General features: G+C 34.0%; 3 protein-coding genes across 5 annotated transcripts; 1 reads left to right on the forward strand and 2 right to left on the reverse strand.

Moving 5' to 3' along the window:
* Window positions 1-3179: 3179 nt before the first annotated feature.
* On the reverse strand, window positions 3180-8245 carry LOC145055663 (mitochondrial Rho GTPase 1-like). The gene is made up of 15 exons (XM_079004041.1): window positions 8086-8245; window positions 7766-7993; window positions 7542-7674; window positions 7308-7457; window positions 6480-6656; window positions 6109-6360; window positions 5908-5976; window positions 5699-5754; window positions 5444-5525; window positions 5078-5289; window positions 4917-4986; window positions 4715-4827; window positions 3791-3941; window positions 3535-3721; window positions 3180-3356 (listed from the first exon to the last, which is right to left on the reverse strand). The coding sequence occupies exons 2-15, from the start codon at window positions 7984-7986 to the stop codon at window positions 3280-3282; spliced, it is 1950 nt and encodes a 649-aa protein (XP_078860167.1). The 5' UTR covers window positions 7987-7993; window positions 8086-8245; the 3' UTR covers window positions 3180-3279.
* An 8437-nt stretch (window positions 8246-16682) lies between these two features.
* On the forward strand, window positions 16683-19579 carry LOC145052209 (uncharacterized). The gene is made up of 6 exons (XM_079000005.1): window positions 16683-16950; window positions 17128-17193; window positions 17335-17424; window positions 18216-18384; window positions 19034-19120; window positions 19226-19579. The coding sequence occupies exons 1-6, from the start codon at window positions 16783-16785 to the stop codon at window positions 19366-19368; spliced, it is 723 nt and encodes a 240-aa protein (XP_078856131.1). The 5' UTR covers window positions 16683-16782; the 3' UTR covers window positions 19369-19579.
* A 21550-nt stretch (window positions 19580-41129) lies between these two features.
* Window positions 41130-44909, reverse strand: LOC145055664 (Protein kinase family protein). 3 transcript variants are annotated; one of them, XM_079004043.1, is made up of 9 exons: window positions 44751-44909; window positions 44288-44377; window positions 43449-43846; window positions 42744-42995; window positions 42441-42595; window positions 42183-42262; window positions 41942-42077; window positions 41684-41833; window positions 41130-41606 (listed from the first exon to the last, which is right to left on the reverse strand). In XM_079004043.1, exons 3-9 carry the CDS (start codon window positions 43834-43836, stop codon window positions 41457-41459), a joined length of 1311 nt encoding a protein of 436 aa, XP_078860169.1. In that variant the 5' UTR covers window positions 43837-43846; window positions 44288-44377; window positions 44751-44909; the 3' UTR covers window positions 41130-41456. The 3 variants fall into 3 exon arrangements, with proteins under 3 accessions (XP_078860169.1, XP_078860168.1, XP_078860170.1); XM_079004042.1 differs by lacking the exon at window positions 44288-44377; XM_079004044.1 differs by lacking the exons at window positions 44288-44377; window positions 44751-44909 and adding an exon at window positions 43933-44189.
* Between the last annotated feature and the right edge of the window lie 27180 nt (window positions 44910-72089).

Raw genomic sequence — 72089 nt, forward strand, 5'->3', positions numbered from 1 at the left:
CGATTTATATTATTTTTTTCATATATAATTAAGTCATTTTTTATACGATATATTATTTATGTTTGTATTTTGATCAACCACGGCCTTTAAACCGAATTTGCCTCGAAATTTCATTAAATGACTGATTAATCCGAATTTTCATCAATCTTTTATAAGAAAATTGTACAACTAAAAGAGTGTCATGCTTTTTGTATTTAAATCTGTAGGGAAAAAAAGTGTTTAACAGGTAAAACCTGCTATAGACTATGTTACATTGGCCGATTCTTGATAATAAACATAATTAGTTGGTTACTTTTGATGTAATACAATGTATTATTTTAAAATATCAAGAAGGTGTGTTTTTTTAATTAATGTTGTTTTACACCTTTGCGTTTCTGTTGAAGTTTATATTGAAGTACAATCCAAGATATCTGAATTTTGTAAGAACACAATTACAGCAACAACTTGGACCACATATTTTCCATCTTTACCGTTTTCTTATAAAGATGGACATTCTTCTTTTTTGTATTTACCGTTGAAAATTAATGACAATGATAACTATTAGAGCGATCATCTTTCTTGTAGATATTTTCACTTTCACATGATGATAATTATTATTTTATTTTATTTAAAGAAAAGCGTTAAATAGCTTTTTTATGTACTGTTTTTTTTTCAATTTGTTACAAAAGTTATACTACTTTATTAATGTATATATAAATGATGAACCTTTTAAAATATCAAGAAGGATTTAGTTTCTGAATGCGATTTTATTTTGAATATCTGCATTTAGTGTTTAGACAAATTTGTATGCAAGACCAAGAGAGATTACAATGTTGGGCTAGTAAGATACCCAACAGAAACAGACAGTGGACTTGGATTACTTGGACAAGATCTCATAAAGTTTTCTTGTTGGTGTGAAAAAAAGTCAAGATTTTGCTGCTGTAATTATTTCTAAATCTACATTTTACTAGATCTATAAATAACTTTTCAGATCTTGTTTTTTTTATTAAAGCATACAATGGTAGTTTGGTAGTTTTTTTTCTTCTTTTATTCAAGTTTTTAAATTTGAAAAAATTAATTTACCATGGAAGATAAGAGTTTTTTTTAATCACTCCAACCACATGAATTTCCAACCTTATAATCCTTTTATCTGTTTTGTCAATTTTAACCCTTATATTTAATAACATTTCAATTACACCATATTTATATTTATATATTAAATATTTACTATTTTGTAATTAGTTAATCTACTAAACTGAATCTACAAAATTAAAACGAATATATCATTAAAACTATATGTTTTAAACTTTTAATATTTTCAATATGGCACAAATATCAAAGATTAAAAAAATATCTTCATATAATAGTTTATGGTTTTATTTTTTTGTTTAAATATTATTTCTTTAAAATAAGATGTAAGCTTAAAAAAAAATCGTTGTTGTACGAGGTCATTTTTTATTCAAATCTTGTTATTGATGGTTATGATGTAATTCTTTAATTTAGGATCCAAATGTTAATCAATCATGTTATATTTTTTTTACTTTAATTATATGACTAAACAATTGAAAAGGAAATGTGGTTCTTACTCGAGTCTCGTCGGTCCGATGAACCTTCAAATTTACTAATTAAGCAATGTTATATATACTTTTTTAAGTATCTTAAAAATCACCAAAGTTAAGGGTATGTTTGGAAAAATAGTTGGTAGTTAGAAGCTGAAAATTATAGTTTTAATTTGTTTACAAATTGTTTGATAAAAATAGTTAAAAACTTTTGAAATATATAAACTTACATAAAAAGAAACACAAATGTATAGAAAGACTAAGATTGACAACATAATAATGAAAAAATCATTTTCTTAACAATGTTTCCAAAATTCTCACTGTTTATTTGGTGGGAAAAAAAAGCAACAGACTTGCAAAGACTTGATTTCATTATTTATTTATTTCGTTTATGTCAGTTAGTTGTACCCGCATTATGATAGTTCGTTCTATTTTAGTGTTTTATTTTGATTTATCTAATCAAATCTTATGTGGTGCTACTAAGTATCAAGTTTGGTCTTACTGTACATACATATTGGTATCAATATAATACATGTTATATTATCTAGTTTTAGATACGAGTTGGGAGAAGAAGAAGAAAAATTATGATTAAGACGACAAGAAACAATATGTTATTTGGATAATGTTTATTAATAGTAATCTAGTAAACTAGTTATGACAAACAGTTGATTTTTTTAATGCTATATTTAAAATAGTTTTTGAATTTGGAACATTTGGTTAAAAAAAAAAGCTTAAGGTGGTACCCTCTTAACTTTTGAGAAGTTTTCTCTTTAATTTGAGTTTTTCTTAAAAGTTATGAAAACTATTAAAAGGTCTGGTAATATTTAAATACCAGAAAGCCCACGTATAGTGGACTGATGCTCTGAAAATCTTTAGTAGTAGGGTAGAGGCCCCCCCGGGTGCAAAGTTGTTGGTAACGTGGCTGATTTTGGGAACACATATGATAAAAAAGTCATGAGAAAGATGAAAAATTCAAAAAAGAGAGAGGATGAAAAGGACAATAAAGGCAGGGAAATTGGAAGTGGGAAAAGATGAGATCTAGCAAACATACGTTGGAAGATATCATCATCTCATCTTGAAACCAAGTTGAATTCCAAATTGAATCCAATTGCAGTGCATGAGAGAGGCATTATACAGAAAGAATCACTTTAGCCCCTACCCCTACCCCTCTGCCTTTAATCACTCAATCACTGACAGACACACACACACAGACAAAAATTATTGTGGGAAAAAAATGAAATCAATTTGGATTTTGGGTCAACAGCCAGTCCACAATAATATCAACCAATCACCATTACCTCCCCACTTCCACCCCTATTGCTCTTTGCTCCTGCTCCTATTCTTCTCTTATCATTTCAGGATCAAAAGCACCTGAAAATCAGGATCGCCAATATCTTCACTTTCGCCCTTTCTCTTGTCCAATTCCCAATTTGCTGCTTGCAACAAAACAAACTCACCCTCATCTCATAAATTAAATCACCCCCCCTACGTGTCATCTTCACTGTCGCCAATATATATATCCACCCAAACCCAAACAAACGCCTACATTTTACTTCTCTACTCATATGTTTTTTTTAGAGGAGGTACGATTTATGAAGCAACAAATGGTAAATCAAAAAAAAAAAAAAAAAACCCTTATACTTGATGGAAATTTCAAACTTTTTTCTATTTTTAAAATAGGTTGGGTAAAGATATGTAGCAACCTTTGTGCTTATTTTTAAAACATCCGTATGTTTTTAACCTAACTGCTGGAATGACTCTTCCTCGAAGCATACGCTCGGTATGCTGCCAATGCAATTACAGCCGCAGCAGCTCCAACTGCAAAAATATATCAATAAACAATCAGACCCATTTGTCATGTATTAGACTGTGACCGAGACTTTATGTCAGTAGGAAAAAAATAAAAAAATAAAAGAGTATAATTTTTGGTCCCACCCAAGGACAAAAGACCCTAATAATTAATTGAAAATAGGCGTAGTAGAATGAAGGATTTTACCAGAAGCAAACATGAGAGAGCGATTAACGAGGCGGCGGTACTGCTTCTTGTTTCTTCCGTATTCGGTTTCGGGGACACTTAAGTAACAGCGTTCGGCTGCGTTTACAATTCTCCAAAAAATGTTGTTCATGTCTCTCTCTTTTACGCTGATATGAATGGGTGGATCTATTTTCAATTCCTGACAGATCTACACAGCAAAAATGAAAAAATTATATAATAAAATGAAAATGAAACAAATTTAAGAAAAGTGAATTACCGCTTCGGAATCCCTGATTGCCATGGGGTAAGAATCCAAGTCATCTTTTCCCGCAACAAAGAAACAAGGCACGCCGTAACCAGTATCTTCACCTCGCCTCGCCACATCCATAAGCAGTTCTGATGCTCTTTTTAACGAATATTCATCCGAACTGTTGCAACACCCAAACCATTCTCACTATTAAACTTTTTTTGAAAAAACAAAAATAATAAGCCTACTTTCACCATTTTAGTGATTTAGCAACAACAAAAATAATCAAATCTCACAACAAATAGATTAGATGTAGACAACCTGCCCTCAACTAAGACCCATGCTATGCCACTTCCCTAATTTTAAGCCTCCACTCCACTCCCTCCTATCTAAAGTTATGTCTCTTTTGGGTGTAGTACTTGCTCTCCAATGCAGAGACTTCTACTCTCTCATCATTGTTTTTGTGCTACCCCTAAAATTGCACCAAAGATATTCCGTCTTATGTGTATTAAAATAGTAATCTTTCTTCTTTCAACCTTGTTCGTGTTTATGATTATTATAATAATAGTTCCATGTCTAAATCAATAAATTTGTACTTCAGTGGCGAAATCGATAAAACAGTCAAAGTATGTTATATATCTTTGAATTCTATTCTAATGACTAATATCACACCCGGGTAACCAGAAAACGTTTCTTTCAAATGGTCAAAAAACATATAATTGTTTAATCACTACAGGAAGTAATTAAGTGGCTAAACCGATAATATAGCAAAAGTACAAGTATTTTTTTTGTGAGTGTGTGTGTGTTTTGCCCTAATAAATTCAAGATAGTCATAAATTGAAATTTATAAACATGTTTTCCTTTTTATTTTGTTTACTATCCTAAGTCCTAACAATTGTATGAACACTAACAGAACAGACAGCAAGTGTTGTTAACATGTAGCATGGAGCTCACCCGTCATAAATAAAAACTGCTATATCACAAGCAGCCAAGGACTCCTTGCTAGATAGAAACTCTTTGACATCATCTTCTTGAATTTCACGCAATATAAGAGTCTTCTTAGTTCCCTGCAAAATCAGTGTAAATTGAAAACAATATCAATACCCTATTGTAAAGTATGTCTCCAATATCATAATGTTTTAGAGTAAACATTCACCCGAAGCTGGTCAACAGCATTGACTGTATAACAATTATTGTTATCTAAAGCATATGAGTTTTGGAAAGGCCTGCAAGTAAATCGAGACCATATTTTATCAACAGGTTTGTAGAAATAACAAAACTTAACTGCAAAAAAAAAAAGTCTAGGAAAACTTTTACCTTCCGATAAATGAACTTAACAATGCAGACTTTCCAGCATTTTTGGGTCCAAATACATAGCACTGGAAAACATGTCTATCGGATTGTTGTTTTTTAACATCTAATGTTCTTTTTCTAGTAACACGGAGTGCTGTTGCAGGGTCATTAGTGTAACCTAGATATATCAGATAGGCTAAACTTTTAGCTGGATCGAGGTTTGTCATTAGGGCCCACTGCAACCGTGTAATAAATGTTAGTAAAACCGAGCATACAGTTTAGGAAAAATATATATATATATATATATATATATATATATATATATATATATATATATATATATATATATATATATATAAATTTTATATTAATAAAAAAACACACGCACACCTGAGAGAGAAACCCTGAAAGTCGTATGTCCCCTAACTCGGTTCTCTCTAAACTATACTTGTAAGGAGCTTCATCCCAAGGGCTGAAAGGAGAATACAGATTATACATGCATTAGAAATTACTACTACTAAAGAGCCAACAAGAAAGCACACAACATATATAGATGACAAAACTCACACCCTCAATAATTTAACTAAAAGAATAGAAAATATACCATTAAATCAATACAAATGTAAAGTTTAAAAACCAACCCACCTTTCTGGTGCAGTTGAAAACAGCTCATCAACCTCAGATTCTTGTAGAGCTCCATCCTAGAAGGTGTAAACGTTTACATTTGGGATATATAAATAAATTGTAGTTAAATACAATCGTATAAATTTGACAATTAACTAAAGTAGTTATGAAGAAAAGATCCACAATGTATAGGAAAATAAGTTAGAATAAAAAGTGAGAGAAATACTTACATTGTTTGAATCAAACAAACTGAAAATCCCCATCAGGAAGTCCACAGCTTCACTAGTCAACTCAATACTCTATATTAACACAACCAATAAGAGATTATTCCCAGTATCGAATATGATTTACTAAATGTAATATCGAAAAAAAAAAAAAAAAGACTGAAAATATATAAATGGAAATTTATTTGAAGTTAATAGGAGCATAACCTGGTCGGGAGCTTTTCTAGAGGGAACAGGAAGATTCTCTTTCCGAAGTTCAATGTCATCATTGTAACCAAATTTACGCAAGACAGTCCATGTAGTCTCAAGGCGACCTTTTTCAATAAATAAAGCATGAAGAAAAAGAAAGCCTGTTAGTGTAAGCCCATAGTCATTGACTCCTTCAGGTACCTTCTCCTGCACAACTCTTTTAACACCTACTATTTCAGCAGGTTGTAGAGGAGCATTGAAACACTTCACCTGTTATGAGAAACAGAAAAGTACCTCTTTATGTCTACAAAGAAACGCCATTGCTTTTGATTGCAAGATTCCAATAAAAAAAAGTTTCTTTTTATGAAATATAGCAGAAGAGAAATTACCTGAAATTCGTTCAACTCATTATCATTTAGGGCACTGTCCATATCGTGATCACAAAGAATAAATATCCTTTTCAATGCTCGTATGCATCGGGGTTTTAAAGTTTGAGATTCTTGATCAAACAATGGGGCAGTTGGATGAAGCACTGCTTTTTGAGCATAGTAAAACACCTCAGGTACCTACAAAACAAATAAAATGAGCTTTTGTATGTAGTCATGTTACAGATTGAGACTAAGATGGCAAGTCCAGGCATCATGAAGGAAACAAAACTTCTACATTTTGACGTCTACAAATGCATGCGAAAATGGTATAAGCTAGAGCATAGAAAAACCAAAATGGTCCTACTTTAATTGTAAAACAAGCTCAAGTTGGTAGAACTTTCTATTCAATCTAAACAGCTTGACAATAGCTTCCACTAAAAGGAATAGAAAAACATGAGAGGCAAAATAAAAGGGTATTGAAGTGTTGTATGTTAATTAGATGTAACTATAGGGTTATTGCATAAACTATATAACATCAATACACATTGCCCTAGTATTGTAATCGTAACATGAACAATATATGCTTTTACTTAGAAGATTTTCAGAAGAAGCATAGGATAATTCAGATTATAGCTTCAATTTTCATGAAAAGGTAAGTTCATAATACCACAATGAGTAGTACAATTCATATTGTAAACTAGAGGTTTGAGTAAAAGGTGACCATAAGTCCATGACACTAGAAGCATGACTCTCACTAATCTAATAAGCTCTTTATGGTAAGGACTGCAGCTGAACTTGAAGGCTTGTGGTACTCTATTATTGATATTGAGGTTAAACGAAATAACATACCTGGACAAGGTTGGCTGCAGAACACTCTATACAAGTTTCAATCTCCCTAAATTGCTGCATTATTGGAGCCATCACCTGCTCTAGACTCATGGGGTAGTGTTCATCTCGCAAGTCTAGCTTGCAACCAACCACAATCACCGGTACCTTCACCTGTAGATATATATACAAAAAACATTAAAACCTGGCAATTTCCTTTTCAACAATTACATTGTAACATATTAATCGATTGAAAACCTTCAGGCGACGAACTTCAGGAATCCAGAAATTCTGAAGGCGATTGAGTGTTTCAGGTTTATCACAAGCATATGTTAACACCACGGCATCAGCTCGCTTCAATTCTTCCTCTAGCTTCGCTTTCCCTTCCAAACTACATTTAATAAGTCCGAATTAAAACATAAATATAAACGCATAATCTAATCAATCAAATAAGTTGATGATGGATAAAACTCAATCGAGACCTGGAGGCGGTGTCGATGATGGTGACAGGAACGCCATCCGGATAGTAATCCGCAGGAAGACGAGTAGGAGGAAGAACAGGTGAAACGCTTTCCGGAAAATTCTCGGAGGCAGCTGCCGCGATTAAGCTTGATTTACCGGTACCACGATCACCGACAACCACAACGCGAACGGTACTCCGGCGACCGGGAATTGGTGCCCCTACTGCTGAGCCGCCTGACATTTAACAACTACAAAGGGAAAAATCACGTATAAGCAGAAGATTAACAATAGAAAGAAAATGAAAACTTGGATAGATGCGATCTAAACAATCAACAGTCACCTGTTAGGCAAAAAAATAAAACGAAAAACACGAATCAATCGATGAATTTTATGAAACTAATTTTCTTCTTGACCGACGGCAGACATTCGCATGATAGCGTCGGATACTTTTATTATTTCTACAGCGGGAGTCGGGAGAAACCTGATGATGGAGACACTGAGGTCCGAGGGTGTAGCAAAAGCGTGACTGAGGGGACTAATTTGTAAGAAAGCTCACTTTTTTGTTGGGAATTTGTAAAAAAGTATTCTTGAAGGATAACTTTGTAAAACAAGTCTTTCTTGGGGTTGAATTGTAAAGAGATGTTTTAGTATTTGGATGGATTGGATGGATGGGTAGAAGAAAACATGCATGGATCCATTAGGGTTTCTCTTTTGTGGGCATCGGAGTGGGGCAAGCTGTTTTAAAACTTGCATCAAGTAAAGTGGCAAAGTATAAGAAAACGTACATAAAAAATCAACACAATTTTATACTTTTTGCATCTGATATTTTCGTTTTCCTTGCGCTAAAAGCTGTGTAGTTACTCAATTGAGTCCAACGGGTTGCAGCACATCTTGTTGTGACTCCAAGATATATCGATGTTTTTAAAAGAATTAGTTTTGTCATCCAAAAAGGGGTTGCGACAAAGTTTGTTGCTCGTTTACCCGCTACGTCTATGTAAAATTTTCTTCTTATGTTTAAAAAAAAAACACTAACTTGCGGACTCCAAGCTGATAGTCAACACCTCAGTAGGACATTAAACACTCAACCAACATTTCAACTGACCAGTTGACTCTCAGTTATCCTCCTACGGGACCTTAAGGCTCGTGGCCAACTTCCCATAGGACTTTCCAAATATCATAACACAAAAGTATTCTAGTCTAATCATATATTTTGTACACTAACAGTACTTGCAAGTATCCTATCATACAAAGGACATATAAGTTTGACCAAAAGTCAATGGTTAAAGATCAACGTCAGACGTATCGCGACCAACACATGGTTGTGTTGCGACCACTACAATCCAAAACAATCATGATATTCCTCTACGCAACCAACTTATGGTCGAATCACGCCCCTGGCAAAACAATGTCTTTTTTAAGTCCTAATCTTTTAAGCTAGAGGCTATAACTTTCCATAATACTAGGAAAGTTATTAATGAATAAAATTTTAAAGTTTATCCATATACAAGTCTCTAACATTACAAACACTAACCCTAGATCTGAAATGAATTCAAAAAGACTAAAACTTCATGCATGGTTTTTTAGGATTGAGCTGGTATAAAATAAATATGTTTTTTGTGCAATAGTATAATAGTATGTATAAATGGTATTTTTTTTAGATACTTGTTAATCTTAGAAGATGCTTGTGAAATTTGATTTGTTTATCACTTTAAGCATAACCATATTTTTTTTAATTATTTAGTATTATTGGAATAATCTTAATCATATTATGAATTATGATATCGATTAAATTATTTTGGATTGTCATTTTTCTAATTTAAAAACATAATTTTCAAGTTAAAATATAAAAATAAAATTGTGTCCTTATAAGCTGTTAAATTGGGAAGATTCGAAAGAGCAATCTTAAATTATTCATTTCTTCTTTATACTATTGATTTTGCATATCTTAATTTTTTACGTCTGCCATGATTTCATGCTATACCTCTTTATTACACCATGAAATTTCTCTGTAATAACATTTAAAATGTTCCACGAAGTGTTTAGTTGTTATCAAACATGATTATTGTCTACTTGATCTATTTTTGCAGTCTTAATGTTCCATATTCTATTGCTAGTGATGTCATGTTATGTTGTGACTCTAAGCTTTCTAAAGTCAATACAAGAAGGATTTGAGATTGTTATTGCTACATAACAATCAAGGTATGATCTAAACCCTAATTTATATGTTATATTGATTATCATATGCTAGATCTAGGGTTTATAGTCTTGGATAACTTGCATGTACAATAGAGAAATCTAGATCCAAGCATTAAGGTTTGTATGAACACATAGGATGTTCTTATAGCTAAAACCATCAACAACCACCCGACCAAAGGACTCTGAAATTGACGTGAAATTTTCCTCATACCATATTCCAGTGGGAGGCCCGAAATTTTTATCTAAGCAATTCTATCGATATCATAGTGCAAATGATTATGCGACATTTAAAACAATATATGCACATAATTGTTTACTATATAAATTATTATTATTTGTTTTTGAAAAGGGTTTGATATAAATTATTGAACATATAGTCTCTTGAAATTTCATATTTTTAACATAAATTGTAAAAAATAAGATTTTATATATACATATTTATTAAATGATACCTATTATATGAAATAAACGAAAATTAATACTTAATAATCAATGACTAGTATCATAAAAGTCCTAAGTTTTTTAACGCACAATTGGAAAAAACTCTAACATTTTTTTTATTATTGTTATGGCCATATCTTTTTCGCATAATTATCACACTAGTCCACTTAACGAGTTTCATGGTTAACTTTTTTGCAAAACCAGTTTTAAAATTGGATTTAAAGTTTAAATTTGGTAATTTATTGTTTTTATAGTTTTTTTTATTTTTATTCAAGTAAATAAAATAGCTATAATTATATTTTTAACTTCGGTCCAACTTTTTTTTGTTCTGTAATGTTATTATATTTACGTTACAAAAAAAATAAAAATTTTAAAATAGATTGTTCATTGAGAATTAATATTTCAATGTGTAATATAACTTGCAAATTAAATCATATTTCTATATGTGATATCAATAGTTTAAATTCTAAATAATATTTTTCAATTTAATAATAGACTAAAGAAAGAACAAAAGAAATAATAATAGTTGGTCACCATAAAAAAAACTTGTTATAGTATTTTATATTGCATTCTAGTTCATTTACTTGAATCAAAATACATAAAACATTAGAAAATTCATAAATAACTAAAATAGAACAAAATGCAAAAAAGGTAAAAAAATCAAATTGTTGAAAAATAAAGTTAAAATATGAATATATATATATATATATATATATATATATATATATATATATATATATATATATATATGAAAATAAATAAAGTATACAAAACAACAAAAAAATAAAGTTAAAAAACTGGTGTAATGTTTTGCAAATTACAATTACCAATTTTTTTTTTTGAAAAAATCTTAATTATTATTATATATCAATTGTCATCGTACAATGAGTGAGATGACAAACAGACAACAAGCTGTGTCGCTAAGTCTTTTTGAATGGTAAAGTTAATTCTTTTACAATTACCAAATTTGAAATTTAAATCGAATTTTAGGATTGATTTTGCAAAAATGTTAACAAAGTTAACCATAAAACTCGTTAAATGGGCTAGAGTAATAAGAAAAAAAAATGTTAGAGTTTTTTTTCAATTACGCGTTAAAAACTTAAGACTTTTATAATATTAATCCCAATAATCAATAATAAAAAAAACAAAATTATCGCACAATTTAAAACGCTAACTTGATATATAACTCAACTTAAACCAAAGATCATATTTCATATTTCTAGAACACAATTTAATCATTCCTTAAAAACCTAACAATTATTTAAAACAACATATTAAATAAATTTAAAAAAAAAAAAAAACCTTATCTGAATCAATGAAATTTGTTAGCTTGGGCAAGACGGCAACTCTCCAATTCATGAAAGCGGGCCTTCAGTTATGCGCAGCTTAAAAACTTGGCCCAACATCCAAATTTTGGACTTGGGCAAATCCAAATTGAAATGGCTACGTTTCAGCGGTGTATGGTACAACCTTTTCTGCTGAGAGTACAAATTGATATTCGTGTTTACCTGATCCGTACACAATAATTTTTATTTATACACAACAATTTATGTTTTATAGAGTTAGAGTTGTACAGTACAAACATATAAAACACAAATTGTTATGTATGACTAAAATCTTTTATGTACGGATCAACACCTATAAATTTAGGGATAGGAACTAAGATAAACCGAAATAAAGTTCTTGACCAAAATGAACAAACTTTTTGTGGTTTGGAAAATAAACTTCTTCGTCTGAAAATGGGTCATTATGAACTATCTTCGGACAATAATTTTTAGGAAAATAAAAAGTACATTCCGGACAAAAAACTACTTTGGAATTTGAAGAGCGAGTCCGAAATCCAAAGAATAATTATGAAATTTCAAGATATTTTTTCGTTTTCTAATGAAACCTTACAAAAACTTAAATAAACATAGCAAATGAGAGACAAATACAAATGAGAATCATATATGATACAAGGGATTAAAAAGTGACATTTAATTGAAAATTTGGTGATATTTTTCAGTCCATAATAACCATTTTCGTGTTGATGAAAATCTCATTAGAAATCATACAGAAATTGAGCCATTGTTTGATGGAGCAGAAATAGAAAGTTGAAGGATCTTGGAAAAATCTAGTGCTGGTGAATAGGAGATATCCGATGGCGGCGGCGAGGTTCGGCATCGGCGACGTTTGGTACATGAGGGCAACAATGTTTGGGGGAATAGGGGATGGGCTTGGGAACTTGGATTATTGTTTTTTTCTTTTATATATATATATATATATATATATATATATATATATATATATATATATATATATATATATATATATATATATAAAACATAAAATTAAAAAGTAAACATATAAGCGCATAATAGTCTTTTTACATCAATCAGGGACCAACAACGCAACAAAATCAAAATATAGGGATGGTCCGAGTTAAAAAAAATAAGTTTGGGACCAAGCGCGTAAGTTACTCTAAACCACAGGGACCATTCGTATAATATATATATATATATATATATATATATATATATATATATATATATATATATATATATATATATATATATATATATATATGACTTAAGAGCATGCGGTATGGACCAAAAACGAGAGACAACAGGCTGATGTGGCATGCCTCAACGACGTCATGACAGGGGGGAACACCGCCCCCTACTCGTTGCTTCTCGTCGTGTTACAACTCGTGCTCGTCACCACCGGGTGAAACGACATTTCTTCTCCAATTCTTCTGTGTTTCTTCTTTAATTTTGCCTCACAACGGCGTTGTGAGTTAGGAACACCATCCCTTAAATTTGCCTCACAATTCAACGGTGTTGTTTTTTGTTACCCGTACTATATAGTCTAAGACAACATTTTATTAAAAGGTGACAGCAGCTACAAGCTCTGAAGCCATGATGCGCGATGACAAAGTCATGTCGAGCTGTTTAGAACATTGGTATTAGATATGTTATTTTTTACTCATTTATATAAAACACATCAATTTTGTTATATTACTTTTTACAGAACAAATTAAAAAAAATGGTTGAAGATTAAGCCGTTTGAAAACGACTTGAATGTCTTTTTCTTAGAAGAGGAAGGTTGAACTAGGAAGCCTACCTTTTGTAATTGAAAGTATGTTGGATTCGGGCTCCACTTTCCTAAACCAAATGTTGTTGTGGGTGGTTGTGAAGGAAGTGTGGATAAGGGGCACTTGTAGCTTGTTCATAGGGTAACTGCATACAGTAGTTCTATTTTCCCTTGAATTTGTTTACCAAATAAAACATCACATTATATGGTTGGTGAGCCCTTTTCTTTTCTTTCTATTAACCTACAAATAACGATAAATTAGCAACGACTTGTGAACTTATAAATATATTAGTTTAATACTTGGTTAGTATTACGAAATTATAGATACCATCGAATTTATTGAGATGATAAACTGAAGTAACAAATGTGATTTATACCTCATACGAGTAAGAGTTTGTCTATATTTTATGTTTTTTTTTTTAATTATAAAAAATGATGTATAAAATATAGTTTTATATAATATGGGTCATGTTTTTTGGTAACCTTAGATTCGTAATAATTTGAGATTGTTTTTCCGGCCAATTTTTTTTATTCAAAACTCCATCAAAACCGTCGTTACATTTCGTCTAAACCAATTGCACATCAATGTATTCGAATTAAATCTTATATTTGCAAATGTGCAATATGCACATATGTGTAGATATGCACATCGTTTTTTTCGAATGTTTTGTGATTTTTTGTTCAGTTGACTAAAGAATAGCTTAGACGACGCATATCAATGATTTTAATGTTGTTTTAAGTGAAAAATATTGAACGTAAAAAAAGTTTTATTATAGTTCTCACTATTCTCTATTTCATTTCAAAAGGCGCTCAACTTACGGAATTGTTCACTCCATTCTTTTTACTTTTTTTCTTTTTAATATTTATGTTTGATTCATTTAAAATACAACATAACTCAACTCAATTTATTAAGGATATACACCAGTCAGAATTAGAAAGCTTTAGATTGTATGTTTAGATTACATACGTTTAAACACTAAAATAATAGTAATACACTAAAAAACAATAATCTTAATTTATAAAATAAAGTAATTGACCTTGTTATAATTGTTATAAGTGGAAGTGGAGGCTGGAGCAGAGAAAAAGGCATACGTGAGGAGTTTAACTGTGAAATTATGATTTTTATTTGAAAAAAGGTGGAAGAGGTTCACCCAACCCAAACCCAACCTATCCACGTTCCCATTTCCTCTTCACTCCTTTCTATTTTAGCTCTACATCTTTAAATTACTATTCTACCCCTTGCCATCATTTTTACAAATAATACCTACAAATTCGAATGGTCAAATAAATAACGAAGACATAGACGGATAAACCCAATTTTCATGTATGAGAGGTTAATTTAACATGCCCACATAGTTTTGAAAGGAATTTAAATCTTTAAAGAAGTTGAAATTTATAACTATTTGGATAAAATCAAATTATCCAATTGACCAATTTGGATTTGACTATTTGGTTCGGATATTCAGATTTTTGGATTTTATTTCACCAAAACCGAATTATTATTTTGGATTTCGGATTGATTTTGGTTTATAAAATATCTTCCTACCTATTTAAAATGATGACAAGTGTATTAAAATATTATTAATCTTATCCATTTATGACATGTGTAACCATTTCATTAGGTAGGAAGATAAGTATGAAGATTAAGTAGCAGGATATTTACTTTCTCAATTGGATTGGATCGGATCGGATTTGAATTTAGTTTGGACAATTCGGGTCTATATTTTGAAAATCGAAATCAATTTGGATTTACTTAATTGGATCGGATCGAACCGATCCATCCAAACGAACACCCCTAGAAATTTAAAGAAAATAGAATTTGAAATAATTCACTCCCATCACATTTTGGGTAACAATATATGAAATGGAACTGGAATTTCAGTGTAGTAACACAATACATTCTATTAGTTTTATAAACTATTACTTGTTATATATATATATATATATATATATATATATATATATATATATATATATATATATATATATATGTTTTTGGATCTATATGTATTTTTTCACAAAATAATTTTAAACCATGGTAACTCATCGGTTAAAGCTTGAGAGTTTTAATCAAAGATTGACCAGGAAAACGGTGTAAGGCTATGTTTGGTGGATTAGCTGAAAAGCTAACTGTTAAATAAAAAGTTAGCTGATAAAAAATAACGTTTGGTAAAACTAGCTGAAATATATAAAATTACATAAAAGGACATGTAAGAATATGTGTTTCTATAATTAATTAAGGGGTGTATTTTGAAAATTTTAAAAAGGCTCCTAAAAAGCTAGTCTAAGTAGCTTTTCAAAAAGCTAGCTTATAAACTACTTTTTGGCTTACCAAACACGACAACATAAAAAAACTCGAAAAATCTGCTAGCTTATCAGCTAGCTGTGGCGCGCCAAACACAACCTAAGACGCAGTTATGAAAATTTTGTTTAGTATCATTGGTAAAGATGAACTCTTTCCCTTTATCCTCGCAAAATAGAAACCCACATTAAAAGGCCGGGACCAATTTTTTAGAACTTCAATAAAAACTTGCATGGAAAGTAACCTTATATATTTTTAGTACAGAATGAATATTTGAATAGAATTGGAGAATCGATATATTAATACAAATGGTATATAACAAATCATTAAAAGTAGCGCCTTCCTAAATTAAATTATCTGTCAATTAAAAGTAAATTCCACGATAATTGTGCAATAGAGTATCATTTATAAGTAAAATATTTTGGTAAATTATACACCAAGTCAATTTTTTTTAACGACAAAAAGAGTAGTTACTAGAGGTGGTCAAGTGAATGGAACGAGTTCGAAACAGTAATATGATTAGTTTTATTTTAAATATATATTTATCTTTTTTTTATATATATAAATAATTATTATATCATACGTAATTACAAAAACTATATAATAATAATCAATTGATTGTATGTATTACAAATGGATTTCGATCGACTTTCAACCTATTTTAACTCAAAATATTTAACTAAATTTTCTTTTACATATTTTAAGTTTTTAACCCATAACACTATAACAGTGACTTCATGGGTGATGTATGTGATTTTTGGTTAGCAATAAAAAAGAGAAGGGTATTTACGGTATTTTGCATAAAACTAAGACACGTGGTTGACACGCGCTTATGTGAAGACTATAATACAGAAAGAAACTATATACGGAGAAAATACAGGAACGGTATCCGTCACTATATAAATCCTCTCACCTCATATATAAGGGGTGGCAAGTATAAGTAGTTACATTGCAGGTTCAGAGTTGGAAATCCACATTCCCTCTAACTCCTCCCCAAATTCACTATCTCCGATCTCCAATCACTTCATGATCGCAGAAAACCAACCGATTATGGTGGAAGAAAGCGATGAAGCTGTTCATTTGTATGAATCCGGAAGCGAATTAGGATCGCCATGGCTTCCGACGAACGTTATCAACGACGTTACTGAAGCATGTGGAGATTCTGGAGAAGACGATCATCTTTTATTTTCAAAGGTACGTAGACACAGTTTCTCAATTGTTTCTGGTTTGAATGTGATCGATATACATCGATTCAGTTTTTGCGAAAATTTATAGTTCTATTTGGGATGATTCGCGCACAATATAGGTTGCGTTTTCAGAGAGAATTAGTATTATTTATTGATTTTCATTCGAATATTTTAATGATAACAGCGGCGGAGCATTCTCAACGACGCTATCGAAGCATGTGTAGACGACGATCATCATTTCTATTTTAAGGTATAGACACAGTTTTTAATTTTTTTTCTCTGATTTGAATGCAATTAATGCATCCGGTGTTTTCAATCGGTTCAGCTTTTGGCGAAAATTAGTACTATTTGAATAAATTGTGCTTATGTGTGATTATTCTGATGATAACAGCAGCGGAGTTATAATAAGCACAGACATCAACCTCCGACTGTTCGGAAGTCAGCAGCTGCCGCGCAACCTCCATTGCTTCCGTCACCTCCGGTAATTAATTTCATACAGCATGACACACACACACACACACAAAGCATGGAGAGAGAAAATATAAACTGTTTACGTCGTGTTAGAGATTCCTGGAGATTCTAATAGGTTGGTTAGGGATAAACGATTATCCAGCATTGATGAGGAAATGGATCCCGTTGAATAAGTTTTTTAGCTCCTAGAAAAAAAAATAGTCAACTTGATAAATTCATGATTACACATGCTGCCTACATATCTGTTTCAAGTTTCAAAGCCAAAATATATATATTTATAGTCATATAATCGTATTTCTAGGTTTTGATTATAGTTTCACCATATCTAAGATGAATAAATTGATCGTATCTTTTTAGGAAACAAATAATTTATATTATAGATATGTTTTGATTATGAAGTTTTAGCTAAAGGCACTTTAAAAATTGTATTCCCCTAAACATAAAAAAATAAATACATATTAGGCATGAATCAAGCAACCAATGGCAAATTAAACACAATAAAAAGATTCTGAATCTCCCCAATTAAGTTATGGCATAAGACGAAGCTGAAAGATTCGGAATCTCCCCAATAAGAGAAGTTAACAATTTGGCATCAAGTTTGACCAAATAGAATTAATGGATTTTTATGCTTTTAATACATCAATTTGTTTATCTTTCAAAAAAATAACATAGAAGATGACATATGCTCGAACTATTTGTTATGCATTTTAACACTCCATTGCCATCGAAGATAAATGAATTGAATTGATATAATCTGAACATTAATTTTAATGGTAAATGTTTTTGTTTTTGTGTTGTTAGCACTGGAAAAGTTTTTCAAAGGATCAAAAACCCAAACATCCTACAAATTGGGCAGCTGGAGGACCTGGAATGCAAGCCGTATTTCTAGATTCTAGCCAAAGATCATGCGGTACTGGAGTTTTCCTTCCTCGTACAGCAGGAACCAATATAGAAAAACCCAGAAAACCAGGTATATTTTTGTCTTGTTATCAAACAAAATAAAAATATTAAATGGCTAGAACGAATATACCTCTACTTCTCTCCAAACGACTACAACATACACAATATGATTGTATATTTTGGGAATTTTTAAAACAAAAAATCTATTGAAAATTGAAAAAGTTTTTGGATGAGTTTCCAAACCAAAGTTTTTTTTTTTTTTTTTTTTTTCTTCTTCTTTTTAAAAACGTTGTTAATTAACAAACTTTTGTCAAAAGTAAAGTGGGTCTTATAGGTTTTTTACAAACTGTAAATAGACCATTATTGTGTGACTTATAAATAGGCCAATTGAAAAAACTTTCATATTGTAAAGATAAAAATAAGTTTATTTTTTGAACAGAAAACTCTCCTATTGTTATTATTTGAGGTACACGTAACGTTTTTGTTCTTCAATTACAACGTTTGGTCCTTAAGTATTGCTTAGTTTTCCAATTTTGATCCAAATATTATACTAGTAATTTACTTACAACAAACAATAAAAACGTTACACCCTTGTAGTAGATAAATAATAGTTATTAGAGGATATTGCAAATATTGTTTTTTAGTGGGCTTTTTTTTTTTTTTTTTTTTTTTTTTGTCGATTTGGTCTCTTTATAAAGAGTGGGTGTGGTTTTATGCAGCATTTGCTCCAGTTCTCCTTCCGTCTCGTGTAGTCCAAGCATTAAACCTCAATGTGCACGGATTAGGCTTGCAAATCAAGCCACGAGGTACACATATCTTCACCCTATTTGATTATGATATTTTGAAAATTATCCTTTCAAAAACGTTTTCATCAATGGAAGTTAATTTAAAATCACATTGAATTGTTTCAGATTATAACAATAATGTAAAGGGTTTAGAGTGTGATCGAATTAGAAACAAAAAGAGTAGGGATGTATCGAGCCAATTCTGTGTCATCTCTCAAAACCGAAGTTCTTCACCGGAAATATTTCTCCCTAAAGAATGGACTTACTAGAACCACATCTGATACGAAACTATATACCACCCCATATACATAAAAACCCTTGTGGAATGTACTTAATGCTCTTGGTTAATATTCAATCATGTACTTGAATAGAATAAAAATGTCGTTGTTGGTTATATCATTAATTCGGTACCAAATAAGTTCAATCCCATTGTTTTTATGTTGTAAGTTATTGTAATTGAATATAAGTAAATTATAATCATAGTTTTAGAGGGTGTAAGGATGTGTGTATTGTTATTGATTTTCTCATCATTATGATATTTTTTTAAGTTTTAACAATTTGGATAAAAATAAGTTGCTTATAAATATTTGATTATTTAGGGATCAAATAATCAATATCGTTTAGAAGGGTTACATGATTTTGAATTTCTTACACATACATTTATAAGCATGGCTATAAATGACATGATACATGGCGTGACAGTAATTTTGAGCTTCAAGCTTTACGAGCCATTACACACCCATGATGTTTTAAAGACATGGTTTAAGATGACATTAGTATGTACAATATGTCGAGCATGGATCTAAGTCCCAACTAAAAATTGGTAATGCTATAACGCCTCTCATATGAATCGGGTAGAAATGAAGTTATTTTCAAAAACATTAAAATCGTCTGAATTATTTTGAAAATCTCAATGTGAAATTTGGTCTGAAACCATTAAAACATAAGTTTTGGAAAAATGGGAACAAGAGTGTTACATTCAATATCATCATAACTTTATAAAGTGAACCATACACATTATGGCCTTATAAATGTCCAACATTGCTAAATAAGGTCTTTAACTTTATCTACGACTACATGTCAAAATAATATGTTAGGTTTGGAGAGTCAAGTGTGCAATACCGACTATAGAATGGAATTGTGATTGCAATACCCAATTTCTAAGTCTAGATTCCTAAAAACATTTGAATATCTTTTCTTTCATAATCTTTTTTCAACATAACAACCTTTTTCCAAAAACCATTTCATACTTTCGTATAATATCCTTTCATAAGTATAATGATATAGTTAAGAGTTTAGGATAAGTGCATAAAATAAAAACCATACAAATGCATATGTAACTAACCCAAACCCAATCCACTACTTTCATATAATCTCCTTTCAATCTCAGGGACAAATTTCCCGACTAATTCCGGGTAAACTTCCTACTTACTACCGTTGTTGAGGCCATAACCTCATGGGGGCCATGCCCTTTGTTCTTTAGGATAAATATGTATTCCAGTGAATGTGTTTGTAAAGTCCATCCTGAAGCATTGTGCATAAGGACTCTCAAAACCCATCCATTTGTCCATAAATCCACTCTCAAAACCTATCTTACATGCAATGCGCAAGTAAGAATGCTCCAAATCATATATCATTTTCCCAAACTAAAACAAGTCCAAAATATATATTCATGCTATGAACACATATGTCATTAGGCCACATAACATTCAAGGTTATTTAAGTATAAGTAATACCTCAAAATATTTTCTAGTATGGTAATATATGACTTGTACTCTCGATATGTACTCACCTTGGTCCAAAGCTATACTTCTAATACTTCATTTATTTTTCACAAATAAGTTGAGAACTCAAGTCTTACATATGAATACAATAGGTGTGTCAAAACCCTGTTAAGTCAATTACTAAGCTCTTAATTCCAAATGTGAAATTTTATGGTTTCATAATATTCTAAAACATAAATATAGGTGAAAATCGTGGGATTTCAAGTCAGTATGAAAAAGTTATAAGCAAAACAAGTTTGGTTGAAATACGACTCCCAGACCAAAACAGCCCGCGCCACGCCTAACAAACCAATAACGATAACTTTTCCATTTTTAGACATCCTACTTTGATCTCAATGTATCCAATGATCTTGAAACTTTCCCAAATATGGATTTAATAAGTGTGAGAAACATGTTTTGAACTTGAATACATCTAATTCACTTAAAAATTAAGACCTTTCAAGGTCATGGGAGTTATAAAGAAGTTCAGGTAAACCTAAATTACCAACTTTGATCAATAAGTTCTTAATATCTTTAAACTTCACCAACAAATATTATAATCACTTAATTAACACCAAATAAACTTCTAATCCTCTTGATAACCCTTGTAATACTCAATTCTTTTCCCAAGTTATGATTCCATTTTATTCATTTTGATCACAACACAACTAAGGTGTTGTATTGATTCTAATTCCTTGATGAATTTACAATTTCATTTAATTCATTTAAAATACTCTTTGATAAATCCAAAAACATCTTAAATTAACTTCATATGCTTCATTTATCAAACCAAATTCTTATTTGAAATTAAACTTGCTTTAAAATCATGTTTGTTACATTACAATGGTGATTCACCACTGGAATCACCAATTTTAATCGTTACTTCATTGTAAAAATATAATCATAACTAGGATCCACATATAAACTATCACATTAAATAAGATTTCATGGATTTGAATACATACATGCATCCAGAAGTTAAGGTACAAGCCATTACAACACTTGTACAACTCATACATAGAGATTAAGGTTTATATCACCCAAATTCCATCATTGGAGATGGAATTTAACCATCTATTGAGCAAATAGCAACCTCAAGATGAACTAGAGGGAATTACATGTTAGATAAGGTGTCTAAGTCCATAACTATATTTAGTATGAACTTGACCCGACTTGGCATGGTCCATTTGGGTTGCATGGCATCGCAACAATTGGATAGACAAAATAAGAAAAAGGACACTTATGATTTGTTAATATATTATAAGTTCTAATATATTAATATGAAATCATATTATTTAATTAGTATTGATCAAGAATTAATTTGGAATTAATTTTGTGATCAAAAGAGACTTACTAAATATATGGGGATTGATTATGTAAATCATTCATTCTTATATAGTGGGCTTATGATCCATGATTCATCAGATTGGGCTAGGTCCCATTGGGTGCTCCATGGATGCTCCATGGAGGTTAAAACCCATGGATCATGGGGAAATGAAAAGCCATGCACATTAGGGTTTACATGGTGTAACCCTACATGTGACACACTATATAAAGAAACTAATATGGAGCAAAATTGGCAACTAAGACATAAGAAAAGAGGTCTAGCCGAATTTGTGCACAAGTATACTTCTCTCAAGTTATTCCAAGAGTTGTGGCGTTGTGTGAAGCATTTGAGGCATCAAATTTGGGGTGCTAGGCTCACAAGGTCTTAAGGAATTCAAGCAACAAGAAAGGTATGTCATTCTAGTAGTTTTTTTTATATTACATGTACCCCAATCACATGCTAGTTAGGATGAAACCTTGGAAAATGAATATTTGCATGTATAATAAAGAAAACATATATCCAAGGTTTCTAGGGTTGTATGCACACTATATGAGTGTTAGAATGCTCAAAACCCATCATTACACACATAAGAATTAACTGATAAGCACATAATGATCCTTGATATCAGATCTTAGAAAACATAGGGTTAGAGAACCCTAAATCACCATCAAAACTCCAAATAAACATCCACGATGGAAGTTGTTTCTTGGAGAATGGTCATGGAAGATGATGAATGTTATAAACTCAATCAAGGAGAATTTGGACTTGAAGGTTTACATAAACCCTAGATTAAAAAGAGATTAAGGAAGAAATCTACTCATGAAGCTAGGAGACGGAGAGAACCTGACTAGATCTTCATCAATTGGACTTTGGATGAAATCACTGAATGAAAAGGGAGACATATATAATTTCAAATATTTGGGAAATTGGAAAGAAATTCCCCTCAAATCCTATTTTTTTTTTCTTAATTTAGCCACCAACACTAACTAGAAACTTAATGTTTCCCTAACTAAACATTCCTCATATAACTTATGACATTCAAGTCCCATTTGGTCAAAACGAGTCAAATCTCAAGTTAGATAAATTAACAACTTTAATCCTTCTAACAAGATTTATTTAAATTTGACTCTATTAAACTTCTAATTGATTTTTATGACCACATTTATCATTAATATATACTTATCTATTTTAAATCATTTAATTGATTTATTTTGATTTTATTATATTTATTTTTTTAACAAAATATTTTACTAAAAAATAGTTAAAACTTCTAGACCAAATTTGAGGATGTTACAAAGACATATGTATATGTAAAATGATAGAAATTAGATTTAGATTAATTTATAAACATACAAAAACGCAATGGAAGCACAAAGCAAAAGAAGATCTAAATCCAAGAATGAATCCATGTTCAATGAAACTTACAAGGTAAGCTAAACCTAAAAGGCTAAAAGCATAATTTAGGGTTTTATACCTTTTATTAGCCAATATTGTTGCAATTGAGATAAACGAGAGTTCAACATAACACTCATCTAGTGATGGCGCACCCTAAAGCGTAGATCAACAACATATCCTCTAAGCACCAAGTCAAGATCTCCCAAAACTGTAACGCCTGTGTTTCTGGGCTTGTCATTAATATTGATGTAATAGTCTAGGTTAACCTTTGTAACCCGTTTTGAAATAATAGAAGTGTATTATTTGAGTATTATGTGTCTTGTGCTTAATTGTGTGTCTTAATTGAATTAAGAATATAAAATAAGCGTCAAAATGAAATATTAGATAAAGCCAATATATATGGATAATGTTGTAGTAGTTGAAACGAGGTTTCTGAATATATAAAGAATGCTGAAATCCGAGTTATAACGAAGAAGTTATGATCAGTCGAAGTTTCGCGACAAAACCGGCACGACGTTGAATGACGTAAAAAGTGAATTTACGTTAGAGCGATATTTAACCTTAGTGATCTAAACAAAATTCGTAGAGTTCGTTAAACCGAGAGCATGCATAAAAAGAATGCCCAAATCTGACTTAGTGTGAGGAAGTTATGATTTTTCTAGGTTTCAGCTTAACAGTATGTAGCCCGAAACTCGAATTCGAGATCGAGTGATTGTTGGTCGAAACAATATAAACAAGAATCAAAGATCTCGTTGATAGTAGTGCAATGGTGAAAAGACAGACGAAAACGGACGTCGGACGAAGGAGATATGAATTTACAATGGTGTTTTCTTATCCAGACCTACTAAAAATAAATAATAAAAATAAAGTCAAAATTAGCCGACGGATCTAAACGAAAGTTGTAGAGCATAGTCTCACCTACGCGTGGATATACAGAACGTCGAAAACGGAGCTCGTATGCGAAAGTTACGCAATTTTGAAGTTTGATTAATCGGGTTACGCTAAGCGTAATGGAGTACGCCCAGCGTACCCGGAACCGCCTCAGCTACGCATGCAATGACGTCACTCAAGTGCATACGCATGCAATGACGTCGCGTACGCCCAACGTAAGGCTTAGTATGCCCAACGTATTGAGTACGCCCAACGTACCTAGATTTACGCCCAACGTAATCGAGGTTTCAGCACCCTATAAATAGATGTCGATGGCAGCCGATTTCTTTTGCTCATACTCTTCTCTCTCACTCATTTTTACCCTGTTTTGCGTGCAACTTATATCCCGAAGCCCCGATATCATTCCCGAGCCCCGAAGCAAGTCCCGAAGCCCTGAAGATCCCGAGAAGTGAAATTCCCGAGCTGAAGCTTTGCCTGCGAGGAGCCCGGTTTTTGTGAAGATCTTCCAGATCTACCAAAGAATACTACTTCTACAAGTCGTAGTGTTGTCCGATCATCTTCTGATCAAGTGAGTGTGTTGTTACTTTCTTCTAACGCATAAATATGAAGTATTTTATACGAAATACGTGTTATGTGTATATTTTGTTGTCATATGCGTGAATTTATATTCATTCTCTTCTATCTCATAGATATGATTTATTCTCTATGAAATATGTGCTATGTGTATGTGTCTCATCTATTGTTTGGAATATGTATTGAATGAGAATGCTATACTGGTTTTAAACTATGTATAAAAAATATATATTTTTATCTACTAATATGTTGGGTAGAACATGGGTAGATAGTTGATGTGTGATAAACAGATGAAAGTCCTCGATGTTATTGTTGTTGATCTAGTTATTCAGCAGAGTACGGATAACGACCACATACTTTTTCTAGACAGCCTTGTGGAACGTTAGCAGGCTCATAACCTGTAGGTGTTGTGAATGATGTGTTCACCGGTGTACTCTATCCCCCTCATGGTTGCCTTTAGGACATCTACTGTTGAGGAAACCCCTTTGCAGTAATGTCTGTCCCGATGAAAATCCTAGATTAGGTCCCTTGAGATAGATGTTGTTTTAGGGACGTAAAGTGAGGATAACGGGAATGGGTAATCGGGTTATTGTTGGTTGGTAAAAGTAAATATAATTATTTATTGCGGGTTGAAAACCCTATATGTTCACCAGGCTCCCAAGCCTGACCCACTCAGTTTATTTGTATTACAGGAAGTGGCACGAGGGCATAAGATGGATGAATCATCAAGTTATTTTGTTTATTACTTATTAGACCAGTTGTTATATGTAACTGTTGTATGGTCTATCTTTTGTTGTTTATGCTTTTGTGTCTGTATCAGAACATGACATCCCGAGTTTTGATCATATAATGAAAAAACATTTCTTTATGAAATGCTTTGGTAAATATTATTTTATCATACTTTGTTTTTGGGAACAAATTCTGCAACTCTTTTAAATGAAAAGGATTTACTTTGAAATTATTTTAAAAGCATAAATTAAACCGGTCTTTTATGGCCGTGATTTTGGGGATGTCACAGTTGATATTAGAGCATTAGTTTAAGCGAACTAGGAATTTGTAGGATTTCTAGACTTAAACTTAGAATGCTAAGTGAAGGTTGTTAGATGTGTGTCTATTATATTTCAGACACGAGCACTAGTTTATTTTAGGAAAGTTTCCTAAAATGCTTTTATTTGCTAAATGTTATATGTTGCCATATATGATATTATTTGTTCGGATCTATGGTTTGTTGTCAACCGGATTTGGAAACCTTATGTGTGTAGGATTCTAAGCGTATGGTTACGATATTAGAACTAACATGTAAACGTTTCGGAGTGATAAGGATGATTTGAATATCTATCGTGAATGAGGATCTAATTTCACATTATTCGGTGTATAGATCAAAGATGGTGAGAACGAGGAATGGAGTGGGAAATGCTGATGAAAACAGGAATCAACCACTGGTGATTGAGCAAATACGTGTCGTAGCAGTAGCACCTGAGCCGATAACAATGGCTGGTGTACAAATGACGATTCAAATGATGTTGGATCGTTAGATGGAAGAAAAAAGACGTCTGCTTAGGCAGAATCGTGAAGAACCGTCAATTCAAGTGGAAGAGCCCGAGGAGAATGGAGGGCACTCAGAGGGAGAAAAATTCAGTGGAATTGTTGGTCAAGCCAACCCACCGGTGGTTAGACACAACAACCAGTATGGAGGAAATGATGGGCGTGGGTGTAAGTACAAGGATTTCATGGCATCCAAACCACCATGTCTATCCAGAAGCCCGACGCCGGTGCAAGTTATGGACTGGATCTCCGAAATGGAGACAATGTTTGAAAGTTGCGAATGCAGCAATAGGGAGAAGACCGCTCTTGCGATCCTTCTGCTAAAATCTGGCATGTTGAGGTGGTGGAAGCTGTTAGCTGAATCTATGCCCAAGGGAGAAGCGAGCAAAATGTCTTGGGAAGACTTTGTGGAACAACTGAAACTGCAATACTGCTCCGAGCAAGACAGTTTGGAAATCAATAATGAGTTTCAGAATTTGAAGAAGGGGAAATTGAGCATTACTGAATACGCTGTGAGTTTCACAAAAAAGATGAAGCTTATCCCATATTTAGTACCAACAAAAATCTCTAAGGTCAACAAGTTTGCCCTCGGACTACCAGCAGACTATGGTCCAATGGTTAAGCAAGCAACCACATTGAAAGCCGCCATCTAGGCTTCTAGAAATGTTGAGACCCAGAGAAATGTTGAGACCCAGATCAGGGAGAAAGGTCTGGAGAGGTCAGAGGTTGGTGAAAAGAGGAAAATGGATAGACCCTCGGGGTCCAGCAAAAAGGGTAAATTCTCGAAGTCTAGTTCGAGAGGAGGTAGAGGAGGCGAAGCGAAATGGTGCAACAAATGCAAGAAAAAGCATCATGGGAAATGTGGCGAGGAAGCCACATGCTTCAAATGTGGAAAGCTAGGGCATTATGCTAACGAATGCACCCTCACCAAAAAAGTTTGCTATGGTTGTGGTGAGGAGGGGCATTCCAGATGACACTGGAAGCTGCTACAGATGAAGCTAATGTCACTTCAGGTACCTTTCTCGTAAACAAATTGCCTGCCCAAATTTTATTTGATTCTAGAGCCAACTACTCCTTTATTTCGCATGAATTTGGTAGAAAACTAGCTTTTCCTGTTGATAGACTAGATAATGCTTTATTAGTCGAAATTGCTAGTGGCAAGTTTGTACCTGTTAGCCATTGTATGAAAAACATCTTAATTGACTTGAATGGGAATAAGTTCCACGAGGAATTATTGTCTATAGATCTGAACGGTTTCGACATCGTGTTGGGAATGGATTGACTTAGCGCCAATGACGCCGAGATATTATGCAGAAAGAAGATAGTCAAAGTAAACCCGCCAGGGAAAGAGTCATTCATGGTGTATGGGGACAAATGCAGAGTAAGTTATGGGATCATTTCTCTAATGAAAGCCAGAAAGTGTTTGGCCAAAGGATGTACATCGTATTTGGCATTTGTGATCGATGCTAAGAAGGAGAAAAAGGAGATGCGGAGCATTCCTGTCGTGTGTGATTATCCGGAAGTATTTCCCGAAGATCTTCCCGGATTACCGCCTGATAGACAAGTGGAGTTTAGAATAGACTTGTTACCAAGGACGATGCCAATAGCAAAAGCACCTTACCGATTAGCACCGACAGAGATGAAGGAGCTTATGATGCAACTTCAGGAGTTATTGGACAAAGGTTTCATTAGACCTAGTTCATCACCCTGGGGAGCTCCGGTGTTATTCGTGAAGAAGAAAGATGGAAGTATTAGAATGTGCATCGATTACAGAGAGCTGAACAAGGCAACGATAAAGAATAGATATTCGTTGCCAAGGATTGATGAATTGTTCGATCAACTACAAGGTTCAAGTTATTTTTCAAAGATCGACCTAAGGTCAGGATATCATCAGCTAAAACTAAGAGAGCGGGATATAGAGAAGACTGCATTCAGAACACGATATGGACACTATGAGTTTTTGGTCATGTCATTTGGACTAACCAATGCTCCGGCCACATTCATGGATTTAATGAACAGGGTTTGTAATCCGTTCCTTGATAAATCTGTAATAGTGTTCATAGATGACATTCTGATTTACTCGAAAAGCCAAGAGGAGCATGGTAGACACTTGCGAGAAGTGTTGGAAGTCTTGAAGAAGGAGAAACTGTATGCTAAGTTCTCCAAATGTGATTTTTGGATTTGAGAAGTCCAATTTTTGGGTCACGTGGTTAACCAAGAAGGGATAATGGTTGATCCAACAAAGATTGAAGTTGTAATGAAGTGGGAACAACCGAAAAGTCCCATGGAGATCCGAAGCTTTTTGGGATTAGCCGGATATTACCGAAGGTTTATCCAATGCTTTTCTTCGATTGTTAGTCCATTAACAACTTTGACCCACAAAGGAGCTACGTATGCTTGGAATGATAAGCATAAAGAAGCATTCGAGAGCTAAAGAAGAAGCTATGTGAGGCACCGATTCTTTCTCTACCCGATGGAGTTGAAGACTTCACTGTTTATAGCGATGCGTCTAGTGTTGGATTGGGTTGTGTTTTGACCCAAAGAGATAAGGTGATCACATATGCATCTCGACAATTGAAGGAGCATGAAAAGAACTACCCGACTCATGATTTGGAGTTGGCAGCAGTAGTTTTCGCTCTGAAAATATGGAGGCATTACCTCTATGGCACGAAGTGCAAACTTTTCACTGATCATAAGAGTCTCCAATATCTCTTTAGTTAGAAGGAATTGAATATGAGGAAACGACGCTGGCTAGAATTACTTAAAGACTACGACTATGAGATACTTTACCACCCCGGTAAAGCTAATGTTGTTGCTGATGCTCTTAGTCGAAAAGTCAATCTTGAAAGAAAAAGGCCAAGAGCGTTGAGAATGGAAGCTGTATCGACCATTGTGGAAAGTATAAAGAAAGCTCAAGAGGAAGCTTCTGAGAAGAATGACCGAAAGGAGGAACGTTTGGGCAAGACGTTGGTGTTCGGTATAAATAGTCATGGACTGAAGGTGTACCAAGATCAGATTTGGATACCTAAGACAGGAGGAGTCAGAGATCTTCTGATGGAAGAAGCTCACAAGACCATGTACTCGATTCATCCTGGTAGCACTAAAATGTATAGGGACCTGAAACCCTACTACTGGTGGCCGACGATGAAGCTTGATGTTGCAAAGTATGTGGCCGAATGTGTGACATGTGCTAGAGTCAAGACACAACATCAGAAACCATACGGGAGTTTAGAACCTTTGCCTGTACCTATGGGTAAATGGGAAGATATTGCTATGAATTTTGTCACTAAACTGTCCAGAACGAAAAGTGGTCACGACATGATTTGGGTGGTCGTTGATCGATTCACTAAGAGTGCGCATTTCATAGCAGCCAATGAGAAATGGTCTATGAAAAAACTTGCGAATTCTTACGTGAAGGAAATAGTGAGGCTTCACGGTGTTCCGTTAACGATTGTGTCAGATCGTGACAATCGTTTCACTTAGCGATTTTGGAGAAGTCTACAAGAGGAATTGGGTACCAAGTTGTGTTTGAGTACAACTTACCATCCACAGATTGAAGGTCAGAGCGAAAGAACGATACAAACACTTGAAGATATGCTGAGAGCATGTACCCTGGAATTCCAAGGTAACTGGGATGAACATTTACCTTTGGTATAATTTTCCTATAATAATAGTTTCCACTCGAGCATAAAGATGGCACCTTATCAAGCTTTGTATGGACAGAAGTGTCGTACGCCGTCTTGTTGGCTTGAGGCTGAGGAAAAGCAGTTTATGGGACCGGAGATAGTCCATCAGACTGCGGAAAAGTTGAAAATAATTAGGGAGAGAATGTTATCAGCTCAGGATCGTCAAAAGATCTATGCTGACAAAAAGCAAAGACCGATGACTTTTGAAGTTGGAGATTCGGTTTTGCTTAAAGTCTCACCGTGGAAGGGACTTATAAGATTTGGTAAAAGGGGAAAATTCAGTCCAAGGTTTATTGGACCGTTTAAAGTTCTTCAGAGGATTGGGAACCAAGCTTACAAGCTCGAATTTCCCAAAGAACTGAATGGTATTCATAACACTTTCCATGTGTGTTATTTGAGAAAGTTCACGGGAGAAGTTCCCGACATGATTCCACTTTCGGAGTTGAGAATCAATGAGAACAAAAGGTTGATTGAAGAACCAGAGGCAATCATTGACCGAAAGACTAAGAAGTTGCGACGCAAGTTGGTCGAGTTAGTGCTTGTCCGATGGAAACACACGAATGGGCCGAATCTCACCTGGGAGACAGAGAATGACATGATGAGTCGCTACCCGCATTTGTTTGTTGATGTGTGATTCCGGGGACGGAATCATTCTAAGGTGGAGAGAATTGTAACGCCTGTGTTTCTGGGCTTGTCATTAATATTGATGTAATAGTCTAGGTTAACCTTTGTAACCCGTTTTGAAATAATAGAACTGTATTATTTGAGAATTATGTGTCTTAATTGAATTAAGAATATAAAATAAGCGTCAAAATGAAATATTAGATAAAGTCGATATCTATGGATAATGTTGTAGTAGTTGAAACGAGGTTTCTGAATATATAAAGAATGCTGAAATCCGAGTTATAACGAAGAAGTTATGATCTGTCGAAGTTTCGCGACAGAACCGACACGACGTTGAATGATGTAAAAAGTGAATTTACGTTAGAGCGATATTTAACCTTAGTGATCTAAACAAAATTCATAGAGTTCGTTAAACCGAGAGCGTGCATAAAAAGAATGCCCAAATCTGACTTAGTGTGAGGAAGTTATGATTTTTCTAGGTTTCAGCTTAACAGTATGTAGCCCGAAACTCGAATTCGAGATCGAGTGATTGTTGGTCGAAATAATATAAACAAGAATCAAAGATCTCGTTGATAGTAGTGCAATGGTGAAAAGACAGACGAAAACGGACGTCGGACGAAGGAGATATGAATTTACAATGGTGTTTTCTTATCCAGACCTACTAAAAATAAATAATAAAAATAAAGTCAAAATTAGCCGACGGAGTCTAAACGAAAGTTGTTGAGCGTAGTCTCACCTACGCGTGGATATACAGAACGTCGAAAACGGAGCTCGTATGCGAAAGTTACGCAATTTTGAAGTATGATTAATCGGGTTACGCTAAGCGTAATGGAGTACGCCCAGCGTACCCGGAACCGCCTCAGCTACGCATGCAATGACGTCACTCGAGTGCATACGCATGCAATGACGTCGCGTACGCCCATCGTAAGGCTTAGTATGCCCAGCGTACCTAGATTTACGCCAGCGTAATCGAGGTTTCAGCACCCTATAAATTGATGTCGATGGCAGTCGATTTCTTTTGCTCAAACTCTTCTTTCTCACTCGTTTTTACCCCGTTTTGCGTGCAACTTTTATCCCGAAGCCCTGGTATCATTCCCGAGCCCCGAAGCAAGTCTCGAAGCCCCAAAGATCCCGAGAAGTGAAATTCCCGAGTCGAAGCTCTGCCTGCGAGGAGCCCGATTTTTGTGAAGATCTTCCAGATCTACTGAAGAATACTACTTCTACAAGTCGTAGTGTTGTCCGATCATCTTCTGATCAAGTGAGTGTGTAGTTACTTTCTTCTAACGCATAACTACGAAGTATTTTATACGAAATACGTGTTATGTGTATATTTTGTTGTTATATGTGTGAATGTATATTCATTCTCTTCTATCTCATATATATGATTTATTCTCTATGAAATACATGCTATGTGTATGTGTCTCATCTATTGTTTGGAATATGTATTGAATGAGAATGCTATACAGGTTTTAAACTATGTATAATATATATATATATATATATATATATATATATATATATATATATATATCTAATATGTTGGGTAGAACATGGGTAGAAAGTTGATGTGTGATAAACAGATGAGAGGCCTCGATGTTGTTGTTGTTGATCTAGTTATTCAGCGGAGTATGGATAACAACCACAGACTCTTTCTAGACAGTCCTGTGGAACGCTAGCAAGCTCATAACCTGAAGGTTTTGTGAACGATGTGTTCACCGGTGTACTCTATCCCCGTCATGGTTGCCTTTAGGACATCTATTATTGAGGAAACCCCTTTGCAGTAATGTGCGTCCCGATGAAAATCCTAGATTAGGTCCCTTGAGATAGATGTTGTTTTAGGGACGTAAAGTGAGGATAACGGGAATGGGTAATCGGGTTATTGTTGGTTGGTAAAAGTACATATAATTATTTATTGCGGGTTGAAATCCCTATATGCTCACCAGGCTCCCAAGCCTGACCCACTCAGTTTATTTGTATTATAGGAAGTGGCGCGAGGGCATAAGATGGATGAACCATCAAGTTATTTTGTTTATTACTTATTAGACCAGTTGTTATATGTAATTGTTGTATGGTCTATCTTTTGTTGTTTATGCTTTTGTGTCTGTATCAGAACATAACATCCCGAGTTTTGATCATATAATGAAAATACATTTCTTTATGAAATGTTTTGGTAAATATTATTTTATCATACTTTGTTTTTGGGAACAAATTCCGCAACTCTTTTAAATCAAAAGGATTTACTCTGAAATTATTTTAAAAGCATAATTGAAACCGGTCTTTTCTGGCCGTGATTTTGGGGATGTCATAAAAACCGTGAATAATCACAGTACTTGTGATCCAAGCTTGCCAAAACCATGGCCTTTGTTCTCTGTTTTTGCAACCCAACATATAGATAAAACAAGGGAGAGAGGGAGAGCGTGATCGAGATAAAGAGAGAGAGAGAGAGAGAGAGAGAGAGAGAGAGAGAGAGTTAGGTTTTATGTGTGTCATTTGTTGCAAAAGTTTCACAAGCCCTCTATTTATACTTGAGGTATCCCTATCGCACTGATATGCTTATCAATGTAAGATTCCTCAAGACTTATCATTGAAACAAGTGCTTATACTTATCACTTATCAAGTTTGAATTGATTTATTTTTAAACCCTTTTAGTTTTTATTTAATTTACATAAAATGAAAAATTAACAAACTAATCCATTTAATCCCACCCTTGACAATTTGTGCTTAATCATACTCTATGTGTAACCTAAAAGGACCATACTATTTATAAAAAAGTTTCATAATTTTTGAGACACTATATATTTTTCTAACAATCTCTCACTTGAAAATGTCTCAACAACTATACTAACTCATTGTATAAACTAGTATGAGGTATTTCATCTAAGACTACTATTGTACCCATAACCAAAAGGTGTGAAACAGACCTTTACATAAGTAATTGAAATCCATTTGTTCTTTGATATCCATATGAGCGTGTGACATGGACCTTGTCAAACCCGAACGTAGAGATTGTGTTTCTCGAAAAATATTTGTAGTGATGTAACATACCAAAAATATGACCCGAAATTTTCATTTTTAAAGTTACTAAACCGATATCCCAAACATCATCAATTTCAAAAACAATGTGAACATACGATGATCATAGTATGTAATCAAAACAAAGCACAGAAAAATATTATCAAAGCATAAGTCCCAAAATCTCTACTGCAGAAATCATAGTGTGATGAGATGCGATCATCCGAGCTCTTCTATTTGAAAATTGAAGTACCTGAAACATAAACGGAAAACTGTAATAACAAAGCTTAGTGAGTTCCCCACCATACCACATACAAAACAAACATACTGCCAAACATATTCGGGTGTTGGCCTACCCCTTTTGTCTATTTCAACCGAATACTGTTGAGCAAATCTGGGTGCTCGACTGTCCTTTCAGTCTATTTCAACCGGATACTGCTGAACATATCTGGGTGCTCGACCTGCCCCTTCGGTCTATTTCAACCGGATACTAGGTTTATTTCATCCCTACCACAAGGGGTGAGCAAAAACCGCATCGCAACTAAAATTAACCGCGAAAACCGCAACCGATAAACCGATGGTGAGGTTTTCTGTTTTTCAAAAACCGTAAATTTGCGATGCGGTGTGGTTATTAGTTTTCAAAAACCGCAAAAAAATTGCACCACACCGCATATAATTTATACAATTTTTTTATTAATTATTAATATATTAAATATTAAAAATAAAACAACTTTCATGGATGAAAGATGAATAAAATACTAGAAGACAAACGTGTTGGTTTTTTGTTATGTTAAACTTTGAAAAATGGTGAAATTAGACAATTTTAAGATATTTATTGTTAAATACTATTGGTTTGACGTTTTTAAGATATTAGTCATTTGTGATTTAAGTTAATTGTCTTATACCTTATGGTTTTTTTTATTATTACAAGTAACATATTTGAAATCTTAAAACTATTTGAGCTCTAAATTGTGGTTAAAAACCACACAAAATAACCGCACCAAATCAATGCGGTTAATAACCGCAACACAAAAAAAACAAAACCGCACCGCAAAAATAACCGTCTAACCGCACCGCAAAAATAACCCGCACCAAACGGTTTTGAAAATTGATTAACCGCATTTGCGGTTAGTGGTGAGGTTTTAGCTAATAACCGCACCGAACCGCACCGCGCTCACCCCTACCTACCACTACCACATAATATCATACATAATTCACAGAATCATCAAACAATACATGCACAACCGATAATTGTCACAAAGACAATCATCATGCTATATCATAACTAGTGAGTCGATCTTGGTGCCTTCGACCCACGAATTCTACGAAGGGAGGCTCACCTCGTACTGCAGAATCCCGCGGATAAATCTCTGGCTGCTGGCTGACCAATCCCCGAACTAACAATATGAAACAGCACCCAATCAATATTTGGACCCCAAACTGTACCTATAAATCCATTACTAGGGTAAATGACCAATTTACACCTTACATAGTTTGGACCAAGACTTAGGCCCAAACCCAATAGTCCAAAAGGGCTAAACACCCAAAAGCTACCCAAGGCCCAATCAATGGTCCAATTTTCCTAATTGGGCCCAACCCATTGTAGACCTTCCCAAAATAATCATCAGTCCAAAACCTGATGGCCCAACAGGGCACACGACATCTAAGCCCAAAAAAAACAACCCAACCCAACTGAAGTCCATACCAAAAGAGTCTAATTCCAAAAAGCCCAATACCCATCTGATCAGACGTACGCATGACGTACATGGATTGTACGCATGATATACGTCGCCGGTCCAAAAATGAACATCATAGCCGGAACGCACCACGTTCCCCAATGGTACGCACGACGTTCCCGACGGCCATCCAAAAGTCATTCCAATGACCTAATCCTTTAAGCCAAACGTCCAAAACCTCAGAATAGCTAAATATAAGTGACTTGATCCATAAAGTCGAAGGCTTTAAGCCTTTTCATGGCTTAATGAAGTCCAACACCAAAGATGAACTCCAAAGGTCAAAATCATCCCAAAATGTCTTAAAAACTTCTTAATACCTTAAGACCTCCGTCCAAAGTTCCAGATCTGATTCAAAGGGACTTCTTAAGTCATAAAGTTTTTGACTTTATGACTTAGCATGAATCAATGGGACCCAAATCAAAACCCTAAGTCCTAAATTTCACCAAAATACTATCAAATCATGCATGGAAGGTTTATACTCATCAAGATCCAAACTTTATGACTCCACAACCATACAAGGACCAAATATGAAGCTCAAAGGTTCTGGAGTAAATTCTACTCACAAGAACCACCTCAAAGGGACCAAAACCATAACAAAATACCACTTAGCTAGATCTACATGAAAGAGTTGTCAAGGTTGAGACTTTATACCTCCTGAAGATAGATCTAGGTGCACAAGGCCTAGATCGAAAAGCTCTAAATCAAAAAATGATTCTTCAAGAAGTTCCTTCTTCCTCCTCAGGCACCAAAAACACCCAAAATCAAAATAAAGCTCAATAAATACTCAAATGGAGGCTAGGTTTTCGTTCTTAGGGTTAGAGAGGATGGAGGTCGAAGGAAATGAGGGTTGGAGGTGAGTTAAGGTCTTTAAATAGGGTCCAAGACCCTAAATTAGGGTCTTCATCTGATCTACGAACGCCCAACGTTCCCCAAAAGTGTCCGCGTCCATTTCGCCCATGAACCCCCCACGTTCCCTCCTGGTACGCGCCGCATACCCGATTTGGTCCAAAATCCTTCTAACTTCAAATGATCATAACTTTCGCATCCCTTATCCGTTTTTGACGTTCTTTATATCCACTGAAAGGTAACGAAAAGCCCTACACTCCTATCAACTTAGTTTTTCCTGAAAACCAATCGAACTCAAATCCAAAATTCATAAAAGCCCCAAACCAATGCCTTTACTGATACTCTTGGACTCTAAAACACAAATCGAATACTCATATCATCCAAATTACATCATCCACCTCCAAATGAGCCCAAGCCTCAACTCTTCAAGGGTTATAAGTCTGCTAATACCAACTCCTTGATCACCACCCCGCAATGAAAAACGATTCGAAATATGGCGTTACAAATAATTACAACATTATGCACGATTGATTCACTATTAATTCAGTCTGAGCGCAATTATGCATTTTATGTCGGCACCAAATTATCGAGGGCTCACGGATATTCACTACAAATAAAATGTCACTGAAACTAAAATTTGCCATTAAATGTCCATTTGACAATCAGTGACACAAAAAAAAAAGTGTCACTAAAATCTGTTGTGGCACTTTTTGGTTGTCAGCAGCTTTTTGGGTTTTAATGACACTTTTTCGTTATATCTTTACAATTTTTTTTTATTTGAATGAAAATTTTATGTTATTATATACTTGCCAATATGAAATTTATTTTCCTATTTTTAGCGGAACGTGTTTTTTACTACAAAAAAATATAATAAAAAATTAGGTCGGATTTTTTTTAATTTAAATGGAATGTAAAATAATAAAAAGGAGACTAAGATTATAAATTGAAAAAACAATATTATTATTTAAATTAATTATTTAACTTGTGCAAAAATAATATTCTTAATATTTAAAATACAAACGTATTATAAAAATTAATAAATCTAAACATTGTCTAGTTAGTAACACTCAAAACACACTAGCTTATGTGATTCATTAAAATCACAATCATTCAATTTTTTCAATGAGAAATATCTCCTATAATTAATGCATTTCAAATTTAATTATGATAATATTTCCTATAATTAATGTGTCTTATTTGTGCCCTTAGGCACATGTTATAATCTTATATATTACAACGTCACGATTTATGTCTAGTAACGGATTATTGATGATATTAGGACTTACTAAGTTTGTGAAAATCGTTCGGAGGTAGCTCGACAGTGGACTGGTGATAAGTGATTAATCGGACTCGGTGAGGATTAATGGATGATTAATTGGAGACCCTAAGTTATTAATAAAATTATTTGAAAAATTAATGTATCCTAAAAAAATAAGTACTTGACATTTAAAAATTTGAAATTTTAAAAATTTTAGTATACTATTTTAAATTTTGAAAACTTAAAGTTTTGAAAATTTAAAATTTTGGTGTAATATTTGAAATTTAAAAAATTTGAATTTTTTAAATATTTTCTGCCTATGACCACCGAGGACCGTCAAACCTGAGTTTGACCGATTTTGACCAATTTCCACCAAGCACCTTAATCGTAATTCGTTCAAGGCTGCCAAACGATAAGGATGAAATTTAGAACCGGAAAACCGGACCAGAACCAGAATCGGACTGGAACCGGAACCACTTTTAAGACCGGAACCGATTTTTGTGAAATATTTAAAAGATGCATATCTCATTCGTTTCAACTCCGATTGACATGCGGTCTTTTCAATCGTATAGTTTAGAATTTGTACATGATTTTAGAGTATAAATTTGTCATTTTTAGTTTTATATTCATTGACTTACAGTCCCCCAAAGTCGAGATATCAAAGCTGAAAGTTTTTAGTTTTTCAGTTTTTTTTGTATTTTATGAAAGTTGTAAAACATACATATCTAATTCGTTTGAAGTTAGATTGACATGCGGTTTTTTCCAACTTGTAGTTTACAGTTTGTACATGAGTTTAAAATATAATTTTGTCATTTTTGGTTTAATATTCAATGATTTACAGTCCCCCGAAGTCGGGATATCAAATCTGAAAATTTTCAACTTTTCAGCTATTTGTTTTTGTACTTTGTATTATATGAAAATGTTAATACATGCATATCTCATTTGTTTAAAGTCGGATTGACATGCGGTTTTTTCAAAAGTGTAGTTTAGAGTTTGTACATGATTTTAGACTATAATTTTGTTAATTTTGGTTTCATATTCAATGCGTTACAGTCCCCCAAAGTCGAGATATCAATATGAAAATTTTCAAAGTTCAACCCACTAAATAGTAAGTAATTACCAAAAAAAATCTGGTTTTTTCAGGTTTTCCGGTTCTAAACCCACTTTATCCGGTTCCAACCTACCTATTTTGATGTTTCCAGGTTTTCCGGTTCTAGACCAACTTTACCCGGAACCGTACCCAGAACCGGGTCCTATATACTGGTCCGGTTTCCAGTTCTACAAAATCCCGTTAACTGGTTCCGGTCCGGGTTTGGACCAACTTTCATCCCTACCAAGGGATTAATCAGTCGTTAAGGCTGATTTCTGCAACACTAGGACTTACTTTCATATATTTGGCTAGAGCTAACAATGAGTCGATCTAGGTTAGTTTCGTGTTCAACCTATTTATTAATTGGGTAAATATTTCAACCCAACCCAACCTATTTAATTAAAAATGTTGAAATTTCTAACCCAACCCAACCCATTGGGTTGAAGGGTTGCCTAACTATGGCAGTGGCTAACATCTCATAGAAGGTGCTAGGATTAAACTTAGGGACCTGCTAGTTATCGAATCGCCATTTCCACTAATATCCAAAACCATTTCTCCAGTATCTTTAAAACGACTTAGTTTACAACTTTAAATATGACGTTTTAAATTTCCAATACCAATTATGGTTTCAGCATTATAAACTTGACCATATTTTTTACATTTACAATGTAATTCACCGTTTTCATCGATATCAAGAAATTCAAATTCGTTGCAAACCTTTGATGTAAGTTTTCTGTGGCGTTTGACATCCACACCATCTTTGGCTTTAGTTGTTTGATTGACTTTGGATTCTTTTCGTTGTTCCCTGTTAGAGGTGTAAGAGATTGCAGGACATGGACTTCTTCTTCCGATATTTCAACGATGTTCATCACACAAAAAAAAGTGTCAATCTAACACGGTAACAAAAACAACTTAACTTGGAAACATCCTAATGTAAGAACTTGAATAAAAACATCTTACTTTTTTTCGTTCTTGGATGTCAATTTCTCCATGGAATCGAAGGTAAGCTGCACCAGAGAGAATTAGAGAAGTAATATGATGTGAATTTTGAACTTGGCTTCTTGCTTCTTACGTATAATCAAGTCGTGCATATTACTAATGGTCGTATAGATTCCCGGTGAAGAGAATATTGAGGAGCAGTGAAAACCCAAACGTCAAAAACATGAAGTAAATAAAAGATATTAAATAATCTAATGCATAATGTTTTACTTAATGCGTAATGTTTTATAAAAATGTAACATGACCTTTAGAGCATTAGGTATGTGTCTAATGCTGCTACAACCCAGATTACATGCCAACACAACAATAATTAGAAGTGGGGGTAGTGCATATATGTTATAACATGTTGAGAGAGAGAGAGAGAGAGAGAGAGAGAGAGATTTGATTAGTTGATAAAGGTGTTGCATTGTGTCGTTACAACGAGAAGCGCCATAACATGCCCATACGGCATGCATAGGACCAAAGTTCAATTACTCATTTAGCCGACACTAATTTTAGGTTTGCATTTGTGTATATTGTGTGAAACGGCTGCATAGAACCAAAGCCCAATATAATTATTTAGTAGCATTATACTTATACTATTTTGAAAGGAAATATATTTATACTTCAAGCATAATCTTTTATACAAATATAAATATCAAGTAATCAAATAACATACATATAATAAATTATATTATTAAAATAAAATAAAATATGTATTAAACTTAGACGGGTTGACAGTTAAAAAGATAATTTTTACTTAAGGGGTGTTTGACTTATCTTTTGAGAGGCCAAAATGACTTTTAGAAAAAAATAGAATGAAAAAGATATTTGGTAAAAATATTTTAAAAGCTATTTTTTGGATTTTGATATAAGGAAAATTGACTTTTTGGAAAAGTCAGGATTTCCTGACTTTTTATAGATTTCCTGACTTTTTGTAACTTTTGAATAAAGTCATTTTGGCCTTTCAAATGATAAGCCAAACACCCTCTAATCCAACTTATTTAAATAAATGAGTTAGACTGATTGACCAATTTAACTTAAAGGATTGAAAATCTTAACCCAACCGACTAATTTTGGGTTGTTTTGACAGATTAGATCGCTTTTTACTGACCTTAAATTTTGCCTAATTTTGCTTTGTACGGAAGTAAAGACAATTAATTAGTAACACACCGGGAATTGTTCACATATTTTTGGAATATATTGGTTGTGATTTTAACATTCAGCGAATTGTCCTCACTTTTCTAAGTGTGCTGCAGTTGCACCATGTTACGAGTCCAAGCTTTTAATTGCCAAACCAACTATCTTTCAACTTCAAAACCGATAGAATTTCATTTATTTTCCTACATATATAAAAGGTTACATTACAATACAACAAACATAGCTACAATACAAAGTTCCACCACCATATAACTATATACGCATCCAACAATCTTTTCTTCCATTCCATTCTTGAAACAAAAATAGCCAACAAATGTTCTAAAGAACCTTGATGGCAACTGGCAAGATCACAATTAATACTATACGATATAATTTTACAAAAGTAAAAATGTAATCCGTATATGTATGTACATATATATAGAAGAAGATTTCTACTTCAAAATTTCACCCATATCGTATCATATCCATGTTGTCAAAGCCTGATTAACCCATTTGATTCGATCATACCATACTTAACCGAACTAAAAAGATCTTCATAACGTTTTTTCAATGATGACCCTCTTCTACAGTTTTTCATTGCAAACTCCCATCCACCTTGTTCCCCTTTTAGCAGCTGTAAAACCTGTGCATGCATATACACCATTGTATTGTATTGCTCAAATGGTTAGAGAGATTCTTGAATGAGCAAAAAAAAAATACCTGATTCATATCAGGCCTTCGAATGGATGATTGTTGTATACATAAAGATGCAGCCAACACCATTCGATGCAATTCTTGTTTATTGCAATCCTCAGCAATTGCAGGATCAACTAGCTCTCTCACATTGTTCTTCCTCAGCAATGGTTTTGCCTGTTTAAGGAAATCAAACAGCTTTCCTTATTAAGAAATTCTATGTTAAAAAATCTATCATATTATTATGTCAATTTTTCAATGTTGCTATTTCTGAAGCATACGTACCCATAAAACAAGACTCTGTTGAGAATAATCAAGAGCTCTACGACCACTAATAAGCTCCAATAAAAGTACACCAAATGCGAAAACATCAATCTTTTCATCGACTATCCCGTGCATTAAATACTCTGGAGCTAAATATCTACAAAAAAAAATTATAAAATTTAAGCCATTTATGATTATGAATAAGAACACTAGTATTATATATTATTAAGTATTGGGGCTTTAATAATAAAAGCATACAAACCCGAATGTTCCTTCGAATCTTGAAACTGTATGGTGAGTCCAATGCTCAGGAAGCCATTTCGCAAGCCCAAAATCACAAATCTGAGTTGAAAATGGTTTACCTTAAAAAGTTGCATATTTTTCTACTTTAGACTTATATTTTGTGATTTTCTTCCAACAAATCCATACCGATTATACAAATATGATTATTTTGATCTTATATGATCCATTAAAGTCATATAATCATTCAAAACTAATGATTAATTTCAAAAGGGCTTACTTGAGGTTCAAAGTCTTGTGTAAGCAAGATATTTGCAGCCTTGATGTCTCTATGAATGATTCTCCTTTGACATCCTTCATGAAGGTAAAGCAAACCTTCAGCTGTCCCTAAAGCAACCTTGTACCTAATACCCCAATCTAATTTCTCCTTCAAAGCTGTAACAAAAAAATGTAAAAATCCAAACTTTTTAACCCTTTCAATTCAAGAATTAACAACCTACTTTCAATTATTTGTGCCTTATATTATAAAGAAAATGAAAGTAGAATACAATAACAAACAAATCAATGAAAGTACATTGCTAACCATGAAGCCATGAAGCTAAGCTGCCATTAGGAGACAAGTCAAGAACAAGGTGTAATCCTCCTTCAACACCATAACCAATCAATTTGGCTGTATTTGGATGATTAACATGAGCCATAACTCCAAGTTCTGATAAAAAGCTTGATGTTCTTTCATCAATAGGGCCTCTTGTGAGTTGTTTAACAGCAACAAGCTGCCCATTTTTTAAAACCCCTTTGTACACCTCAGCATATCCTCCCTTCCCAATCATATTTTCTGGAGAAAAAAAAAAAAAAAATCCTAACTAAGTATTATACGATTCTCAGATAATCAGTTATAATAAAAGCGTTTGTGCTTTTGTTGCTTAAAGTTATGATAATCACTTTTGAAGTTAATTTTACATGTCTAAATGATTATTGCTACTTGAAATATCACATTTATATAATCACCTATACTGTCAGGGGCAGTTAGGTAATTTTACATTTGTCTTGACAATCAGTTTTCTTAAAGATGAAAACTTTAAAAAGTAAATAATCAAATAATCATATAATTATAATCTTCAATTTACCAAACACTCACAAAAAAAAAAGATTCTTACAGCAACTCCTTACCTAATTATAAAAAAAGATGAAAACTTTAGTTCTGAATAATCAAATAATCATAGTAAATTTACCTAAATACTAAACCCGTTTATGAATCTTGAAGATTAAGATGAATCAAGAAGCGTACCTTTTGAGAAGTTGTTGGTGGCAGATTGCAACTGTGAGAAGGTGAAATTCTTCCAATGAGGCTTGAAATAATTCATATCTGCCATTGGAGATGGTGGAATCATGGCCACGTGTTCTCTGAAACTGCTACTTAATTTTCTTGATAATTGCAAGCCACTACTGATTGGATGAAATGTGGGCAAACATTTCTTTGATTTGCTTTTCACAAGATGAACAAAATCAATCCATTTTGAGGTTGTTGTTGTTGCTGTTGAGGATTTTAAATCTTTTTGATGATCTTCACTTCCTGATGTGCTTTCTTTTGAAGAAACTGTGTCTGATTCCAAACTTCTTAAATAATCCTCAAGAACACAAGTGGGTGAATAGCTGTTTACCTTCACCTTCTGCATATCTACTAATCTGCAAAATTAATCTTTTTGTATGAAAATACATGAAAACTCACAAGCCCATATTAAAAATTGCAAAAAAGACGAATTTTTTTATACATCAAAAAGGAGAGCTGATAGTTTGTTGGATCAAGAAGACATGACAAGACAACCCAGGAACCTTAAACATAACTTTTTTACAAAAATAATGACTAATGAGAATGCTCTTATCTGTATGTCCTTTTAAACCATAACTTTAAGTCATAGTATTTCGCTAAAACTTATTATATTGTCGGGTTGTTTGGGATAGAAAATACGCAAAATGTACAAGAAAATAATTAAAGAAAGGGAAGTTTGGATTTGCTTTTAAATAGATTGTGATTTTAAAATTATTTGGACTTTAAATAATCAGATATCAAGATGCACACGAACACTTGTAAAATAACTAATTAATTAAATTGATACAATTGCCTACCTTCTTAGACTTAAAAGTTAGGCAGATGATTATTTTGAAATTTTGATTCTTCAAATGCAATAACCAATTTCCTCAGCACCCTACCACCCTCTAAAATATCAACAAAAAGAAAATAAGATTGTGTATCAAATGGAAAAGCAAAAGGGGGTTTATAAATTTCGAAAAAAGGTAAGTGAATTCAACACAGGAATCGAGGGAAACCCATTGAAATGAAAACAGAAAACCCCATAACATACGAAAAAGAAAACAGGGAGGAGACAAGCGAACACATGCACATGCTGGTAACTTGTTTTCATGGGAATCTGTAGTACTTACTCATGAGTCATGATGCATATACATACATAAATGAATATGTACGTACATATACATATAGATTTATATACATCAGCATCAAGGCTCGAATAGTTGAATTGGGGCAAAAAGAAACAGCAATAGGCAGAGGTAGAGGGTTTGACCGACATACCATAAAAGCAAAAGCTGAAGATTCGTTTACGGATGCTTTGATACTGTCAAGATGTCCGAAAACAGAGGAGGGGTGAAACCCCAGAAACTGATGTCAGAGAGAGAGAGAGAGAGAGAGAGAGAGAGAGAGAGAAAGAAAGAATGAATGGTGGAAATGGAGTATTGTAGAAGAACACTGATGGTTGCTGGTATGTGAAGTTTTTTTTTTTTTTTTTTTTTTTGGTACGTTTCATTACATTTACAAAAAATTACTTTGAACACAAATTTCATAAATGTTTTTTCCATTCTTGAGAGACGATTAGTTTTTATTTTTTTTAACAGTTATAATGATTTTATAGGAAAAACCTTAAAATAATTTTTTTTTATATTAAAAAGAAATGGAAGTTATTGCTATTATAATAATAATAATAATAATAATAATAATAATAAGTAAATAATAGTAGGTTCATATAAAATCTTCAACCCACTTTTATTTTTTTTTTTCTCATTCTCCTTCAACTTTTTCACGTTTATTCCTCCATTTTAGGGATATAAATAATATTACATCAGTTATACTATTCATTTTTTTCAAAATACGATGAACTCTAGGTTGTCGTTTTCGTCCCTTTATTTAGTGCTGTCAAATCGGGTAGTCATGTCGTGTTTTTATCTGACACGACAAGGTTTTGTATAACATGACACAACACGATGTGGTGTGTTTTTTTATTAACACGAAAACGAACCAATTAAAACACGACACGACACGACAAAGATAATATTACATTACTATTAGTGTATTTCATTCATACTTAAAGATATATATAACATGATAAAAAGGACAAACACTAAAAACCCGACAACGACCTGCTTAATCGTGTCAATTTCGTGTCGATTTATGAACACGAACACAACACGACATGACATCATGTTTTTTAATCTTGACACGAACACGACACAAACACAAATTCAAATTTTGATTTAGTCCCGATTTCGTTTCGTTTCATGTATTTTTGTCGTGTCGTGTCATAAATTGACACCCCTACCTTTATTTATATATTTATACATTTTTAGTTTAGTTTTACCAACTAATTATAATTCAAATGTAATATTTAATACTTATAATATTTTATTATATATTAAATTATATTAATTAATTATAACGGAAAAACTGTAATAAAGTTCTTATATATTGGTCTCATAATCGACTTAGTCCTTATATCTTTTTTTATTCAATTAAGTCGGTCAACAGGTCATCCAACTTTCAAAAATTACACTTTTGGTCCATATTTCAAAATTTATTACAAATTTGATCCAAAGTTTACACTTTTGGCCAATATTTTAAATTTTATTACAAGTTTGGTCCAAAATTTACCCCTTTGGCCAAAATTATAGAATTTTGTTATGAATTCATCCCAAATTTAGTTTTCTTACAACTTTTTTCGCAAAATTTTGTTCTGAATATATTTTTTCGTTATAAAATCATATTTATACAAAAAAACATATTTTCACATAATAATATTATATTTTCCATATAAAAACTTTTTTGTATATGAAATACCTATTTATAAAAATAAGTATTTATTAAGTACATAAATATATACAAGTTCGTTTATAGGAAAAAATGTATACTGACATGTATTTTACAAAATAAAATGTATACGGACACCTATTTATTTATAAATGCATATGTATGCAAACACATTTATAAAAAAAATTTATACAAACACCTATTTCATAGTAAACGTATTTATTTCTTTTGTAAAAACATATTTTTGTAAACACCTATATTATAATAAATGTATTTGTATTCAAACACATTTATATATAAAATGTATACAAACACATATTATATATAAAAAAAAATCAAACACGTTTTTATAATTGAAATGTATACAAACACCATTTTATAAAAAATATAGATACACAATTATATATATATATATATATATATATATATATATATATATATATATATATATATATAACAGGTGTTTGTTTTAATTTTTTTTTAATTATGTGTTTGTATACAAATGTATTTATAACAAAAACAGGTGTTTGTATACATTTTTTTGTTTGTAAAATACATGTTTGTATATATTTTTTTTATAAAAACGAATTTGTATATATTTATGTACTTAATAAATACCTAAATAGATATTTCGTATATAAAAAGCTTTTCAAGAAAAAGTTTTTATATAAAAAATATAAGATTTTTTATGTGAAAATATTTTTTGTTTTTTATATAAATATGATTTTATAAAGAAAAAACATTATCGAAACAAAATTTTGAGAAAAAAAAGTTGTAAAAAAAACTAAAGTTATGATGAATTCATAACAAAATTCTAAAATTTGGGCCAAAAGGATAAATTTTGAAACAAATTTTTAATAAAATTTAAAATCTGGCCAAAAAGCGTAACTTTTTTACCAAATTTGTAATAAACTCGAAATCTGGGACAAAAATGTATTTTTTGAAAGTTGGATGACTTGTTGAATGGATAAAATGGTTAAATTGATTACGATTACCGGTTTTTGAGACTTAATTAAATAAAAAAAAGATATAAAGCCTAAATCGATTATGAGACCGATATGTATGGACTTTATTGCAGTTTTCCCTTAATTATAAATATAAAGTTTGTTTTGTGTTCAACAAATTTATATAAAAAGTTAAATACATATTGATTTTAAAAAACAATAACATATTTTACAAAAGCTTATAAGTGTATTATAAATATAATCTTATTTGTTTGATATTATTGTAATGAAAAAAAAAATATAGATTATATATTTGTCAAAACCAAATTAGTAGAAGGGATGTCTTTCACAATCTATGTAAGTTGAAAGAATGAAATATACTAGGAATATACTTTTTGGGATAAAAAATGGGGTAAAAATGGAATAGGGTTGGAGATGGAACATTATTTATCCCATTTTTACTTCATTTTTAGGGGAAAAATTGAAGTGGGTTGGAGATGGTCTAATAAAAAACATATAAATAAAAAAAAGACATTCGAGTGGGAATATATATCGTCGGTCTATTAATCGTACCACTAACGCATCATTAAATTTGACTTGGCCTCATTTGTAATGTAAGCAAAATACATCATGTGATCGAACATTAAAATTAGTAAGTGATTCCCAAAATACCACATACCATACATACCATTGGGTCTAGCCCGCATATTGGGCCTAGCCTTGCCAAACCATTGGGCCTAGCCCGATCATACAAATGCAAAAGTCACACAGACAGTTAGATACATATATAACATACAATGGGCTTAGCCCTTCCCGTTCCATGGGCCTAGCCCAACATACAAATAGGCCTAGCTCGCCATACAATGGGCCTAGCCCAACATACCATGCAAGAGTCACAAAGACAACTAGCATAACAAAACCTAGTGGTTCGACATTAATGCCTTCGAACCACGAGTACAGTGAGGAGACTCGCCTCAATCTTTTGACAATCAAATAACTGCTCTGACCGATTGTAACATCCCAAAAAGTTGTCATTTGTAGTCCTGGGGGATGGAAGGGTAAATCCTTGAAGAACCCAAGGGCTAAGTTGTAATTTTGGGACCAAGAGGAGTACGATGCGCGTACATAAGGTACGATGAGCGTACTAGGGTGCACCCTAGTACGTTGGGCGTACTCATATTAGAAGGAAACCATAATAACCCGGTTTGGGGGCTATATAAACATCCTTATGGTTCATTTTCTCTCATCACTCTTAGCCTCCATCCTCCAGAAACATCCCAAACCCTAGTTCTTGTGTGAGAGTGTGAGTAAGTGGGTATTTTGAGCTCATGGAGGTGAAGGCATTGCACCAAGAAGTTGGAGAAGAAGATTGCCTTGTAGATCTAAAGTTGGATTGTGTCCTAGAAGCTCCAAAAGGTAAAAAGCTTCAAACTTTATGCTTGTATATCATAGAGCTAGCCATTCTAGCATTTTGGAACCATTTCTTGTCCCAAAAGTTCCAAGATGATGTATGTTGTAGTTTGGACGAGATGATCTGTCCTTCTAAACTCTTGATGGGGTGTTGAGTGATAAAAATGAGGTCCCAATGGTCTAAGAGGTCCCATGCAAGTAGTATAAAGGTCTTAATGGATTAAGACCTTGGATTAAGAACTTTTTGGACGTCCAAAGTGATAAAGTTAGAGACTTTATGAGTCCTGGGCATATTTGGTCAATGGATCTGAAGTTTGGGCTTAAGTGCTTTCGCTATTAAGCACTTATGAGGATTCTTGTGAAACTCGTGTACGCCCCGCGCAGGAAGCAGTATGACCAACGTACCGAGTCAAGGGTTCCGCTTTCCAGTCAACGTGAATAGGAGTACTCCCCGCGTACCAAAGGAGTACGCCTCATGTACTCCCTCTGTTGGGCTTATGATATTTAGGCTTCGAGTATTTGGCTGTTTAAGGACTAGTTGGACTTGGGCCTTTACTGGACTCTATGGATATGGTGTTTTGGGCCAAGTCTTGGTAATGGATCTTAGCATGAGGCCCAATTAGGTATTTGGGCCCAATTTGAAAATTGGGCCAACGATGGGCCTTGTATATGAGGAATTATGGATCTTGGATTTGGTATTGGGCCTTGGCCCAAATTAGAGGAAAGGCAAATTGGATTATTATTATATGAGGGATTCTTGGTCAAGATTAATGTTCCCATTTATTGACTTCTCATTCGTTATTTTGGATAGTTCGAGATTTTTGGAGAGACGGTGATTCGGGAATTTGATTCTTCAGTTCAAATCGGCATTGCGAGGTAAGTTATCCTCACTATATCAACAGGGTCTAAGGCACCAAGGCCGACCCTTTTCTCAGTTTGTATACTGGTATTTGTTTGATATGCTTATTGATCTGTTAGATCTGCGTCCTGGTAATTAGGAAGATATTATGTTTAGTGACCTGGTTTAGGTCGGTATCCTGGTATATAGGATGATGCTATGTTAGTGACCGGTTAGGTCGGTATCCTGGTTATAGGATGTTGCTATGCTATGTGATCTGTTAGATCGGTTTGTTTGTCTATAGACTGTTATGTGATTATCTGTTATATGTGCACATGGTTGTTTGATCGGGGGGTGGGTTGAGGCAGGTCCTGCTGTGTGCTGTAGGCCAAACCAGGGCGGACCGGATAGACTGCAGACCTAGGAGGGCACATATTCAGGCCGAAGGCCCGACGAGCGGTCCAGATAGGATGAAGGCCCCGAGAGGGCAGTCCAAACGTTCTAAGGCTCGGAGGGTGGTCAAGATAGACTGAAGGCCCGGTGTGGGCGGTCCAGTCGTACTGTAGACTCATAGAGTGGACCAAGTGGACTAAAGGCCCGGTGCGGGCTGACTAGTCACATTGTAGAATCGAGATGCATGGCTGTTCTGTATTGGTTTATATGATATGTTATAATTATGGTGATATGAGGTTGGTATTTTAGGGGTAACTCACTAAGCCTTCGAGCTTACATTTATCGATTATAGTTTCAGGTGCAGCGGATGACTGCAGGAAGGCGAAGGCGTGACCGTACACTTCGTCGAATTATGACTATGATTTCTGGGAACTCTGATAGGAAACTGTTTTGAAAACAAATTTTAATAACTTAATGATTTTTAATTGGTTGAAAAAGTTTTAATTTGGTGTGAATTTTATGGATGTTACACCGATGAATCGGATAACCTCGCGTCAACTAACAATAAATACAATCTTAATAAAAAATAACCCGATAACCCAAAATCTGAGGCCCACTCCACAAACCAATTTCCTAAAGGGTAACATACCATCATTTTACCCTTTTCTTACTTGTTCCATGACTAAGGTCTAACCCAAATGCACAAAAGCCCATAATGCCAACCCAAAGCCCAAATAATGCAACAAAAGCCCATTATGGCCCAATAACCTTATTGGGCCCCAAAACTATCATGGACCTACTTCCAAGAAAACCCTAATCCTGATGATACTCGGTCTGTAGGTCAACCCCCCCCCCCCCCGGCATTAGGAAACGATTCAAAACAGGGCGTTACAACTCTCCCCCACTTAAATTAGATTTCGTCCTAGAAATCACTCCTTACCACCCTTCTGGAAACCAACGCTCCGATCAAAACCTTATAGTGTTAAACAAAACACTGATCCCATAATTGTCGATCCAACATGATACTGCTAAAATCCTGAAATCCCATCACTTTCCTAACATCCACATAGGTGGAACCAATCCGAAACATAAGCACAAGAGTTCCGACCAAAAGCTCACTCGGTACATAACTCTTAACCGGAGATCCAAGGATTCACACTTGGATTTTACCTTAAATCTTTTGATCCACAACATCCATTCACTAAACTGGGATATAAAATCCCCAAACACCGCTGAGACTACTAGTCTCACATGTGGTCCAGCCACCAGGTTCCTGAGAGTTCAACTGATGAGGCTACCCTAGCCTATGCCCCACACTATGCCACTCCCTAGCCACATAATCATCCTACTAAAGCCATAATCTAATTCCTTGACCCAACCGGTCTCTACCAGGTCTCACCTGCATTGCCATAATCATACGGGCCTCTCCCATGGGTCTCACTCAGTCTATACCAACGAACGGGCTATGCCCACGGGTCTCACCCCATCGAGAGCTACATAGGCCTAACCTCGCCTCGGACCCCAATGGTCATCTTCCCATAACAGAGAGAGATTTTCTACGAAACCACTGTCTGCATTGCCCAATGCATGAGTTGATCCTCCTTCATACTCATGACCACCCCAACGATGGTCTATCTCAATCTGGTGAATGCTACGATCCTATCGCAGACTTACAACACTTCCATACTATCTGCCAATCCAATGAATGTTATGGCTACCCTACAGTCTTATGACACGTCTATCCCGCCATGGTCATCGCCCATGGTTTTACCACACCTCTACCATATCAACCACAATCATCCTGAGTCGAACTCGCATCTGACTAAATTCCAATCAGGTGTTTGGGTCATGCTTCGAACCCCAAAGCCCTCATCAAACAAGAACAGACAATGAGGCTCTAACACAACTCTCAACTGGATCCACCCACATGCCTGATATCCATCACAAAGAAGACGCCAGCCAACTGTTGGAAGTTTGTTGAACTCCCAACTTACACAATATTCAATCCAGATAGCCACTTGAGTCGTCTTCCCTCCCGAACGGGATGTGAAACTCACCCTAGTTTCATACCTGATTCAGTTGTGGAAATCTGAACAATTCTCCCCCACTTAGATTCGTCGAAGCTCTTTCAACCCACATAATTTGATGGATTCCCAACCCATATTATCCCCTTATAACTCGAACCTCCAGCGACCTGCGCTTACCAATACTAGCCAATCTCGATGATCGCATAACTCTTGAATCCAGAAGAATACTTCCCAAAATCTCAGCAAGCTCGATAAACCCAATTGATTCCCATGAAACAACACCAAATCCTTAAGATCTTTATGTTGGATAATGTGTCTAAGTCCATAACTATATTTGGTATGTACATGACCCGAGAGTAGCATGGTCCATTTGGGTTGCACTTCACCGAAACAATTTGTAAGGATGGACTTTTGAGAAGAGGTTATTTATGATGTATTAATATATTATAAGTTCTAATATATTAATATGAAATCATATTATTTAATTAGTATTGATCGATAATTAATTTGGAACTAATTTTGTGATCAAAAGAGACTAGTTAAATATATGGGGATTGATTGTGTAAACAATTCATTCTTATATAGTGGGCTTATGCTCCATAGTTCTCTATGTTGGGCTAAACCCATGTGGTGACCCATGGATACTCCATGGAGGTTAAAACCCATGGAGCCTAAGGAATATGGAAACTCATACATATTAGGGTTTGCATGGTGTAACCCTAATCATGACACACTATATAAGAGATCCCCTAGCCCATGAAATCGGCACTAGATAGTCTTTAGAAGAGCATATCCGATTTTGTGAAGCAAGAAATATTCTCTCAAGTCCTCCATTTGTTGGTGGTGATTTGTAGTTCCATTTGAGGCATTCACGTTATTGGTGCTAGGCTTTTAAAGCTTCAACGTTTTCAACTACACTAAAAGGTATGTCATCTAACTAGAATTTTGTAGTATAGATACTCCATTGTATGTTAGTTAGGATGATGCTTTGGAATTTTGAAAGTTTGCATGTATATTATAGAAAACATAGATCCAAAGCATCTAGGGTTGCATGTACACCATAGGAGTGCTAGAATGCTCAAAACCCAATAGTGGTATCAGAGCCTAGGATTGTTTTCCAATATACTTGATGCTACTTGCTTTCAAATGCTTCAAAAACCGATTTTCTGCTTTTTGGACAGTGGACTCGCCGAGTCCACTGGGGAACTCGCTGAGTCCCCTCACAAATCTGACCAACACGCCGAGTTGGTACTCCTGAGTGCAAATTTTCGAGTTTTAAGGCTGGAATTGGACTATGATCATTACCCTAAACTGTTTTTGAACTTATAAACCTGTTTTTCATGTGGTAATGACCATGCTAATCCAATTTAAAAGATAATTGTCAAAGTTTCATGTTTTGTATCAGTTTATATGGTTAGGCTAATTACATGAAATTTGTTTGATATGAATTATCTTGTATATATGAGTTTAATCTAGATCATGGACATTACTTGACATGCTTGTTAGTTTAATTGATGATCTTAATGGCCTTTGATGTGCTCCATAACTTGTCCTCAAGTTATGGAAAATGAAAAGTCACTTCTATAAGAGGCATTAAAACTCATAGGTTATGGAATTGAAAAGTTTTGACAAGTTTCAAAAATTGCCCTCAAGTTTTGGAATTTGTAAAGTCACTTTAGAATACTTTAATTCCAAACCCTAGATTTTAAAAGTTTAAAATTCAACCCTTATACTTTATAGTATTATAAGTTAATAATATATATATATATATATATATATATATATATATATATATATATATATATATATATGTGTGTGTGTGTGTATGTGTGTGTGTATAAGATCAAGTCAATCTTACCGTTAGTAGGCCTCATTCACGAAGCCGATCTATAAGGGGGGTATAAGATTACTGCCTATAAAATGGCAGTTTAATAGGTGTCCACTTTCACCCACCGCTTTCTAGACTGGTGGAGGGTCGTTAGCCGAACGAGTAAGATAGGACTATAATTCTCATTAAGTATAAATTCCCAATCGTAGTGACTTTAGGAATATGTGAAATTGATGCTAATCCATGAAAATTGCACTTTACACCTTACCAAGTCATTGATGGAGCGTGTGTGGTTAACCGACACATTAACTTGGACTAGTAAGGGTGGTAAAGGGTGGCTCGATGTCTATCATAAGATCAATGGAGCGTGGGTGGTTAACCAACACATTGATTGGGTGATAAAGTCGAGAGTACCAAGCACATTTTGCATGGTTATTCACACCTTGTTTGTGATCCTCGGTATCCTAGTCACAAACTTGAAGGGCATAATCGAGATTTAAACATGCCATTGAATTGTTCAATGAATCTCAAAGGATCTAGGAGTTTCAATCCAATTAAAACTTAATAACAATTTCGTTTTTCATGGTGGAAATTGGTAAATCGTCATTTACCTACCTTCAAATATTTTGCAAGTTGGATTACGACATCCTTCTTCCAATTTGTAAAATATTGTGTTGGGTCCTAGCCTTAATATTTCATTTGGGTGTTTTATTAAGGACTCTTTATCTAATCTAAACTTTGTCTTTCTTTCTTTTCAAATGTCTTCCAACATTGCTTCAGACTCAAACCTTATTGGCTCCTTCTCTCTCATGAACCTTTGTGGGAGAGTCATCTTTGATGGTTCCAACTTCAATGATTGGATTAGGTACATCAGGATGGTCACTCGCTATGAGGACAAGGAATATGTCCAAGACAAGGAGCTAAAGGAAATTGATGAGTCTTCTGCTACTCCTGAGGAGATTGTTGAGTTTAGGGCACATGAGAAGGATGCCACCAAGGTAGCTTGTATCATGCTTGCCACTATGTCAATTGAACTCCAAAAGTCTTATGAGGAATTCTACCCTTTTGAGATGCACCAGGACCTGATGGAAAGATACCATCAGAGTGCTCATCAAGAGAGGTACGAAATCATCTCTTCCATGATAACAACAAGGATGAAGGATGGTGAAACCATCACGGGCCACTTGCAGAAAATGCAAAGGTTTGTGGACCAATTGCTAAAGTTAAATGTGAACTTCCCTGAGGAGCTGGCTATAGATATCATTCTACACTCCTTACCTCCATGTTATGATCAGTTCCGAATGACCTATCATATGAACAAGGAGGAGGTCACACTTAGCAAACTTCAAGGGTTTTTGAGGACTACCGAAAGTGGTCTCAAAGGTAAATCGACTGTTACTACTCCTACCACCACCCCTGTTCTAGCAATTGGACAAGGGAAAGGGAAGAAGAGGAAGGCTCCCTCAAAGACCTGCAAGGGAAAGTCTCTTGATGGATCCTCATCAAGTGGGACCAAGGCTGGTTCTGTTGCTCCCATTTCCATTCCTAAAAAAGTAGAGTGTTTCTACTATCATGAAAAAGGGCACTAGAAGCGAAGCTACCCTAAATACTTACAGGATGTCAAGGATGGGAAGGTTAAACCCACCCATGCAGGTATTTATACTATTCTATCTAAAAACTCATCACATACTAACTCTTGGGAGCTTGACACAGGTTGTGGATTTCACATTTTTTCTGATGTGCAAGGCCTAAAAAGAAGTAAGGATGTGGAGCACGGGAATATAAACTTGATCATGGGTAATAGGAAGGTTTCACCTGTCACCAAGATTGGAGTTTACTCTTTATTGCTTAGTAGTGGGTTAAAAATAGATTTGAATAATTGTTGCTACTCGTCTGATATGGCGAGAAATATTATTTCCTTTCATGGTTTGTACAAACAAGATTTCACATTTTCGTTTGATAATGAAATTGGTGCAATAAATGCTTATTATAATGGTGTTTTTTTTATTTATTTTAAAGCATTACCTTGTAATGGTGTATATGAAACTGTGAATGTTGTAGACAACTTAGGAAATGATGTGTTGCATATCGATTTTTCCAATGAATTGGATAAAGCATGCTTGTGGCATTGTCGTCTTGGACATGTCAGCAAGAAGCACATAGGCCAACTCCAAAAGGCGAATGTTGCTTACTTGGAAAGATGAGTAAATCACCCTTCACTGGTACTTGTGAAAGGGGTGAAGGTTTGTTGGATCTCATACACACCGATGTGTGTGGGCCCTTCAGAACTTCCACAAGGGATGCTAACCGCTTCTATGTGACTTTTACTGATGATTACAGTAGATATGGCTATGTCTACTTAATCAAGCATAAGTCATAAACTTTTGAAAGATTCAAAGAGTTTAAGAAATAAGTGGAGAATTAGTTGCGCAAGAAGATAAAGATGCTCCAATCCTGATCGAGGTGGAGAGTATCTTAGTATTGAGTTCCTAAATTATCTTAAGGAATGTGGAATTGTTTCAGATTTGATGCCACCTAGGACACCACAGCTTAATGGTGTGGTTGAAAGGCGCAACCGAACCTTGTTGGACATGGTTTGTTCCATGATGAGTCGAGCTTCGTTACCTATCTCATTCTGGGGGTATGCCTTAGAGACTGTTGCCTATATCCTTAATCTAGTCCCTACCAAGAAGGTTGCCAAAACACCTCACGAGATGTGGACTGGGAAGGCTCCCACATTAGACCACATCAAGGTTTAGGGTTGCGAGGCTTTCTTGAGGCGCGAGACTCACGACAAGCTCAAACCTCGGAGTGAGCGGTGTATTTTCATCGGCTACCCACAAAAATCTTTTGGTTATCTCTTCTATGGACCGAGTGACAATGTTGTCTTTGTTGCGAGGAAAGGAGTCTTTCGTGAGAGAGAGCTCATAGGCCAAGGAGACAGTGGGAGGCAAATTGACCTTGAAGAGATTCAAGAGTCAAGCGGTGAAGGAGCCTCAAACACTAGCGATCAACCTGAGGAGGAAACTCCTGTTGAACCAATTGACAAGTCTGTACCTCTAAGGCGTTCCGCTAGAGTTAGTGTTCCACCTGAGTTCTATGGTTTCCATATTACTGCAGAAGGTGATACATTTATCAGTGATAGCACACTGGTAAACTTGGATGAACCTAACAACTACAAGGAAGCCATGGCAGGCCCCGAGTCTGCTAAATGGAAAGAGGTGATGGACAGCGAGATTCAGTCCATGTATGACAATCAAGTTTGGAACTTGGTTGACAATGTACCCGCTCGTAAGACAGTTGGGTGCAAATGGATATTCAAGAAGAAGACCGACATGGATGGGAAGGTACACACTTATAAGGCGCGACTAGTTGCGAAGGGCTTTACTCAAACTCCAGAAGTTGATTATGATGAGATCTTCTCACCAGTAGCGAAAATTAAGTCTATTAGAGTTATGCTGGCCATAGTTGCGTTTCATGATTATGAAATATGGCAAATGGATGTCAAAACCGCTTTTCTTAATGGAAAGTTGGTTGTGGATGTTTACATGAATCAACCAGAAGGTTTTTTCAATGCAAAGTACCCTAATAGAGTGTGTAAGCTTTAGAAATCCATTTATGGGTTGAAACAAGCATCTCATAGATGGAATTTTTGTTTTGATGAGAAAGTCAAAGAGTTTGGCTTTTCGAGAAGCGAGGATGAGTCCTGTATATATGTCAGAGCTAGTGGGAGTAGAGTTAGCTTTCTGGAGTTGTATGTGGATGACATACTACTTATAGGAAATGACATTCCAACTTTGCAGGAGGTTAAGTCCTGACTTGAGAAGTGTTTCGCTGTGAAGGACCTTGGGGAAGCTGCCTATATTCTTGGGATAAGGATATTGAGAGATAGGAGTAAGCGACTAATTGGACGTAGTCAAAGTACCAACTTGGACAAAGTGTTGAAGAGGTTCAACATGCATAATTCCAAGAAAGGTGACTTACCGATCCAGAGCAAGGCTCAGAGTCCGAGTACAGAGGTTGAGATAGCTGAGATGAGTCGAATACCATATGCTTCCGTTGTTGGCTCGATCATGTAGGCTATGACTTGTACTCGCCCTGATGTGACTTTTGCTTTGAGCATGGTCAACAGATATCAAGGGAATCCGGGCAAGGCTCATTGGACTACGGTAAAGAACATTCTCAAGTACTTACAGAGTACTAAGGACTGGTCCTTACCCTCGGTGGGAGTGATGACTTGAGAGTGACAGGGTATAGTGACGCCAACTTTCAAACCGACAGAGATAATTTCTGCTCTCATTCGAGCTGGGTGTTTACCCTGAATGGAGGAACAATTACTTGTAAAAGTTCCAGACAGGAGACTGTAGCTGATTCAACATGCGAATCAGAGTACACAACAGCAAGTGAAGCGACAAAGGAGATGATATGGCTAAAGAACTTCATCGGAGACCTTGGAGTTGTACTAGCCATAAAGGAGCTTGTGGAGATTTTTTGTGGCAGCGATAGTGCGGTTGCCTTAGCCAAGGAACCAAGGGATCATGGCTGGTCCAGACACATCGACAGGAAATATCACTTCATAAGACACAAGATAGATGGACTCCTCGTGGCAAAAAGGGTATCATCAGATGAGAACCCGACAGATCCCCTCATGAATGGACTGAGTAAGGTTAAGCATTTACAGCATGCGAGGTGCATTGGGATAATGGATGATATTAGTTTTAATGATTAGATAGATCTTGAAACTTGTAATAGTTGAAATGTAATTGACGTTTGTTGCTTAAATAAAATGTGCTTTTTATTTACTAGTATGGTACTGTCTTGTGTCAATCATTTACTATTGTTTCACTTTGCATGTTTTGACTTCTAGAATAATTATATTATTCAAACTATCAACAGTCGATCATACGTTGGAAGTAGGTATTGAATCAAGACTGTCAAGAATTTGGTTTGTAGATTTGTCTGAATGGTATTAGACATAGCAAAGTTTGCTGCAACATTCATGAGTGATCATAAGGTCCGAGTATTAGATTAAACCCACACTCACTTGTATCACTTCATGGAATTCATCTCGAGTGATGGTGAGACGATAATATCATATAAGTCTTCAAACCTAGATATATGAGTTGGTTGTACATTGATAGTATGGAAACGCATCGGTAACTCGATGTTATAAAACGTGTTGTTGTGTATGATTTGATAAATAGTTAGTACAAGCATATATTGTCGAAGTTTATCTGTTCCTTATAGTCCTTGGAGGATTAAAAACGATATCTTGGGCCCCTCGATGATTTTGTTTTGACTTATGTGCCAAGCCCGGTCAGAACTAAATTGATGTGTTCGATTAATATCTATGTCAAAAAAATCAAAAATCGGAAAATAAACTGCTAGACAATAAGATTGATTGTGTTCCATGTGTTTGTCCGACTGATATCTTGAGAGCAGAGGATTATATGATCATTCATGCTCACTTCGCAGGAAGCCAAACTTTTTGAATTTCTCATCGAAACAAAGATTCCATCTGCGAGATGCTTGTTTCAACCCATAAATGGATTTCTCAAGCTTACACCCTCTATTAGGGTGTTTCGCATCGACAAAACCCTCTGGATGACTCATGTATGTTGGGTTATGTGTATAACATCAATCCTTTGGTGTACATGCAACCCTAATTGCTTTGATCTAGGTTTTTCTAAGTAAACATACAACATTAAATACCAAAGCAAGAAACCCTAATTGACTAGCATACAAATCTGAAAAATCACATATGATTAGGGTTAGAAAGTTTACCTTGATTGTTATGTAGCAATAACAATCACAAACCTCCTTGATCTTGACTTATGAAAGCCTAGTGCCTCAAATGTTGCACCTCTAATGGAGTCACAAACACCACTAGCAACAAGGATGAACAAGAGAGAGGGAGGAGAGGCACCAAAACGTCCAAGATACTCTTAGGAATGCTTAGCCAAGTTTTTGGGAGCCTTAGGGTTACTTATATAGTTGAGGCTACTAGGGTTTTCAACTTGGAAACCCTAATCCAATTGCTTTGGCCCTAAGCATCCCAAAAATCCTCCAGAAGGCCCCTTGGGCGATTTCTGTATGGATCTTAAGCCCAACTTTGTAACTATCTTATAATTACAATATCAGTCCCCTTAATTTAATTAATCTCTTTTGACCACAAAATTAATTCTAAATTAATTCTTGATCAATATTAATTAAACAATATGATTTCTCCTTTAATATATTAATCATATAATGTATTAATAAATCATAATTATTCCTCTTTCTCTTTAATTCATCCTATCAGTTGCTATAGTGAAGGCAACCCAAAAGGACCATGCTCATAATCGGTTCAAGTACATACCAAAATAGTTATGGGCTTAGACACCTAATCCAATAGTCTCCCACTTGGATAAGTCTAATAACGATTTTGCAAGTACGACTTCAGAACCTGATTAGCAATCGTAGCTTTCAAAATCTGCTGTCGAACTCTGATCTTATCAGCAATGCGTCCTTTAGATAAGGGATCATATATTCCTCCATTCTAGATATTGTATAGACTGAGACATGGATTTTAATCATTCTCTCTGTCTATGTGTTGTTTCCCGATTTCCGATTTAAGACGACTGACTAACTGAACAAATCAAATCAGTCCTGGCTTGGTCAAGCGCTTTGGGATGTATCACTAAATCATCGAGGGGCCCATAGATATCGCTTTTATCCCTCTTAGGGTAAAAGCAACGGATAAACTTCGACTCAAATGCTCGCTTGTACTTACTCATCAAATCACACACAACAATATGTTTTGTAAAACCAAGTTACCGGTGTGTTTACATATTATCGATGTGCAACCGAGTTGTAAATTATAACTCACATGTCTCAGTTTCAAGAATATAAGATATTATTGTCTCACTAATCACTCGTGATAAAATCCATGAAGTGATTCAAGTGAGCATGGGTTTAATCCAATACTCAAATCTTATTTCAAGAGCACTCATGAACACTGCAACATACTTTTGCTATGTCTAAAACGTTTTAGACAATCTACAGACGAATTCGTGACAGTTTAGCTTCAATACCTACTTCCAAAGTATTTATCGATTGTGGATGGTTTGAATAATCCTATTATTCGGGAAGTCAAAACATGCAAAGTGAAACACAAGAATAATACTAATCCTATATGGCCCCAAACTTTTGAGTATAAATAAAACACTTTTATTTAATCACCATACTAATTACTCATTATTCATTGTATAATGTTTCAGATAATCAACTTATTACTTGAATTATAACAACACTTGTCCCATGCTCCAACCATACACACTCTTTTTACCTATGGTCCATACTTTGTGAAATAGATCAATTGAACACATTTCCAATGATACTCATTTCACAACTCTATTCCTTGTCATAATTGTAAGAATACCAAATTCTTGCCACCATTAGAATATGTTAGATTCTAACATTTTATGCAACGATCCTTTCGTAATGTCACAGCACCAAAGCCACCAAGACTTTGCCAATGATATTACAATGAGCTCTATTGGAGATTGTTACAAGACAATTCTATAGATATGAAGTCTCACATTCAAAGTACATTCCTTTGAACATCCTTCTTGCATAAAAGTTTCTAATCTAGACATGGATTCTCGATATCCAACTCCCAATATGGAAGAATTTCCATATTTTCCATACGACAACTCATTATTAATAGAACCATATCTAATCATAATAATGTCATTATGGTCCATTCGTTACTACACTTCCAACTGCCCACAAGTGACTAATCCTTAGAGAACCTTAGATTGTCCTTGACAGTTGTTTAATTATTTTAGTCATATCCGGTTCTGGTCGTTTTCCCTCTTAATTCCCTAGGCATTTGGAAAATTTAGAACGGTCGAATATTACAGCATATGCAATCGATCCTATACCAGAAACGTATGGGACACGATTCATGAAAAACGTGATACTTTACCAGTTTCTTGCTATAATATTGCCATATGTGTGTCTGAACTAATTCATAACTTAAAAAAATAAGTCGCTAATGTTCAAACTAATTGCCAAATCTCACAATTCGAACTATGAAGAGGGATGTCGTAATCATAATCGAATTTGAGAATGCAATTTACATAATGCTGTCTCCTTAAAATCTTCTTAGTGAAAGCATTTCCTCACAATCATTTTCATGAAGCGGAGAGAAACCTTATGACACTTAGATTTTATGGTGTATGTGTTCCTATCCATGTGAATTTGTCATAACCATAATCGTAAGACAATTGTTTGTGACAAATCCAAACTCATATGGACTGAACTTGTTCAATCTTTATTTATTGCCGCCTGGCAGCACAAGGGCTTACCATGTCTTCCAAGTAGTCAGGCAGCTCACCCATACAGATCAATGAACTTTCATTGATCAAGGTCCATTGCATTAATGCATTCAAATGAAAACTCATAGGACTTACATGCATAGTCAACTTTAAATGGAATAGGCACAGAAACAAGAATGTGTCAACACGATAGGTTACAAACCTCAAGTCGTGTGCTAGTGTAAAACAATAGGTTTTATTCTTGATTAGTTCTTGAAAATTTTCAAGATCATTTAGACTCCCACTATCCTCTTGACATATAAGATTCTTTTGTCAAGAAACATTTCTTGTCAAACAAATGTTCATGAGTTAGTGCGGTTTCTTATCAAATGAACACCTCACACAATTGGTCCTAGTTGGTCTTTATCTTATCCAAGACATCACAAGTTACCAATTTCAAATGTGCAAGAGTAAGAACCTTTTCTACTCCATATTTGATGAGTGTTATAAACCTTCTTAAGATGATGTCACTCAAGTAACAATCTTGGAGTATGACTCTAAGACTCGATATTGGAACGAAGTATGATTCACCTTTTGATTTAACTATTTTAACAATTCACGATTCCTCTACTTAGCCATACTAGTGCACTAAGTTGTCCTTAGAGGATCAATTGTGATATGGTTTCATAATCACTAAGATGATCATAAAATACTCTCCCTTCTTTTCAGATTGGAGAAACTTTTATCTTTCTACCTAATTGATTCTTCCTATTCGTTCTGCTTTACATCGAAACCTTTTCAACGATTCAAAATTACACTTAATCTTGTAAGCATAACCACATTTACTAAGATTTTAGTAAATCAAGACGAATAGTCTTATCGTTGTTTGTGGCAGACTCGACCAGTGCACAAAAATGCGTACTAGATCCTTTATTCATTCACTTGACTCACATACTTATGTGAACAAGGAATTAGTCTTAATCTCCCAAATACGAAGGTTCTCATTCATTACACAATACAAGTTGTATGATTCCAAGTTTCTGTCCAACTGAAACTTGGGCGATGAGAATCATTCTGAATTTGGTAAATTTCTAACACTATCACAAATAACATAACTAAGAATTATATTCATTTCAATATTGCTAATAATAGAAAACAAACATCAATTTTCACAAATGCCATAAGACAAAAATCAAAATTTATTTTATTTATTAAAATGCGGAAAAACTTGTCCTTACAATCGCAATTCAAATGAAAACTATGCTATTACATATTCCTAAGTAATCTATCACAACTCTCTGAGTAGCAGCTCAAAAATCCGATCATCGAACCATATTCATAATCTTTTTTAAAGTTTTCAAAATACATCATTAATTAATTATAAAAAAACACATTATTTTAAATGTCTTTTTATTTTATTCATATCTTCCGATTAGTTTTTTAGATCACAACTGGCTTTTTGTATGAGCTAGTTTTTCCAAATAACAACTAGTAAACAAACATAACACAAAAATTATATATATATATATATATATATATATATATATATATATATATATATATATATAAAAGATTGAACGTATTCACATTATCAAACAATATATTTTCTTTGTCATTTTCACAAAATAACACTGTCCACACGTCCGCACAATAGATGTCAATCCACATTTGAACCTAGCTCTCTCTCTCTCTCTCTCTCTATATATATATATATATATATATATATATATATATATATATATATATATATATATGATTAGGTTCATGTGAGACGACCTAATTTTGTGAGACCGTGAGACACAATTCTAGCCAATCATTTAGTAGATAAAAAAACATTTTTAAAATGCAAAATAATTGAAATTTTTTTATTTTTTTTTCAAATATTATTTTCAGGATTTATATTTTCCAAAAAAAAAATAAAAAAATACCGAAAAAATTAATAAAAATACATTTTTTTTTACATATTCTAGTAGAATATTAGAATATTTTACATATCTGACAAACCTAGTAGAATATTCTAACATTCTAAAAATCACATTAAAATATTTACAGTGTAATATTTTATTAGAATATTTCATGTATTTTTTTAAAAAAAAAACGGTAATTTTTTTTACTCTTTTTTATTTTTTTTAGGTAATTAAAGTTTCGAAAATCATAATTAAGAAAAGAATTTTTGGATTTTTCCTTTTATTTTGCATTTTAAAATTATTTTTAGATTTGGTCTCATGGTCTCACAAAATTAGTATGGTCTCAAATTATTTTTGGATTTTGATCTACCATCAGACGGCTTCCGCTAACATCCTTCTTGTGATTTGGCACAACAAAAAACAAACTCACTGTTAATCAACCACATTCATTGTCGATTTTTAAAAAAATCAATACAGATCTTCATCGGTAGTGATTGCTACAAGCGCATCTAAATCCTCTAACTTTTGCAATCAATTTTTTTAGCTCTCGTGACCTTGTAATCGTCGGGATCAGTCATCGGTGTACGGGTTGGAATCGCTTTCTATTTCTAATTTTTTTTTTATTCAATTGTGTTGCCGATTTGCCGATCATAATGTAATCGGAGATGAAGAAAAAAGAAACTCGAATGTAATCGCCACCCTTTTAATTTCTAGAGAGAGAAAAAATCAACCACAGAGATGGCTTCACAGGCGCACGCCCAGATGTGTGCGTCGAAGCTAATCCCGTGCGCTCAGTACGTCAATGCCACCACATGGGAAGAAATCATATAAAGAAAAATCGTGTTCTCATCACTCTCCATTGGTTTCAATGACGCACCGTTGCTCCACCAACATCACCACCATGTAATTAATCTAGTATCCTCAACATCGATCTAGTCTTCAGGTTCGATTTTCTTGTTTTATTGCATTTGATCTTTTTCAGGTGTTGATTTCAATATAAATATTGAATCGATTTGGAAGATCTATATGAATCATCCACCGACGATACACACATTGACTCCATCGTTATTGAATTTGAGTTCAATGAAATCTAAATGATGATCGAATGAAACTCCATCATCGCTCTTAATCTATCGATCCAAATTTGCAATCGATTATTGAAACCAATTATTAGTGAATTAGCTAAAGTTGTCATAACCGCATATGTTGATGTGAAGTTTGAGAGTGTAACAAGCTAACAGTGAACGGTTTCTTTGATGACATATGTTGCTTCTTAATTTGAAGCATATCTTCAAAAGTTGTTCGTGGTCATTAAGATTGTGCTCTGAATCTATTCTTGACACATACCTGAGTGTTGTGGTATTTGCTATTCTTGTGCTTGGTATTAGTTGGTAGGAAGATGTTAACAACATATCAACATGATTAGTACTACCACCCAAACCCATGGATATGAATGTAGACCTCCTATCAAAACCAATCTTTGAATCTTTCATAAGATATAGCCCCACCCCACCCCACCCCACCTGACATGACCTGTTATATACAGTCAAAAGGGTACACTTGAATCAGAATCGAGAGATGAAATGAAAAGAAAAATCCAAGAAAACATAAGGGTAGTTATGGGATTTTAGATGGAGATGTGAACAGTAGGTTACGGGTGGTGGAAGTCATGTAAATGTGCATGAAAGAAAGCTTGTTGACTGCTGATATTAAAGCCTGCTACAAGTGATTTTATTGTAAGGGATACTGGAAATTGCAGCCCTAGGTACATGAGGTGCACCATTAATTAGGTGATACATGTTGTCTTAATGTCTTTCATTTTCATCTACTTTTCTTGTGAAATGTTTTAATGTAAGATTGATTTTGTTGTTGTTTGTTTAGATTCCTTGCACTTCAGATCTTTTAAACACATCTAGCATGCAATTGGCTTTATTGTTCAACCATTTGATTTATATTTATTAATTAATTAGTACATATAAATTAAAATATCTCGTCTTCATTTGATTTCTATACATCAAAAAACAGTATTCACAACTTATAAATCATGAGCCAAAACACCTAAATCAACTAACAATTAAAATTCTCAGTTTTGGACCCAAAATAGCCACTGTTTAAAGCTGTTTTAGCACACTTGAAACGATTTTTCAGAAGTTCAGACTTTTATCTTTTCAGAATGTACTTTTGAAGGTCCAAACGATTTTTCTACAATTTTATATGGTTTTTACAAAACCGCCTATCAATGCAGCTAAATTCTGACCAGCTGGTGAAAAATGTGATTTTCACCTAAGTTAGAAGCAACAACAGGTTATGGAAAAATTAATGGATAAACTAGATTCAAATTGGAAATTTTGAAATTTTATGGATCATTAATTCGATTCTTGGTGATTTTTCTATAATTTTTCCATTATAGGGACAAGTTTGTGATTTTTGCTGAATTTTCCAGCTTTGGATTTCAAAGGCTTTTTGACCACTTAACACATTAAGCCATCACTAAGAACACCCATAAGGGTAAAAATTAGCCTCTTAATATACGTTTCATGTCAAACAATAAAAATATAAATCCCACTCACAACCCACTCATCAAGGTACAAAATATTTGGCAGAAAACAAAGTAGGTTGCACAAATAGGAGCTTGGATTTCTTCCACCACCAATTCTCATAGAAGGACTTTGAAAGATTGTTTTGAGACTTATTGGGTGACTCAAAAAATGATTTAATCTAAACAAACAACAACAAAATCATGAGCAATCTTGTATTTATTTCTTTTCTTTCTCTGTCTCTATTGTTCGTTTGTGAGTATGCATAAAGCAATTTTTCTGACTCCTTGGACATGCTTGAGGATAAAAGTTTAAAAATAGAAGATGATTCTGACTTGCCATCATGGTCAGGTGATGAACGTGGTGTCAGGGTTCTTATGAGTGTTGATAACTTTGGTGCTGTTGGAGATGGAGTTTCTGATGTCACAAAGGTAAATATACATATATTGTCTTTCTTGAGTGTATTGATGGAGTCATTAAGGGGATTCTTTTTATTTTCATGTATGTTACATAACAGGCCTTTGGAGATGCATGTAAAGAAGCATGTTGTACAGATTTCATTCATGGGAAGCAGTGCAATATATACTGATATATGCATGAGAACTCAACTGTAAAAACGGAAGAACAAGACTCGGAAGAAGAACAAGGATCTCCATGTGGATATGATTCAAAGTGTCATCCAACAACTCTTCTATCAGGTCAATCATAATTGATAATGGTTCATGTTCAAATTTTCTTGAATTTTTGTATTTGTCTGAATCATGGTGTGACGATTATAAGTAAATCACATGTAATTCATATGTGAATTACATGTGATTCACATGTAAATCACAAGTAAATCACATATGAATTACATGTGATTCACATGTAATTATGAATTACATGTGATTCACATGTAATTATGAATTACATGTGATTCACATGTAAATCACATAAGAATTACATGTGATTCACATGTAATTCACACATGATTCATATGTAAATCACATGTAATTCACATATGAGTTACGTGTGATTCATATGTAAATCACAAGTGATTCACATATGAATTACATGTAATTCACATATGAATTACATGTAACTCACATATGATTCACTTGTGATTCACATGTAAATCACAAGTGAATCACATATGAATTACATGTGATTCACATGTAAATCACTAGTGAATCACATATGAATTACATGTGATTTACATGCATATAATATCTAATTCACATATGAATTACATGTGATTCACATGTAAATCACATGTAATTTGTAACACCGAAATTTTCAAACAAAATTTTCATTTAAAATAGTTTATCTCTTTAACACTTTTCATAAAAATCTCCTTTTTGTTTTAATTACAATACATGACTCTTTTGTTCAATCACTTAATAAACCATGATCCTCAAAACAAACTTTTCCCCTGGTGTGTACAATCGAGCCGGTGCCGTCCCGTGATCCTGAGAAAACCTGAAACACATAACACAAAACACTGTAAGCACGAAGCTTAGTGAGTTCCCCAAAATACCACATACAACACATACGCCACTCAAGGCTACAATATGACCCTCCGGTCGGTGTGTCTCAGCGGAACCCTCCAGTTCCGTATCGTTGGACCCTCTGGTCCGGTCTATATCGTTGGACCCTCCGGTCTGGTCTATAAACTCTGCATAGCATAAATCACAAAGACATGATGCATAGCATATCACATATATCATAATACTCAATGTAAACACATAAGACCCTCCGGTCACGCGTAACTACCACTCATGGTAACGTATAGCGAGAAGACTCACCTCGGGTAATTCTCGAAAAGTCTTGAACTCGAAATACCAATTTAGCCGCCGCCTAATCACATAAATAAATAACTCTAAATCAGCAGTGGCTCTCAAAGGCTAGACAAGTCTCGTACAATGCTTCCCAGAAGGGTAAAAGACCATTCTATCTCTCCCCTGGCCCAATAGTCCACTGGTTGACTAAACCCTAAAAGTCAACGGAAGTCAACGGTCCAACTTTGACCAGACTCGTCGAGTTAGGCAACGACTCGGCGAGTCCACACGTGAAATCAGATTCCCACAAGGTCTCACTCCACTCACTGAGTCACCCACCCAACTCATCGGGTCTCCACTGATCATGAAACTCGGGTAAACTCGGTTCGACTCGTCGAGTCCTCCCATGGACTCGGCGAGTCTCCTCCATGAACAAACTCATCTGACTTTCTGAGGGCAGATCTGCTTCACCAACTTGCAAATCTATCCTTCTAGCACCCACAAATCACATAAAGGTCCAAACTTTACGTCTATGCATCATGATTAGAGCCATAAATGAAGAAATAGCCATCTAAATGGAAACCTAGGATCAAACTCTCTATGTGACTGCATAAAGCTGAACATAAGGGACTCTCTGGACCTCCCATGGTCCAGATCTAAGGCTTATTCCACATTGGGACTTCAAACATTCCATAAACCTCTAAAGAGAATGGTTAAGAAACCCTATATTCATTAAATCAACATCAAACAGGAGAAATGGTCCGATTTATTACCTCAAAGTGAAGCTCCAGGCTTCATAACCTCAGTACATCAACCCCCTTTGGTCCCTCTTGCTAGAATCTTGTCTTCTCTTTAGAAATGACACACCAAAATGCTCAAGATGACTCTTCTTTACTCTCTAAGCTCCCAAGGATGATTTAGGGTTTCTCCAGGGTAAGGATAGCCGCAATTGAAGACCCTAAGGCTCTTTAAATAGGTCGCAAACCCGGACAATTAGGGTTTCATAAAACAGCGCGGACTCGCCGAGTCCACTCATAAACTCGCCGAGTCCGGTCATTAATCCGGATGAGAATTCGCGACCCTACTCGGCGAGTCTAAGCACCAACTTGCCGAGTCCCTCCACAACTCCAAAACAAATGAATCAAATAATATACCCGAGAATCCGGATGTTACATAATTCATATATGATTCACATATAAATTACATGTAATTCACATATTAATCACATGTAAATCATAAGTGAATCACATATCAATTACATGTGATTCACATGTAAATCACAAGTGAATAACATATGAATTACATGTGATTTACATGTAAATCACATATGAATTACGTCAATATGCACACATGCATTTTGTGTGAGTGGTCTTTGTTAATTATTTTTTTTTTATTTTCTTGTGAATTTCACATTTGAATCTTAAAAGATACAATCACATGTGAATATCACATTATATGATCACATTTGAATCTTACATGATATAATCACATGTGAATCTTACATGATATATACTTGTGCATTTTTCTGAGTGTTCTTGCATTAATCAATTTTTTTTTAATTTTCTTATAGGTTTTGAAGAATTTGTTGAAAATATTGAATAGGTGAAAAATGATAAATTGAAGAAAATATGGAAATCTTGATATGAAGAAATGATAACACTATGAATCTTTATAGTTTTTTTATATTTTATTTTGTATCGAATAAAATACTTGTATTATGTTTATACATTGATTAATAAAAATGAGATTGATAACACCTAAAACGTTGATTTTTTTGTTAAAAAAAATGTCGTTTTGAAAAAAATTGCACTTTTTCATAAAAATCGCAGTTATTTATTTATTTTTTTTTAAATGCATTTTTTTTAAAAAAAGATGCAGTTTTTTAAAAAATATTTTTTTCATTTTTTAGAAAAATTCATGTTTTTTGAAAAAATAAAATAAAAAATCTCCATTTTTTAAAAAAATCGATTTTTTAAAAATAAATCCGAAATTTTGAGTTATTTTGTTAATTTTTAGACATTTATATTAATATATTAAATAACACAAAAAAGTTAAACATTAAATGAGATTGGTAAGATGAGAATCATGTCCTTAACGAATTACTTTTGATCCAACGTTCTAGTTTTAGTTCTCGGGTTCTCGGGAAACTTTGAGTTCTCAACCGATCTCAACCCTATATATATATATATGAATATATATATATATATATATATATATATATATATATATATATATATATATATATATATATATATATATATATATATATATATATATGAGAGAGAGAGAGACTAGTGGATGAGTTTTGTATTATTGTTATAGCATAAAAGATACGATGGCTTTTTGGTAAAGTATTTTTTTAATAAAAGTCTTAGTTATTTTCACGATACGAGAGAATGTTTTTCAATCTACTTCATATCCTTGTTACCTTGTATAAACTGTTTTCATTCTTAGGGTATGCTATATAAAATTAGTTGCTAACTAATTTTTTTAGTAAGATGTTTTCAATCTTGAGTATTTAGCGACTTAAAACTAAATATAAATTTGATTCATTCATTCATAAAAACTAGTTAGAGTTATGCTTTTTTATGATTTTTTTAAAGAAAAAAGGTATTGTGATTACTGATTTAATAAGCAATTACAGGTTCCCACAGCAAGTTTTTTAATAATTAATTGGAAACATGATGGTTGAGTTATGATTTGTGGAGTGACTCTTACTCTTACTCTTGAATTATTGAATATATATATATATATATATATATATATATATATATATATATATATATATATATATATGAAGATTATCAAATGAAAACACCTAAAAGGTTGAGAACGTGAGAACAGTTCTGGACCAATCAATATATAAGGGCATATTAGTAACTGTATATTTTAATTAAATTAAAATAAAATAAAATTCAATCAAATTCCCTTAAATTTAAGACCAGGTACCAAAAAATAAAGAATATTCATTTTTTTTATTAATGGTATATAAAAAACGTTTTTAGTCAAATTTATTTAAAATCTGAAAAAAAAAATCTTAAATTTTTTTTTCCGATTTCCCGTTTTTGTTTTTTCAAAAAAATGAATAGAAATCCAATCTTAAATCAATACACTTGTATTCATAAACGAAATGTTTCTTCAAAAAACCTAATACTACTCCAATCACAAATGAATGCACATCAAATTACAAATAATCCCTTCACATAAATAAACACACTCATTCACATGAATACATTACTATTCATAAATAAATAAAACCATTTACACATTAATACACTAATATTCACAAATGAATACACTGTTATTCATAAATTAATACACATTCTATCATAAAATGAATACCTCTAATCATAAATAAATACACTCATTCACATGAATACACTACAATTCATAAATACATACAACAATTCACACATGAATACACTGTTATTCATAAATAAATACACATTCTATCATAAACAAGTACAATACCCTTATTTAACAGAACATGCAAAAACCTTCATAAATCTGAATTTGAAACCTTTCATCCAACAATCCTTGCACATCTTCAGAAAAACATTTCTCTATTTCTTCCTTATGAACCTCACCATCTTTTGAAATTAAAGGAAGCCTCAGTCTCATAGCAACTTGACATGTATTATGATCGAAGGAAGAACAATTTCATCTTCCTGTGTCATTTAAGATGGATGTCTGATTGCAATCTTAAGAGAAAGGCGGAAAAGAAAGGCAGAATGATTTCATCTTCGGAAATGATGAATCTGAGTTCGGGAAACAATAATTTGCATGTGAGATTATAACTGTAACGCCCCGTTCTTGAAATATCTATTTATGGGATCCCGAGATCAAGAGTAAGGGCGTTTCGGTCCTTAATGTGGATATAGAGTTCGACGGG

This window comes from Lactuca serriola, chromosome 5, assembly GCF_051521515.1.
Source record: "Lactuca serriola cultivar US96UC23 chromosome 5, Lser_US96UC23_V15, whole genome shotgun sequence".
Lineage (NCBI taxonomy): Eukaryota > Viridiplantae > Streptophyta > Magnoliopsida > Asterales > Asteraceae > Lactuca > Lactuca serriola.

Excerpts from the sequence above, each read along its gene's own strand:
- LOC145055663 (XM_079004041.1), bottom strand. The coding sequence starts at position 7,986 with ATGTCAGGCGGCTCAGCAGTAGGGGCACCAATTCCCGGTCGCCGGAGT. Across the intron at positions 7,458-7,541 it reads CTGAAGTTCGTCGCCTGAAG|GTGAAGGTACCGGTGATTGT; the intron begins GTTTTCAATCGA and ends ATATATCTACAG. Across the intron at positions 3,942-4,714 it reads GCAGTTTTTATTTATGACGG|TTCGGATGAATATTCGTTAA; the intron begins GTGAGCTCCATG and ends GTGTTGCAACAG.
- LOC145052209 (XM_079000005.1), top strand. The coding sequence starts at position 16,783 with ATGATCGCAGAAAACCAACCGATTATGGTGGAAGAAAGCGATGAAGCT. Across the intron at positions 16,951-17,127 it reads ATCATCTTTTATTTTCAAAG|CGGCGGAGCATTCTCAACGA; the intron begins GTACGTAGACAC and ends TAATGATAACAG. Across the intron at positions 17,425-18,215 it reads CATTGCTTCCGTCACCTCCG|CACTGGAAAAGTTTTTCAAA; the intron begins GTAATTAATTTC and ends TTGTGTTGTTAG.
- LOC145055664 (XM_079004042.1), bottom strand. The coding sequence starts at position 43,836 with ATGCAGAAGGTGAAGGTAAACAGCTATTCACCCACTTGTGTTCTTGAG. Across the intron at positions 42,996-43,448 it reads CACCAACAACTTCTCAAAAG|AAAATATGATTGGGAAGGGA; the intron begins GTACGCTTCTTG and ends TTTTTTCTCCAG. Across the intron at positions 42,263-42,440 it reads CACAAGACTTTGAACCTCAA|ATTTGTGATTTTGGGCTTGC; the intron begins GTAAGCCCTTTT and ends TTTTCAACTCAG.